General features: G+C 36.3%; 1 protein-coding gene and 2 long non-coding RNA genes across 4 annotated transcripts in view; all 3 read right to left on the bottom strand.

Moving 5' to 3' along the window:
• LOC133879084 (uncharacterized) overlaps positions 1 to 600 on the bottom strand; it is a 1320-nt gene extending 720 nt beyond the window's left edge. The window contains exon 1 of the mRNA XM_062317632.1: positions 1 to 600. This exon is cut by the window's left edge and continues 720 nt beyond it. Coding sequence (XP_062173616.1) covers positions 1 to 600 — 600 coding nt within the window.
• Positions 601 to 11777: 11177 nt separating this feature from the next.
• LOC133878814 (uncharacterized) lies at positions 11778 to 14434 on the bottom strand. Of its 2 annotated transcripts, XR_009901999.1 has the most exons (4): positions 14349 to 14434; positions 14081 to 14208; positions 13830 to 13932; positions 11778 to 11995 (listed from the first exon to the last, which is right to left on the bottom strand). It is a non-coding gene; the product is annotated as an uncharacterized LOC133878814 (long non-coding RNA). The 2 variants fall into 2 exon arrangements; XR_009901998.1 differs by lacking the exon at positions 14349 to 14434 and having other exon boundaries at positions 14081 to 14275.
• A 14444-nt stretch (positions 14435 to 28878) lies between these two features.
• Positions 28879 to 32594, bottom strand: LOC133878854 (uncharacterized). Its single transcript, XR_009902006.1, has 2 exons — positions 32364 to 32594; positions 28879 to 29126 (listed from the first exon to the last, which is right to left on the bottom strand). It is a non-coding gene; the product is annotated as an uncharacterized LOC133878854 (long non-coding RNA).
• Between the last annotated feature and the right edge of the window lie 39495 nt (positions 32595 to 72089).

Genomic DNA, 72089 nt, shown 5'->3' with positions numbered 1-72089 from the left:
TGCAGCCCGAGGGTCTGGCCTGCGTTCCGGTTCCCTTCCCCTTTCCTGATTTCTTCCTCGATCATCCCGGGGATTGTTTTGATTCTGATGGAACCGATTTTGATGGGAGCGATTGCTGGGCTCCGGGTCTTGCTGAGTTCTTTGATCTGCAAGGAAACGGACAAGTTTTCCGTTTTCTATGAAGCGTTCAATCAGAAGTCTCAAGCATATGCAAGCTTCTGTGCGATGACCGGTAGTATCATGAAACGCACAATACTGGTCGACGTATCGTGAATGCGGATTTGCGAGCACCGGTCTGGGTTTTCTGTACGTCGGGTCTCGCCTTATCTCCAGGAGAACATCCATAATGGGTGCGTTGAGGGGTGTCCAGTTGTGACCCCTTAGGGACTCCTGATCCCGCTTTGGCCTAGGCTCTTCTCTTGGAACCCGCTTCCGTTCTTCTTTTCGAGGATTCTTCTTTTTTGGATTCCCTAAAGTGGATGGGCGAGTTTGCTCGGGTCCCAATAGGGCTCGGAGTGTCTCCTCCTGGTTGATGTACTTCTCGGCTTTACTCATAAAGCCATCTAAATTCTGTGGGGGCTTCCTGGCTATATCTGCCATCAGGGCTCCATCTTTTCGGATCCCCTAAAAGAGAGCTCCGTAGATGAAATCATCGGTTGCTGCTTCGGCCTCAAGTCTAGCCTGGTTGAACCTCATGAAGAAATCTCTAAGAGATTCCTCGGATCCCTGGTGCAATGACATTAAGGATCCTGACGGCTTTCTTCTGACCCTGCCGGCCATGAACTGCGTCAGGAACATCCTGCCGAGGTCCTCGAAATGACGAATGGAGTTTAGTGGGAGGCTCCTGAACCAGTCACGGGCATTGCCCGAGAGGGTCAAAGGGAAGGCTCGGCAGGCCACCATCTCGGGTGTTCGATGGAGATCCATGTGGGCTCTGAAATTATCTAGGTGCTCCACGGGATCTTCAAGTCCCATATAAAATGGGATCTCTGGGACTTTGAACTTCTCGGGAAGGCAAATATTTACCACCTCCTCGGTGAATGGAGAGGTGGTCTTCTGCAAAAGGTTTTCCACCAGGGAAGCTTTCCTCTTATCGTTCCGTTGAATAGCTGCGGTCAGAACATTGCATCTTTGCTCCAACGGAGCAATCATGCCTTGTACCGCCCTTGCTGCCTCGGGTTGAGCAGGGGGAGGATTTCCTGGAACTTCTTCTTATTTGTTCGGCTCCCCGGAGCCTTCAACCCGGCTGCCTTCCTCTCGATTTCCTTGGTCAGTGACAGATTGAGGAAGTTCTGGAACCCGGGCCTGGAGAACCGCATTCATAGTGGCCAAATCCTCGATGCTTTTGGCCATCTGTTCCAATCTTTCATTCAAGCGAGCGAATTGGGGATCGTTGGAGTTTCCTTCGTCCGGGGCATCTCGGTCATCCCGGGGCACTCTGTTGTCTTCTGATCTAGTATTCACCATAACGGATCTTTTTATAGAAAAACGATATAAGTCGTTCCCACAGACGGCGCCAAACTGTTGAGACAGTTTCCGGTTGGTGACGTGTTGATCAAGGATAGGTTGGGATGAGCTATGTCAACAATCCTGCAAAATAAAGCTACGTCGGGGGGTTCCGACAACCCCGCTCCGATGCTTAAGTAAGTGTATGGTTCTGAGAATAAATACGCAGATTAATGCTAAAAAGTCTGATTAGCATGTACCTTAGCATCTGAAGAGGTTCTTGTATTTATAGAGGTTGCGGAGCAATTCCATTAGCTCCATGATTTCTACACGAGGCGGTTGGAGGAGACGTGGCTCCGGATGAACGAATGTTCCGTATACCTCGGTGGCATCATTGGGTTCCATGACGTGCATCGTGTCCTATCGTGTCGCATCGTGTCCCTTAGATTCTGGGTACTGCCGAGATGCATGCACTCTATGACGTGCATCGTGTCCCTTTGTTTCCGGGTACTGCCGAGATGCATGCATAGGCGGATACCAACTAGCATTTGGGTCGCCCACCCAGGCCAGTTGCGACAGATTGGGCCCAAGTGGTCTTGATGGGCCCGGGTAGATTATGCTTTCTTTGATATTTGGGCCTGGTCGGGTGGACCAAAGTGGGCCTACCTCCCGGGTTGGGTCCAAGGCCCGAGAAGGTCAATACTTGTCCCAACAACTTCGATAAATAAGAAGTAGACACAACTTAATATATAGTTGACGAGTTAAGCCTTAAGATAACGGTTAAATTACGAGAATAAAGTAGAAAAGTGCCCTACTGAGGCAAATTAAATTAATTAAATAAATAAATAGAAAGAAGAGTAAGATCAAAAGGAAAGAAAGACACCATTATGCTATTTCGTACTTAACCTCCAACCGATGTGCAAGCCCTAATTAACTTAATTACCCGATGTTTAAGTTAGTCCTAACTACTTTTTCTATGTGTATTATTTTGTTAAGCAAACAAGCTGGAGAAAAATCTAAGGCAATCGTTATCCCTATGCGGAAACCATCTTTCACAACACGCCAGTCCACCCTTTTTACAAATAAGCCAAAAAGCCAATTGCAAGCACTACAAAATATTAAGGCATTTACGTCTTTTTAAAAAAGTCTCAAACGAAAGAAAAAGGATATTAAAGCAATGTATGACCTTTTAAACACGGCACTTGTGAAGTGTAGTAAGCCTTTAGTCTAGAAAAAAAATTACACGACTTTTTAACCTAAAGCGTGAGAAACTCACGGCCTAAAAATGTAAATGTCTTCCTTTGTCTTCAAGTCGTTTGAGAAACGTCTTGCATAATTTGGTGTTCATTTTTCAAGGACGTGAGTTTTTATACTATAGTTACATTTAGAAAGGCAGTGTTAACATAAACGACCTTAATTTTTTAGGCCTTTTTTTTAAAAATAAAAAATAAAATAAAATGACGTTAATTTAGAATAACAGTTGAAAAAAAAAATCAGATTTCTCAAAAACGAAACAGAAAATTCAAAATTAAAAACTGATGAAATCGAACTAGACTCTCATACCCTATAATAAAATATTGCAGATATGTTTGTAATTGTAACGCCCCGCCTTTTACAAAAAGGCGTAAGTGAAAATTTCGATTTCCACGTGACATTACTACATCATCAGAGTATATAATTGGCAGCGGAAGATATAATTTATCCAACAGGCTTGGATTAAATAACACATTAGAGCTTTTAAATTTAATACCTCTAGATTTTCATTAGAAAATACTTGTAATAAATACAAGGAAATAGGTGTCCATAATGACACAAAAGAATACATATAAATCATTAGCAATCTTGTCAACATAAAATGCTATAAATACAGAAGACTACAAACAAAATATACGTCCTTAGCTATAAAACCTCGTGAGCTCTAATCTTTCGTACCTGCATAATAGGCTAAACCGCCCATATATAAATATATGGGTCAGTCAACTGCTTTCAATAATATAAGATTACTGATTTATTAGAAATATATATCATAATGCAATGACATAATAAAATGACAGTTTTATATGCACAGTCTTATTATAAAAATAAATCATGAGCTTCTTGCGTTCAATCTTTAGAGATGCAACTCTGACATATAGATTCAAGGAAACGTAATTCCATTTAATAAAGTCTAGGAAACGTAATTCCTGTCTAGCGTATTATAGGAAACGTAATTCCCGCTTATCGAGTTATAGGAGACGTTACCCCTGTTTAGCGAGTTCTAAGGAGACGTCACTCCTCTAACAATTTATTATCTTTTTTTGGCACAGGCAGACGTCACTCCCTGTTCCGTAGGCAGACGTAACTCCCTACTCTGTTGTTTATTAATATTTTTGGCTCAGGCAGACGTCACTCCCTGTTCCGTAGGCAGACGTAACTCCCTACTCTTTTATAATTAAATTCATTAATTAAAATAACAAAATATGCAAATTTCACATGCGCAACCAATTAAATAAAGCAGAAATCATAACGTTATGGAAAGCTCTACGTGTATCACTCTGAGTGAGTAAGGAATACTCACTTTCTTCTTCGTGTAGTTCCTTTAAACTTCTTTTCTGCTTATAAATCCATCCATGCAATAATATATTTATCAATCATCTATCAAACAAATCATTGTTTATAGACACTCATCTTTTTATATTTATTATTCATCACTTCATTACGTTTGAGACGATCACTCATAATAAATCTTAAAACCTTGGTTCATGATTTGGTGACGAGGCTATATAACCAATGCTACCAAATATGAACTTGAAGGATTAAAATATATCATAAGGACAATAAGGAATAAATACGATCAACTCATGAGAATCATGAGGACAATGAAATGAAAAGGGAATATAAATACGATCAACTCATGGAAGTCATGAGGACAATGAAATATAAAAGTAAATATAAATACGATCAACTCATGAAGTCATGAGGACAATGAAGTATAAAAGGAAATATAAATACGATCAACTCATGAAGTCATGAGGACAATGAAATGTAAAAAGGAAATATAAATACGATCAACTCATGAAGTCATGAGGACAATGAAATATAAAAGTAAATATAAATACGATCAACTCATGAAGTCATGAGGACAATGAAATGTAAAAAGGAAATATAAATACGATCAACTCATAAAGTCATGAGGACAATGAAATATAAAAGTAGTTTATATTACTTTCTTTTTATCTCTTAAGCTTATTGGGTCTTTAAACAATTCAAATAACAAGTAATGAAATCATAACCTATATCATCAAATTAATGAAACTAATGATTAGAAGCTTACCCAAAATACTTCCTAGCATACACTTCAAGCCTTGAACAACACAAGACTACACAAATCCCACAATTTTCTCTCTTGGCCTTAGGTGTGTGTGTGAGTGAAGCTTAATGGGCATTGCATCTTCCACCTTGGTTCTATTTATAAGAGAATGAATGGTTAGGATCAAGTAGACACATTTTGATCCAATGGATAGGAATTGGTGCATCTTAGCCTTATTTCCAAGGCACATGGGTTTCATCATCACTAAGGTGGTGCATTCTAGATGTGGGATGTGGGCAACACTTGTGGTGATGAGTGCACACATTAGAGGAAGTGGGTGATGAGTTGTTCAATCAAAGGAAGTATTAAATAATGATATATATGAATTTTCGTCCATATAGAGGCCAGCTTACTCCAAGCAACGTTTTGATGGTCAAATCTACTCCGATCGCTGTAAAATTTTGAGGGTAGATAGATGACGTCAAGACGAACACTTTCTATTTTTGGTTCAACTCAATCCGAGTTCGTTATGACTTAGTTTTGGTCAATCAAAGTTTCTGGTTTACTTTGACAAGTTAAACCAAGATATTGTTTAAGCTACTTTCATTTTATGATTACTCTAGATTCTATTCTAGACATCTTTTATTCTTTCATCATAAGAGGGGGAGGGAATAAATGTAGTGGAATGTTGCACTAGGTGTTGAATCATTATATCCTCTACTAACATATTTAATCATCTAACACACATTAATTAATGGCATTTCTTTAAGGTATAAAAATAGGTCTTTCACATGTTGAGTTGGGTGATGACTCATGTAATCATCATGATCATAGGAAGATAACATGTGATAGATGGGTTGGGTTTGTGGATAGCAATTGGAATGGGTTGGGTTAAGTCCAAAGATGGCCCATTAATGAATAATGTAAATTTCCGTCCAGAACAGGGGTCGTATTTTAACGGATGTTTTCATGGCCTTAATGATGTCCAAACATCATGAAATTTGGAGGGGAGCTAGAGGACTTCAAAACGAGTGTCTCAGTTTTTGAATCGACCAAAATGGAGTTCGTTTGACCCTGTTTCCGTTATTCCAAAGTTTAAGGTCTGTTTTGAGTTTTTATCAAATTGCAACTATAAACGTTTCTAAAAACAGAAATACATTATTTATTTTCATAAATAATCATAGTTATTCTTTTGCCTTATTAAAAGTGTTTTAAAATTAATTTAAACCATTATAATTTATGTCTTAAAATCTGGGGCGCTACAGTAATGGCACACTTGAGGACTCTGTCCTCCATTTTATTTATAACCAAATATACATGATCTACAATGGAATTTGAAATTACTTAAAAAAAAAAAAAAAATTACAATGAATTTGGAATTACAAACAATGAAACTCATCTGACAATGAGTTTCCTCTCGCCGGCGCTGGAGATCGACATCATGGAGATCGAGCTTAGAGACGAGGTTTGTGCCTTGTGGTGCGAACAAAGCAGGCGGAGTCGAGCTTGTCGTAGAGGAGGCCGGTCTTGTGGTAGAAAGTGACGAACTTGAGCACCGGGAACATCAGCAGCGAGGGCAAGGGAGAGGGTGAGGTTGCGCGTGGTTGCCGGATCTGGAATCTGAGGGTGGCAGAACGAAGATGAGGGGTCCCCGATCACCAGGGACGCCCCCCCCCCCCCCGCAATTTCCTAAAAAAAATAAAAAAATTATCACGTGGGAAAAAAAATTCTAAAAAATTAAAAAATATAAGGTAAAAATAAAAATTTAGCTTATTTAGCCCCTATCAAAAACTAATTTTTGACCATTGGCCCCTGCCCATAAGAACTCTTGGCTCCGTCCTTGCTGATCATGGTGGAACGAAGAACATGTGTGCTTATCAATACTCCCGCTTAAATGAATTATCCACCCATTTCTAATTACTATTATTCATAACCAAAACACAATAAATGCTCTAAATTCAAGCCTTGTACATTTGGCAGGCTCACAAATGATCCAGATATTCAATTATATGTTTATTTCTATGTATTTAACTAATTTTATCTGACCAATTAGGTTTTTTTTTTTTTTTTTTTTTTTGAGTTAAATATGTGACTAAGGTGCACATTATAGACCATTGTTGTATGCCGTTCTAGATCATATAATTAATTACCACTTGTCGATAAACAAGAAGTTGACACAACATGACTAGTTAAACCCCTCATTGCCAGCCCTTTCTTTAACGTCATTATAACAAACATGCTGATGTATCCTATCCTTGGATTCATTGAGATCATGAGCTGTCAAACCCCAAGATTCTTCAAGTGCCCCCCCACCTTCTCTTTCCCCTCTTTCATGAACTTGAGGCTTTCTGCATTTCTATATAAACAACTCTCATTGATCATTTTTTTTCATCTCAACTAGTGTTCTTTCTCGATCTACTTCCCTACACTAAGCCAGTCTCCTTCTATCTATCTTCTTATCTGTAGTTCAATTTCATTCGTGTCTCTCCTGCTTGTTAAGCTTAAAACAGATCTGTGTTGCTTAACGGATCTCAGTGTGCTGCATGGCCGGGCTAACTATCTTATTATAAATAGGGGGTGGTGTCAATACATGTGTCATCCACTCTCATAAAGATCAATTTTCAACCCCATGCACTTACCCATGGCATCTCTAGTCTCCCTCCTTACCATACTGACCATCATCAACCCCTTATTCAACTCATCTTTAGCACAACTTCCGACCACCACCCCCTCCGCACCTTTAGTTCCATCTCCACCTCTCCCTACATTGCCATCTCCTTCGCCACCTCCCCCTCCATTGCCAACAACACCACCAACACCCACCCCCTCCGTACCATTAGTTCCATCTCCACCTTTCCCTCCATTGCCATTTCCTTCGCCACCTCCTCCTCCAATGCCAACATTAACGCCACCAACACCTCCTAATCTCCTCATGTCTGCAGAGATTTTCCCCAAACCTTTTGGGCTTGGAGTATACTTTATTCGTATAGGGCTAGGTAACCCTCCACTCAGCCAAAATATGGTTATAGACACGGGGAGTGACGTTACATGGTTTGAGTGTAAACCGTGTAATTGTGACCAAACCCCAGGATGCCTTGTATTCGACCCACTAAATTCCTCTTCTTTTTCCGTGGTACCTTGTGACGATGCCGCCTATAATCACTTCGGTTGCAACAACAATCAGTGTCAGTACGAGGTGAAATATTTGGACGGCTCCTTTACGAAGGGCTCTCTTGCACTCGATACGCTCGAGTTTGCAAGCACCGCAATTCTGAATGTGTTCACTGGGTGCAGGCACTTGAACCAGTTCATAGTGCTTGGAATCAATGGCTTGATGGGCCTTGGAGGTGGGCCATTGTAATTGCCGTCTCAACTTTGGCTTCGTGGATTGGCTTACATGTTCAGCTATTGCTTGCCGTCGATTTCGATTTTTGGGTCACCAGGTTGGTTGAATTTCAGCCTTCCACGTGCGGTGCTACTTGCGGGAACCGCATGGATCTCCTTGCTCAGCAACTCAAAAATACAGACCTTTTATTCCGTCGAGCTCTCGGGCCTTGGGATTGGAGACATGCGACTGCCCATTCCCCTAAACAGCTTCACAACGACAAAAAAGGGCTTTGGTGGAATGATTATTGACTCGGGTGCAACATATACCCACTTACCGACACCTGTTTACGAGATTTTTTGAAATGCTTACATAGCAAAAACTGTAAATCTTCCACGGCCCTATGTTGTGAACCCCGGTTTTGACACGTGCTACAACCTATCTGGCTTAGAGTCGGTTCAGGTTCCGAACTAGTCATTTTTCTTTTCAGCCGGTCCAATCCTAACGTTGAAAAGAACGAACATTCTAGTTGAGCAAGAACATACTTTTGGAGAGAGTATTTTCTGTTTGGCATTTGTCCCAATCAATGATAATAAATTCATTATTGGAAACACTCAACTAGCAGGGATCCAGACAACCTTCAATCCAACTGCTGGATATATGAGATTTGGTCCGAGTACTTGTGGTACTCTAGAAAATTCTCCACATTGTCATGGGCATTGGCCTCCTAGGAGCATAGCCTTAGAGAATCCTCCAAATCCATTATTGTTGGTTTGTTTGTTTACATGTTTTTTATTTGTTAATAAATACATGCGCATGATTGATCAAACTTGTAATTAAATAAAAATTCCAAAACGGATGCCCTTAATGCAAGTTTCCCATCTTAATCGAGATCACTCTCATTAAGAGACTGAATATTTTTAGCCAACTAAATTAATTCTCTTTAATTATTTTCATCAAAAGGGACATTGAGAATAGCATGCATCCTTAATTTGTCAGTGATATTATTAACTTTCGTCTCGGCCTTTCAATCTAGCTAGCACATGGTTTAATTTTTGGTTGTTGTGAGGGTTCTGAGGGGAAGAAAATCAATGTCTTTTATTATTATTATTATTATTATTATTATTATTATTATTATTATTATTATTTGTTTAAAAGAGGAGAATTAAATACCGTATATCTAACTATAAATTCAAATTATTTTTAAAAAGTCGTTTTCATCCAAACATGAAGTTAATTAATTAAGAGGCTCTAAACAATCTAATTAATAACAATAACGTAGAGAACATTACTCCCTTATCAAAGTAAAACGACTCTGTCCCCAAGGGGTAGCTCAATCGGCTAGGGGCCACGCCTCATGAAGCGGAGGTCACTAGTTCGAATCCTCCCTCCCCCTCTTGTGTGGACATGTCAAAAAAAAGAAAGTAAAACGACTCTAAACAAGAGAATCTTTTTTGTTTGGAATTTTGTATAATAAAAATAAACTTGAAGAAGAATAATAACACGATGACGTCCCATCATTTCGCGGCACCTGACTATATATGTACGTACTTGGATCAAATCTAAAAAATTCAAAAATCATTAAGTTTAAAGGCGTGACCAACGAATGTGGAGCATATATAATTGGTAATTTGGTATAGTAGACCTAAGGGTGGGCAAAAACCCACTCATCAGCTCCTCCCTGTTTCCCCTATCCCGCCCCAAAAATTTCAGTTTTTAGTTGATTTCTTGCAGGTACGGGTCTAAAAGTGGTATACTCGTGTGGGGCAGGGCGGGTTGGGACTTTTAAAAACCCCAGGGACCCGCCCCGTCCAACCCCGCACCGCAGTAAAAAAAAAAAAAACCCTAACCCCACTTAACCTTAGAGCGCCGCACCCCCTCTTCATTTTTTCATTTCTTTTCTTCTTCAACTTTCCCCTTGCGCCCTTCGTTCAACCTCTCTTCTTTTCTCTTCACTCTTCATTTCTTTTCTCTTCACTCTTCGTTCAGTCTGAGGAACGGAGTAACAAACTAAACTAGGGAAGAAGACGACAGTTGGCAGCAATGAAAGAAGTGAAAAGAGAAAAGAGAAAACAATGAAAGAAGTGAAACTATGAAAAAAAAAAAAGAAGAAGCAGAAGAACTAAGATGGGCTTGCGGAGGCTCTAGAAGGGTACGTACGTGGCAGACACTCGTAAACTTGGAGTACAAGCATACAGCTGGAAGCCACTACTTGAAAGTTGAAAAGAATCAAAAAGCACAGCATTTTTCAAAAAATCAAAACGCAACGCACGGTCCTCGAAACATTTATACATTTATTAAATTTACTTCAAGATTTTCAAAAATTAAATTAAATTAAATTTGCTTCAGTGATTGGTTGCGAAAAATGTTGGGCATAGAGAAAATTAATGTTTTGCACAAAGATTAATGGACAAAATATTAAACTAATTATCACTAAATAAGTCACTAAATCAAATAGTGGTAATCTTTAATTTTTCCTCTGCCCAAAGCACTCGAACTTCCTTCTCCTTAATCATAGCTTGATTTCATTTCCCAAACCCTTTCCAAACCGTTAGATTAACTTAGATATCAAGACAAAATCCTCACCATTTATTTGTTTCTTTATGCTTTTGGTTTCGTCTCTTTTTCCTTTGCACCGATCTTTCATCTTCGCCTCTTCTTCTTCTTCTTCTTCTTCTTTGATCTTCAATTCTAACAAAACCATACATCATCACGAAAGCAACCAATTCCACCTCCAACGACGCACACACACTATTAAGTATTAACTCAGCACTCTCTCTGCCATTAATTCCTACCACCACCGCCGTTCGTTTGAAGATGTCTGCCAGATTTTTACTGCTCCGATCGCTAGATCGGCCTTTGTCAGCCAATCCAACTCAAAAAAAATACCACTGAAATATTCTGTTGGATGGACCTGCCCCACGCCGTCAACCCGCACCCCCGCCCTGCACATACCATCCCCGTAATCTACCCGCACCGCAAGGTTATCCCTTGAAAATTTTGGTTTACGGGTCTAAAAGGTGCAACCCGCAGGGCTGCGGGGCGGGGCAAAAAATGGTGAAAAACCGCACCACTCCATGCCCGCCCCTAAATAGACCACTCGGTTACGTGGCATGCTCATTCGGAATGCTTGGCCTATCACTCAGCAGTAAAAAAAAAATCATTAGCAGCAACAAAAAGTCACCGCTAATGATCAATAGCGGCAACCAAACACATCCATAGCGGCAATTTTTGTTGCCACTAAAACTATTTTTTGTCACCACTATTGAGAGACTAATAGCGACGACCTCTGGGTCGCTACTATTGATACATCAATAGCGGCGACAGTTGGATCGCCGCTATCGATACACAAATAGCGGCGACAAATAGGTCGCCGCTAATAGTATTAAAAACTCAGAAAAATTAAGTATTAGCAGCGACAACATGTCGCTGCTAATACTGTTAAAAATTCAAAAAAAAATATTAGAAAAATATTTTTTAGGAATCAATATATATAATTACTTGTCAAACTTATCATTAAACTCCTACGTTATCCAATATTTCCACACCATATCATTAAAAACCAATTGTAATGATTCTACAAAAGGTAATCATTGGTATTAAAGTTAGACTAAATGCACAACAGAACCTGACTACATGCAATCCAACCAAAACTTAGAATTAACCAACATATCCAACCGTACACCAACAATACAATAAAAAGCTATGAACAATACATTAAAACTTTGTCAATGCAATAGAAATTGTGTAATGTTGCACGAAAATAGCTACAATTTTAGCGAAATTCAAAATACATTAATAAGGGAGTACATTTATGGTCTCATACAAAAAAACCAAATTTACTTGCTCAACAATTCACTGTGATTAGCATACAGCTTTTATGTTCTGCCTAAGATGAACCAGCAGCATTTCAGCATCTCCCATTACGCAAAAAGCTACATTAAAAACAGAAGTCATCAAGGGTAAGCTTACCTACATGTAAACCTCCATTCTGATAAACCTTTCAAACAAATATCCAATAATTAATCCGTGTTTTGCAGAACTTCAAATTTAATTTAAGCATGTTATACACACAAAAATGACATAAGCAGTCATTGATGCAGCTAGAAATCTTATAAAACCAAAATGCATTTTATGGTAACCAAATTTATATTCACAAATCAAACATTTTGTGGGAGTTCAAATGGTCATATTTAATACAAGTCAGCTCCTTCTTAAGTTTACTGTCCAAAGGATTAAAGAAGCTTAAGGATGGGTAAAGTGGTTTGACGTAGGAAAACAACAGGGGAAGGAAACACTAAAAAAAACAAGGACTAGCTTCCAATAGGTAATTAAGTCTTTGCTTTCAACAATATGCTAATTAAACTTTGGAGTACGTTTAATTGGAAAACTAAATATATCCATGGTCAACAAAGAAGAAAAAGAAAACTTGAAATTTCCATTTTGTTGACACAGTGTGATGCAATGATGCTTGACAATAATTATCCTTAGACTCACCCCTTACTCTTCCAATACTCAAATCCCAGAAACTGTCCCAAGTGATTTGCATCCATTCTTCCTAAAGTTTAAAAATCATTGGACAAATAGCCACTTATGGAAAATTTGCACAACAATCCCAACGATAAACCCTATGGAAAGACATAAAAAGCCCATAACTGCTTGTGGACAATCAGTTAGTGAACCAAGAAACCACATGTAAAAGAGGCAACAAGCCAGAATAATAAGATTGATAAAAAATTTCAGTACTACAAACCATATCTCCCAACGGTTTTCATATGCTAAACACACCACTAAAGCTTTCAGGATGACCAAATTTGAAGCAGAAAGGCATGTTTGAGAAGCATTTCCACTAATGAAGTAAGTAAATTAGATGCAGAAAATAGGTTTTGAAGCTCATCTCCACCAACAGTTTCAAGAAAATTATTCTAAAAATGCCCATCTCTAGAAACATCCTAAAGCATCTATACATACAATCAGGTTTATATTTTATGTAACTAGAAAATAAAGAACACAGCATGTTCTCAAACTTCCACACCATCTACATTATCAAAGCAAACTCTTCTTTCTCTTTTGTTTTTGTTTGATAGTAATAGTTCAAAAAACCAGTACCCTTCCCTCATGCATTTTCTGCATGAGTCACGTTATTTAAAATGCATTTTCTGCATTTTCTGGCCATTCTCAAAAAAACAACGTTGGCAATTCTCAACATAGTCAGGAAATTCCAAAGTCACGTTATTTAAAATGAAATCAAGTAGGCCCAAAACAACAACAACAACAAGAGGTTCCAAGGTTCCAAAACAGAATTAAGTACTAGTCAGTTGATGGTTCTATTTTTCATTTATACCCCTCTACATAAGGACCATCTCAAAACAACAACTATACAAAACTCAACTACATCACACAATTACAAAACCAACAGAGCATTTTCATTCAGAACAAGAGCAGAGAACAGAGCATATAGACACTACAACTTCAATAGCAACTTTCCCCATATATAAAAAATTGAACCAAAAAAAAATAAAATTGAACAGAGTATAAACGGGGTGGTGGCGATTTTCTTTTGAAAGAAAATGTTAATATAAAAGATAGTGACAAAAAAGAGGAACCCATTCATCAAAATTACAATACCAAGTCAAAGAAAAAAGTTCAAAAAAAAAAAAAAAAAAACACAACTACTAAAAATCACAAACCCACACAAAGATATCAATCATTGAAAGAAAAAGAATGAAAAAGCATGAAAATCAAAAGAGTGGTGGAGAGGAAAATCACCTTGGGTCCAGCTGGCCCACCTCTCCACAAGGGGGTCTTTCTGGTCTTACAATCAGAGCAGCACTAGCTTGTTCTCACTCATCATACCCACACACAATGATTCCTGAATCATAACAAATGATGGGTATCGCAAACTTATACTAAAGAATAAGCCAAAGAATCACAAATAATAAGCCAATAAATGAAACATTGAAGCTCCTATTTTTTCTCCAAGGAAAACATTGAAGGGTATAATTACTCTAAAACCTCACCTTTTCCATGAGATCCATCGTGCTCAGAAAGCCCACTTTTTAAAAATCTTGCACACAGAGATATAGAGTGAGTAAGTGGATGACAGAAATGAAGGAACATCTCAGATTTTCCTCTTCCTTTTCGTTTCCTGGTTACATCAAAATTTCAATTCCGAAGAACTTCCATAAAAATGCACAGATGGAGAGAGAGAGAGAGAGAGAACATCAAAATTTCAATTCTGAAGAACTTCCATAAAAATTCACAGATGGAGAGAGAGAGAGAGAATACGATCGACAGAGAACGCTGGAGAGAAACCGCCGTAGACAGAACAGGCCTAGAGAGGCACTGCCAACGACGCTGAGAGAGAGAGAGAGGAAGCATTGGGGGGAGGGGGCTGAGTGTATGGGGGAAGGTGTTTTGGGATTTAGGGAAAGTAAAGGAAGAGGGGCGAGAGATTAGAAGAAGAAAAAATTTTGCGAAAATTCTTAAGTCGCGCCAATTTGAGCGAAAATTTGGACAAAAACAACGTCGTTTTTATATTAGTAGCGTCTACTGTCGCCACTAATGACATATTATCAGCAGCAACAATTTGGGTCGTCGCTGATTTAATTTTTTTTTCTTAATAACTATTTAAAAATATATATGTTATACATATATATAATCTTATAATTTGTATATATAAAATATATGCATGTAATCAATATTAACATATATATTATTAAAAAAAAATTAACAGATATATATATATATATATATATATATGATACAACATTTATATATATGTTATATAATATATTCATAATATACCAAGCACTAAAATTAATTAAATGTTCGGTCGATCAAACAATCTTATTACAATCGATAGGATTGATTGGATGTTCGATCGATTAGAGTAATACACTTGAATCGATCAGATGTTCTATTGATCTTATGATCTTGTTATGATCAATAGGACTAGTATTTAGAATCAATCGCACGTTAGATCGAACATTTATCATGTCAAGTTTCATTGATCAAACATTCGTATCACAATATATCAGACCGATGCACTAGGATGAATTAGATATTCGATCAATCAAACTTAACACAATTGAAGGTTTGATCAAATATCTAATTTATCCTAGTGCATCGGATCGAACTCTATCACGATGGATCAAATTAATGCACTAGGTTTGATCGAATGATCTATCGATCATATTATTCTATCATGATCGATTAAACTACTACATTAGGATCGATCGGACATTTGATCAAACCTTTATTGTGTCAAGTTTGATTGATAGAACTTTATCATGATCGATCAGACTAATGCTCTAGGATCGATTGGATGTCGATCGATCAGAGTAATATACTTGGATTGATCAAATCTTCTGTCGATCTTGTGATTCGGTCATGATCGATCGGACTAGTACTTAAGATCAATCGCACGTTAGATCGAACTTTTCACTATGTCAAGTTTAATTGATAGAAATATATCACAATCGATCAGATGGTCGATCGATTATTTTATTCTATCATGATCAATCAGACTACTACATTAGGATCAATCGGACGTTCGATTGAACCTTCATTGTGTCAAGTTTGACTGATTTAACTCTATCATGATCGATCAAAATGATGCAGTAGGATCGATTGGATGTTCGATCGATCAGAGTAATACGCTTGGATTGATTAGATATTCTATCGACCTATGATAATGTGATGATCGATCGAACTAATACCTAAGATTAATCACATGTTAGATCGAATATTCACTGTCTCAAATTTGATCGATCGAACTCTATCACAATTGTTTAATTTTTTTTAAAAAAAATTTAATAGGCTAATATGATTTTAAGATACTAGAATATGATATATTTTTTAATTGTGTATGGTTAATAGTGGCGACTCCAATTGTTGCTGCTATTGACCCATTATTAGCGGTGACTTGTGAGTGTTGCTGCTCATGAAGGATCATTAGTGGCAACACTCACAAGTCGCTGCTGATGGTTGATCATCAATGGCAACACTCCCGGGTTGCTGCTAATGATCTAATATATATATTTGTAGCAACTTTTTAGCGGCGACTTTGGTGTCGCCGCTAAAAAGTTGGCCGTTAATGTGCAAATTTCTTGTAAGGACTAGAGTGATGTGATTAATACAATCAAATCTTCATTCGATTCAGGTATATATGTTGCTTAAGGAGATTAATGGCACTATTATTACTTGGTTTATTCCAATAGAAAGATGTACGCTACACATGCACTATCATATGATAACTAATGTACATACAAAGATCGTCAAAGTTAAAAAGAAACGTTAATCCACACTTACAATAATGTTGTACAGTATTTAATTAAGTTCAGCTAATTACTTATTAAGAGAAGAGAAAATGTTTAATCGAAGAAATTTAGCCTCTTTGTTAGCCAGCAAAACAATACAAGCACATGAACATAACCTTATTAGTCCTTCACTTTTAATTTATTGGGAGGATAGTGGGAGATACAAATATAACTCCAAGCTACAACATTCCTAGTTGAGAGGAGGTGGTCTATCACTTCCATAACATTGATATATAATTATTTTCTTTAGTTTTATTTATAAGTACTATCCTTAGTTTATTTGGGAGTACTTTCATTAACTTTTGGTGTAGCTTTCTGTCTTCTTGTGCAGACGCAAATACCTTTTGGGCCACAAAATCTAACCTACGGACAATTTTTCATAAATAGAACACACTCGATATCGCGATGACAATGAATGACTTCTGCATCAGCTATTGGTAGCATTGAGAATGACACACCTATTATAAGTATTTCATTAGTCACTATGAATGATTAAAGAAAAATAAAACTAGGGTTAAGAGAGACAGACTATCATATATATATATAAAAGAAAAGAAAAATAAAGTGGTAGGGTTATTAGAGAAGAAAGACTAATAAGTTGCAACAAATAAGACGATCAAAATAGCCATTTTGAAAGAAGTATTTTCTATTGTCTTCTTAATATTGGTGTTGGAGAGTTTGTGGTAACTTGAGAATTTTACTTGCTTGCTAATGATATTCCAACTCCATACTCAATATTTTATAGCGTATCTGATTTTGATTTTTATGATAAGGAAAACAAAAAATGGATAGTCTAATTAATTTAGAATCCATCTAATTAAAGACAACCATAATGAAAAACGAAAAATGGATAGTCTCATTAATTTAGAATCCATCTAATTAAAGACAACCATAATCTAATTAAATACAGTTTACATGTACAACGAATCACTATCTTTTATTTAAGGAAAGAAAATTATTTTCTTTTGTAAAGTAATTAATTCTTTACAACATAATGAAAAATTTATCAAATCAAAATGGGTTTCATTTCTGTCCATTTGTAGGGATGGGAAATTATTCCATCGTAAAGTAATTCATGACGTACGCCAGCTTCTTTACAATAAAAGAATTACTTTCTTTCTTCTTTTTTTCTTTTTTGACAGGAAGTCAAGTTGTGCTTTGTAAACTTCATACCATCAAAATGACGTACGTCTCCCTGTCTTTACTCTTCAAAGGAATATATATATATATATATATATTATTTTGTGAAGTAGCTAAATTTTCAAAAGGCTAATATATATATATATATATAATTCTTTAAAATTGAATGGAAATTCATATATATAGTTAAAATGGAGTCTTTCTTTTATCTTGTTTCTAACTAAATAAGTCTATATTATCAAAATGAGGCTCAGTACGTACTTCTTTCTTTTGTTTTTATTCTTAAAACAAAAACTTTCACAAACAACCAATGAACCAAAAAGTACCCAAAAAAATTCAAATTATTTTCATCTTAACTAAAAGCATACCCAAAAAATTCAAATTAATTATTTTCATCTTTAGGGCACATCATTACCCTTTTAAAATAAAATATAAACAAAAATATTCATCAAAAGACATTAAAAAACAAAGTCTTAATCCTTTAATTAGGAAATAACATATTATTAGTTTTTTTTTTTTTTTTTTTTAAAAAAAAAAAAAAATCTTATCAAATAACAAGGTTTGAAATCCTCTCTACCAAACTTTTCTCTCTCTATGATTACTACAGTTTCAATTCCTTATTATATTTCCTAAAAACCATCAAGACGGTGATCCAGTGTGAACGATTAATATAGATAAATATCACGGGTCACATCATAACATGTCATTGAAATAAATCCACTAAGAAACGTTGCCTTCATATTTAAGTTCACTACCCTATGTATATTCTTGACTGAATTCTAAAGCCTACATTTAACTTATTGATATATTAATCTTGACACATATTTATGAAGTTCGATGGATATCTTATTTGTGGTACACATATTATGTTAATTATAATGTATTTCATTTCTATGACACATGTATTTGATATGCATACTTTTTGTGATACGCATATTGTATTATAACATCATTTTTATTTTGAATTATGGCTCAACGCCCTTTTGATAAGCATATCTGAAGCACGCATGTAATTTATATTAATTAGTTTAATTAACAGAAGGAATCAATCATGCACGGAGAGTGGTGATCATGGTGGTTAACCCTTGACTCTCTTCAGTACATCATAGCTGCTCATTCCGGTCATTGACTAGTTAATTTGTCTTCTTTACTACAAATAAAAAAAAATAAAATAAAAAAAAAAAAAAACTTTTCCAGACGTTTATTATAAATGCAAGGTTTAAAAAAAGTTTGTTGTGTATATTTGGAATACGCCGTGAAAAAAAAAAAAAAAAAAATCTTCCTGGCATATGATGAGTTATATATGCTAGGAAAATTTTCCATGTATACAATATACTCATATGCGAGGAATGAGTACACTTTCCTGGAGTATGAGTCATGGACAAGTATCCTCTCTTGTTCAAGAGCCAATATGTGTCTCAATTTTTTATTTTTTATTTTCTCTCTTTTCTATTCGTATTATTCATTATTATTTACATGGTAATAACATATTTAAATTTACAAAATTTACCCAATTGTTCTATCATATCTTTGTTTAATTTTACAAAATTAACAATAATGTTTGGGGTTGAAATGGATTTCTAAAAGGATATTGCGACAATATATATATAGCATTATTCTCCTTTAATCCTTCACTCTCTCCCATTGTCTTTTGTTCTAAATAGAAATTATAAGAAAGATAATAAAGTTTTTTTTTAAATTAAGTTTGAATTTTTTTTTTCAATTCAATCTATTAAATAGTTTAAATGTGCGTTATAAGGACATGTGAATTTAATAGACTATATTAAAAAAAGAAAAGAAAATTTCGAAGTTAATTTAGAAGAAGACTTTGTCTAGTAATTATTATAAGCAAATATTGAAATTTCCCGGTGGAAGACATTACTTATAAGCTAGACTTATAATTATACGGGCTTTAGACTTATAATTCTCACATTCGCGCCTTGTCAAACTTGTGACACTACCCATGCAGTTACTCAATTATACAACATTGGTAGATAATGTGCACCTTACTCACGTACATATTTAACTTCAAAAATAACCCAAATTAGTAAGATAAAATTAGTTAAATACATAGAAATAAAAACCCATATATATATAAGGGAAAACTGCAATTTACCCCCATAATGTTTACACCAATTTACAATTCTAGTACCAATGTTTAGATTGCTTCAATTGCACCCAAGAAAGTTGTAAAAATTTGCAATCTAACCCCTTCCGTCCAATTGCTCCGTCTGATAAGACGGAAATGCACCCACGAGCGTGGCACGTGAGTTTTTTGGACCAAACTTGACGAAAATGCCCTCATCAAAATGTTGCGTTTTGCTCATCTCCTTCAGTGAATTTTCTCGAAGGCATTGGTAGTCGGTGGGTTCTTCGCGCTTGACTGGGCCAAATCAAAGGATCGGCTACACAAGCCAAACACTCTCTATTGGTCAAAACCACAAAACACTCATAATCAATCCATCAAACACCGGCCACCACTGTTCGGCCATAAGTACACACACACGTCACTAGCTGGAAAACAGAGGTACACGGCCAAGAACAAATGACAACCTAGAAATACCCATTTTCAAAAATCAAACATATAATCAGTCAAAAATCAAGCAATTTCCAAGGTTTAATCACATTAATGAATTCTACCAAAATCCACTGGAAAAATCCTACTGAAACGGTCGAAATCCATGCTCTTCGACAGTCCACCGTCAACCTATCAGAAAGCCCAGCTTTGTCTTGCCGGAAATCACTCTGGGTTCTGCCGGCAACCCCTGGTTCTTCTCAGGTCCTCTACGATCAACCCCTCTCAGCCCTCGCTCGGGCCAGCTTCGATCTCCACCATTCGCTCGCATAGGAGCTAGACGAGCCCCAATCCTACAGCTTCAGAGCCCTCACCACTCTCGGCCTTTCTGTCACCGAGTCCCCAAATCCTCTTCCCTTTGGTTCCTCCAATAAAGTCTCAGATTGGGTCGATGGGCTGGTTCAAAAACCCAGGACCATCGGAACCCCAATTTTTGCGAAGATTCGTTAAAGGAGATGAGCAAAACACAGCGTTTTGATGAGGGCATTTTCGTCAAATTGGCCCAAAACACTCAGGTGCCGCGCGCGTGGGTGCATTTCCGTCTCATCAGACGGAGCAATTGGACGGAAGGGAGTGGATTGCAAATTTTTGCAATTTTCTTGGGTGCAATTGAAGCAATCTAAACATTGGTATCAGAATTACAAATTGGTGTAAACATTAAGGGGGTAAATTGCAGTTTTCCCTATATATAATTGAATATCTCTGCACTGCTAGCTCTCCGTGGGTCTGCGGAAACAATATTGCTTGAATTCAGAGCACGTATTGTGCTTTGGTTGTGAATAATACTTAGAAATCACACTCACATTCATTAAAGCGGGAGTACTGAAAAGTAAATAAAAGAGAAAAAGTGGACAGGGTTGCACATGTTCGATTCTTTGTTTTTCAAGCAGTGCATAATGCATTCAAACTTCTGATATTGATAGAGAAAGATATATTCTGACATTTGGCTTATTTGGAAAAAGGGTGGACTGGAGTGTTGTTAATGATCATTTCCGCATAGGGATAAAGATTGCTTTTTTCTCCCTTTTTTTTTTTTTTTTACCTTATCGCAACAAACTGTACGTACTGCGTATATATATACTAGCTTCTGATGGACACCTCACCGCCCTATACTTACGTAATATCAATTCTTTTTTTCAATTTCAAAGAAAGATCGATTTGTTTGCATTAATCACATGATCACTTCGAAGTAAATTTATCCAGAAATCCGAATGAGCATGCCATGTAAAGCAAGTGGTCTACTATACCAATATCACTGACAATTAATTAAGGATGCCATTCTCAATATCCCTCTTGATGAAAATAAAAGGCAATTTATAGTTGGCTATAAATATTCAGTCTCTTAATGAGTATTGCATCTAGATCTCGATTAAGATGGGAAACATGCGTAAGGGCGCACCCGTTTTGGAATTTTTATTTAATTACAAGTTTGATCAATCACGTGTATTTATTAACAAATAAAAAAACATGTAAATAAACATACCAATAATAATGGATTCGGAGAATTCTCTAAGGCTATGCTCCTAGCAGGCCAATGCCCATGACAATGTGGGGAATTTTCTAGAGTGCCACAAGTACTCGGACCAAATCCCATATATCCAGCAACTGGATCGAAGGTTGTCTGGATTCCGGCTAGTTGAGTGTTCCCAATAATGAATTTAGTATCATTGACTGGGACAAATGCCAAACAGAAAATGCTCTTCCCAAAAATATGTTCTTGCTCAACTAGAATGTTCATTCTTTTCAACGTCAGGATTGGACCGGCTGAAAAGAAAAATGACACGTTCGAACCTGAACCGACTCTAAGCTAGATAGGTTTTAGCACGTATCAAAAAGGGAGTTCACAAAGGAGGGCCTCATGTCGAATAAAGTATAATCCAAGCGCAAAAGGTTTGGGAAAAATCTCTGCAGACATGAGGAGATTAGGAGGTGTTGGTTGCGTTAATGTTGGCATTGGAGGGGGACGTGGCGAAGGGGATGGCGATGGAGGGAGAGTTGGAGATGGAACTAATGGCGCGGAGGGGGTACTGGTGGTCGGAAGTTGTGCTAAAGCTGAGGTGAATAAGGGGTTGATGATGGTCAGTATGGTAAGGAGGGAGACTAGAGACGCCATGGGTAAGTGGGGTTGAAAATTGATCTTTGTGAGAGAGCATGGATGACAAATATATTGACACCACCCCCTATTTATAATAAGATAGTTAGCCCATGCAGCACACTTACCAGCATGCATTTGTCCTAATCCTAGTTATTGTATTGATTAGTATCGATCAAGTGTAGTGTGATTCAATTATATGCACCTTGCGTCCAATTAATGCCCAATGGTTCACTGCCACGTTTCCATGCATCGATCATACGATACCAAAGTCCAAAAGGGCCGGAGCAGATCGAAGATGGATAACTGCTAATTAATTATATCTAAAACATGTGTGTTTGGGGTGTACGTTGATATGAATTGGACCACTCGTCTCTTTAATTTTTATCAAAGCAGCCAGCATGTGTTTGGGTTATTCGTATTTTCCAAAATAGGAAAAAGCAAACGCAGTCTTTGTAAAGTCTGAATGCACTTGAACGGCCCAGGTTGATATGAGAGACATAGCAGATCGAAGAAGTGAATGAATTGAATGAGAAAAAGAAGTATGCACGATGCGATGGGAGGGTATGCTGTGGTCCTCCTCTCAAAGAGTTGGGAAAAACACTCGAAAAGCACCGTCTCAGATTCTCCAAACGTTTAAGGAAAAAGCACTATGAGTGAACTTGAGTTGATCATAGAAACACATGAATGGTCCCCCTAGAATATATATTTGCATTATTTTTTAAATTAAAGTCTTTTCGTGGGAGATCAAAAACTCCCAAACGTTTAAGAAAAAAGGATTCCTCCATTTCTATTAAATATATATATATTATTTAAATCTTGAGTGAAGTAATTAAGACTCTGTATTTACATGGTTATCACAAAGCATTTGTCTCTTCCTCTACCTTCAATATTTTCCACCAGATTTTGAATGCATCGATCATTTCTCAAGAGATTTATCTTTTTTTTTTTTTTTTTTTTTTTTTTTACATACCCACAAAAGAAGAGAGAGAAATTCGAACTAGTAATCCACTTCTTCATGAAGCATGATTCCCCCGTAAGATTATCTGTGTGCTTGCACAGTCCTCTGTTTGAGAATGTAATAAATAAAGCCAGCACATAAAGCAGCGGGTTACAGGCTAGTTAGCATAATATCTTAACTTTGGATCACAAATACTTCAACCACAAGAAAGTCGATCATCAGTTATATGTAATATAGGAACACGTGGTCAATTATGATCTCAAAAATTATTTTTTAAAGTCTTGAATGTACTTAATTCATAACTCCAACCCTAAGAAAAGTCATCAATTATCTGTAATATGTTTTTTTTTTTTTTTTAATTATCTGTAATATAGGTGATATATAGTTAATAGGGTTAAGGTTATGTTTAATTTCTTTTACGTGCGTAGCTGTTAGTTTGGAATCATTATTGGAGTGTGTGTGTGAGAGATAGAGACAGCATGAAATAAGCTTTGAAAATTATTAGTGTCAATGCGTGAGCGAGAGGGCATGCAGGAACCTTTTCCATTTTGGGAAGGTTCTCCGCGGGATAACTTTTTCTTTATTTATTTATTATCATTATTATTATTTTTTATGTAAATGATAAACATATGGAAGGTGATGGCCGGGCAAAGCATCCAATGCGATTGTCTACGTACCTAGGTTTCCATTTGCATGATGTTTTGGTACATTCAAACTTGATTGTCTGTCAGCAACTTAAAAGGAGAGATATGTCGGTTAGTACGCACGTGAAATATATATAATAACATATGTTATTTACACAAGAATTGTACAATAATACTTGTGTGTAAAATATATTCAATTTTTTCTTTTTTAAATGAAGCATAGTGCATCAATTCTCTCTTTCTTATACATCAGCATTATCGTGCAATTATTGTATAAGAATTATGCAAATAGCATATCTCATATATAATATGATGATGAAAGATGTTCAAGGTTTCAACTTAATTAATCTCCGGATACTAACAATTATATATTCAAGGATGATTAGATTGCAAGTTGGGCATTTTTGGGCTGAGCTAAGAATCATCTGATCTCAACCCAAATAAAGTTTCTGCCATCCAAGTTAAAATGAAGCCTAGGTAGAATTATGCTTGTTCATTTTAATTTGTGGCCAGGCTATTAGGGTTCTTTTGTTGTTATTATTATTTTTTATGTTATCTTATACCTCATGTCTTCTGACAAATTTATAGTCCTGCAATATCTGAGGAAAGATAAATTGCTCATATTCCCATAACTTTGAATATATATGTTGTGAAGAATAGTACAGGAGTTTCATTGTGGTTGGGATGTCATTTTGAACATTTCAAGTATCTGACAAAGTAACATGTTTTGTAGACCGCTGACATATATATATATATATATATAAAGAAAAATGTTAGAGTTTATTTTAATATTTTTTTTGGATGACATGAATTTAATAAAAAAAAAATAATTATCTCTAAATGTGACCTATAAAATGTAATTTTTTAAGTAAAAAAAATTAAATTCATATCATCTAAAAAGACACTAAAAAGATGTTAGAAAAAACTCTAATATTTCTCATATATATATATATATATATATATAGGCGAGCCAGAAACAAGGGATAATTTTTTTTTTTTTTTTTTTTTTTGTCCTTTTCCTTCGGTGACTCATCAACCTTTGATCTTTGGACGGTTTCAAGAAAAATGATGCCAACTATTTTATGGTCAAAATTGGTTACATTTAATAATATACGTGCATGTTACAGTTTCAAGTGATCAATATTTTATTTTATTACATTTAATTATTACATTCAGAATATTACGTCATTTAAAATTATTAACTTGAACTGCAAAGGGAGGAAGGAGGAGGGGGAATTAGGCTGATGTGGTAAATGTTCACACGGTGAAGGGAGATCTGTTGATCATTATTATTAGACTTTTTTGACGGACGTTGGATTTGATGCAACTATTGAACGTGTGATTTTCTCTGTACCGGTGGATCGAAGACGTCTGACAAGTGACAAACGAAGAGAAGTTGGGTCAACGTGGTTAAAGCTTAAACATGAGTAGGTTATTTACGAAGAAAAAAATATAAAAAAAAAAACTCTCTCAATTAACGTGACCCGTCAATAATCAAAGTTTGCTAATTTTTATTTTTTAGTTTTTTATTTTTTTATTTATATATAAAATCAGTCTCAATAAATAGTCTAAATCACAAATCATTCATTGTTGTATAAAAATAATTCAAAGATTATTAGGATATGCCAAAATAACAATTTAGTCCTTGTAATCAAAACACTTGACAGATTCCGTTAATGTCCATGTCAATACCAATAAAATAATATGTGTTACTCTTAGTAAAAAAAGAAAAAAGGAAAAGAAAATTACAAAATTAGTTTCTATGGTTTATTTGATTTACAATTAACTCTCTGTGTTATTAAAATGAACTCAAAAGTCCACGTGTTATGCTAAAAATACAAATCAATACTCTTTTAACGCAATATCTCTTACTCGAGGAGGAAAAGAGTCCGTTTAATTTGTTCATGCTTTATATATATATATATATGACTTCGATCATTCATATTTTTAGCCAACTATAAATTGCTCTTTATTTTCATCAAGAGGGACGTTGATAATGGCATCCATAATTAATTGTCTGTGATAATATTGGTATAGTAATTCTGAATTTGGATTTCTAGATAAATTTGTTATATATAGATATATATTGTGTCTTGGGAATGTTTTCAAATGAAGGTATTAAAGAACATTAAATAAAGATAGTCTCACATGGAAAAAAAGAGAAACTGTAATTGGCATTTATAATGTCCAACACACTTTAAGCATTTAAAGTAATGCTTGGGTATATACTCGTATGTGTATACAGGGCTGGCAAAACGGGTACCCGACACGACCCGTTAAGACCTGCGACCCGTTTAAGCCAGACCCAAACACGACCCATTTATGTTAACGGGTCAGGGCTCCAGACATGACACGAACACGATAATTTCACGGGTCATCCGACACTACCCGTGAAACCCGTTTATCCTAATGGGTCGAATCGGGTCTACACGACCCGTTCGACCTGTTTAGGTACTGCATGTGAATCGGACCTCTCCAAGGGCAAAAAAAAACTGTTGTTATAACTTACAGAGAACATGATCCATCATTCATCAATGAAGAACCCAAATAAACAAACAAAGCTGAAAAAAACACTAAAAACATTTCTGAACAGAACACAACACCAAAATTTCTGAAGAACCCACAATAATGATGCTATAAAAAATTAAAAATGGAAATCAATTATTAACATACCGGCAGACCCGACGGAAGAGATAGAGAGAGAGAGAGAGCGGCAGAGAGATGGGGAGAGCAGAGATGTCTGCAGTCGTCGGTCGGCACCTAGCGGAGACTCTGGAGAGCAGAGACTGAGAGAGAGAGAGAGAGAGAGAGAGAGAGAGAGAGAGAGAGAGAGAGAGAGAGAGAGCGTTGAGCGGGTCCAGTTTCCGATTGAGCCTCGCGAGAGGAAGAAGAAGGGGCGGCGGTGCGGCGAGGCAAGGCTGAAGGAAAAACCAAGAAGGGCGGCGGCGCGGCACGACGAGGCTGAAGGAAAGAAAAACCAAAAAAGAACAAGGTTTTCACTTTTCCCGTTTTTCGGTTTTGTCATCTATGTTTTCACTGTTTTGACCTTTTGACTTCTTGTGCTAAAAGCCTAAAAGTAAAACAGATCAATGAGATTATTCCCGAATCCCAATTTCCCATCCATTTTTTTCTTTTCTTTTTTTTTTTTTTAAAAAAAAAGAGTTAAATGCTAATCGTGTCTAGCGGGTCACCCGCGGGTGACCCGTGACACAACCCGTTTAGCTGAGATAAACGGGTAGACCCCTTTAAGGTAGACCAAAATCCGCTAATTTCGTGTTGTGTTCGTGTTGTGTTAAAATTGCTAGCCCTATGTATACTCTAATATGGTTATGGCGCTTTGATGGCGTACTTGACACTTGGCATCGGAGCTCGGAGTGATCTAATCATGACCTTTCAATTTTGGATGGTCATGATCAATTAATCTGGTTGTTTAATCTAAACCATATGATGCTTCTTAAGTAGATCCAGTGGTTGAATTTATTGGACTATCACTAAAATAAACTGTAAGGTCAAATCACATTTGATCTATCGGTTGAGATTAATTAATAACGATCTAATGGTTAATCATTGACAGTTATTTGATTTGATGGTCAGAATTAAGTGTCTGTTGAAATAGCAGTTTATGACTGTTACCTAAGCAATTATGGACGGTTGGATTAGTAGTTAAAGTAAGTTAAAGTAACTGCTATCCAATTATTAACAAAATACAGAAGTAACTGCTGTCTTGTTATTAACAAAAAATAACAAAATTTCTTTCTCTGTCTCTTGATATAATAAGAAAATCTGAAAGTGTTTGGGTTTAATTTTCGTTTTGTGCAAAGCGCAATTAAACAAACAGACGATTTTGGGCTTCATTGTATCTTGGAGAAATATTTGTTGTAACCCTTTGCATACTTTTTTGGTATGGACAAATAATTTCTTAAGGAAAGCGACATTATAACGCGCCTTAGAAACATTTCGTTTTTCTGCTTTCTTTTACTTTTTCTAACAAAATTTACCTCCCAAATGTAAAAAATGTTTGGCCGGCCTATGTGATGTGATTAATGCAATCAAATCTTTCTTTGAAATTAATTCAAAGAATTGATATTACATCAACTATTGGGCGGTGTCCATCAGAAGCAGTACAGTTTCTTGCGATAAGTTAAAAAATAAGAAGAAAAAGGCAATGTTTATCCCTATGCGGAAAAAATCTTTCACAACACTTCAGTCCACCGTTTTTTCAAGATAAATGCTAGAACTTCTTCTAATGTCCTTTTGAATGATGTGAATTTATTAAAAAAAAAAAAAAAAAATTATCTCAAAATGTGAGCTACAAAATGTAATTTTTTAAACAAAAAAAATTAAATTCACTTCATCTAGAAAAACATTAAAAAAACGCTAGAGGTAACCCTAACATTTCTCAAATAAGCCAAAAAGAGAAATGTAAGAATATTTGTGTGTCAAGATGATAAGTTTGAATGCATTATGCATTGCTTGAAAAACAAAGGAACATGTGCAATCCCGCCCACTTTTTCTCTTTTCTTTACTTTTCAATACTCCCGCTTTAATGAGTGATCCAGCCGGCCGCTAGAATGTGAGTGTGATTTCTAAGTATTATTCATAACCAAAACACGCGCGTACAATACATGCCCTGAATTGGAGCGTTGTTTCCGCTGTAGACCCACAAAGAGTAGTGCAGATATTCAATTATATGTTGTTGATATGTAGGCTTTTATTTCAATGTATGTAACTAATTTTATTTGACTAATTAGGGTTATTTTCTAAGTTAAATATGATAAAGGTATCACTGTTGTATAATTGAGTTACTGGGTAGTGTCACAAGTTTGACAAGGCATGTGAGAATTGTGATGACCTTTTTTTTTATTTTTTTATTTTTTTTTATTTTTATACAAAACGTTTCATAATCATTAATCCCTTAAATATAAACGGATCTTCACAGTGGCATGACGATATGTCGCAAAGCCAACATATGTACATACTCCATAATTTGTACATGGTATATCAGAGAATAACATGTATCTACTATGCAGCGAAAAACATAAACCTAATAGCGAAAATCATATCTTATACATCTATCACAATTAATTACAACAAGAGCCATTAAATAACTATATGATTTAAGTCTTCCTCAAATTAAATACATAACATAAATGGCTTAACAAAGATTATGTGACATAAGCGTCACAAGCCATAATCAAAATACCTAAAGGAATAGACATCCCACGGTCTATCACATTACAACCGTCGCGTTGAGCTTCAGTCATAATATCCTCAGTACACTTCTACAACACCATCAACTACGACTGGAATACCTGCAGCCAAAGAAACATCATCTATACGGTTGTGGGGGTTTGCCATATCCGTATAGGTGGAATTATGAGCCCACCGTCTTAACATAAATAATTACACTAAGACCTCAGAGGTATACTATTCACTGATTTTTCGCAAAGAACCAACTTTTCATTTTTAGTCTCGCATATACTATAATAGCTACCAATTTATAAACTTTTTATTTGAAAATCCCCATAGCTGATATAGCAAACACCGACTAATAGAAAACATTTAAAGCATACTATGTAGCTGCGAACATATATAGAAGTTCCAGTCATCCCACCTTGGAAGCAACTACATACCTTCTCACCTACTATAAAACTTTTATATTTTGTGGTTCAAATGTACAAAGAAATAGCATTGCCAGATGTAGGTAACTTCATGTCAAAGACACTTACCTTACCCAATCCAGTAGCGTACAGTCTAGGTACATCAAGCATAAAACAATGGCGGCTCAAATGTACAAAGAAACAACATTGCCAGATATAGGTAACTTCATGTCAAAAGACACTTACATTACCCAATCCAGTAGCGTACGGTCTGGGTACAGCAAGCATAAAACAATGGCGGCTGAAATGTACAAAGAAACAGCATTGCTAGATGTAGGTAACTTCGTGTTAAAAGACACTTACATTACCCAATCCAGTAGCGTACAATCTAGGTACATCAAGCATAAAACAATGGCATCTTACTTAGCAATACAAAGGAACAGCATTGCCAGATATAGGTAACTTCATGTCAAGAGACACTTACATTACCCAATCCAGTAGCGTACAATCTAGGTATACTAAAGCTCGATGCCTTATAATCATGCAAATAGAAATATACATATCATAAAAACAACCCAAACAAACCCGCCATGAATATGTATGCATATGCCAAGTGAACAGGGACCGTATCCCAAGGAATAGGGACCGTATCCCAAAGAACAGGGACCGTATCCCTTATTAGCGTCGAGTCCGTAACTTAGAGAACATGGACCGTATCCCAAAGTAGCAAAGAGTCCGTAACTCAAAGAGAACAAGGACTGTATCCCGAAGAACAGGGACCGTATCCCAAAGTTTGTGTCGTTAAATATGCAATGCATCGTGTCCCAATTTTATAACTCAAACTACAAATTCCAATAATTTACAATGCAACGATAGTCTACAAAATTCCCAACCGCAATACACAATTACCCAATTTATTCCAAACTTCACATATCATATTCATACTTCAAAATATCATCATAATTTCAATATACTCAAAAGTACTCAAATCATCCAAAACAGATATATTAAACATACAGTTGGTTCATATTCATAAAGCATATATATTTTGCAATTCATTAATATATGAAAATAATAGTTTCTCAGTGAGTAGAATACTCACCTTAGCTGCATTGGACTCACGACTCAAACTCTACATTGGAGAACCAATTGAAGTCTCCAATTCGGACATTATCCTACAAACATTAGTAACATTACACTATGTTATTGAACTCTATACTCTATGACACGTACACTACCCACGTGCTCACACGTCGCGTAATCCGCTTCTAAGGCTAGTTAGGTACCTTGGTTACCATTATGTTGATCATTGGTTTAGGTTCATATTTATTCATCTTACTATCTTTAAGATACCCATATTATCCTATTTACTTATTTATTTATTTACCAACTTAACATTATATATCGGACTCATATACATGTATATACATATTTATATATATATACAACGCAAGTTAAGTTTAAGCCTAGCTTAATAGTACATTCAACTATTCCAAATGAATTCAAAACCTAATTAGGTATTCCCAAAATACTACTAATTTATTAATTGTTCTTTAATACCATAAGGTTATTTTGGGATATATCACAATCCTATGACACTTTCACCTAATAAACCATCTCATGTACTTTATTCATTAATTAGGTTTTATAGAACCCTAAAGATTCAATTGGGGTTAATAACTAAACCGGTTAACTAAAATTCCATAACCCCTTAACATACTTCGGTACTTTATAAGACATAGGCAAACGCATTAATTATCTAATTAAATTAACAAATGAATTCGAAGTCTATTTGTATATTTCTATAATGTTACTAATTTATATTTGTTGTCTTAAGGTTATTTAGACAATTTACAATTCTTATTACCTTCTGGTCTTGACCATTGTATTTAATACTTTACTCTTTATTAAACCTATAGGCATAAATAGGTTTTAGAATTTATTTTAGCTATCTTCTATTTATTTACTTATTATCCACATCAAGCCCTATACTTAGATACTTTGTCTTATTCCTCCATTAGCGCAAAGATTAAAACCATACTACTTGCAACCACAACCTAATACAACCTCATAGTCAACATACCTATAACACCATAAGGATGAATTTAACCATTAATTACCAACACATCCCTAACTAATTCAACTTCATCAACTACATCTGGATTTTCACCAAAATACCCTTCATAATCACTTTCCATTCTAACATCAAGCACTTACCACAAAGCATCACTCATAGGTTATCAAAAATCAAGAATCAAAACCCACAACAACACTATAGGAGCCTAATTAAAGATCCAACATCATCCAATTATCAATCCAACAATTAAATTCAATCTCTAACAACAAAATACAAATACAAATCAAAACTAAGAACTCACCCATCAAATCCATAAAACCAACTACAAGGATACCCATTCGACAATCTTCAACAAAGTCCCCTCAAAATTTATCTCCACATAACACCCTAGATTTCTCAACAACACCCAAACAAAATTTCATCATCATTAGCATAATCTTTAAATTATAAATATCAACAACTCATTCATCAAAATCATCAACCCAAAACCAGATTTGAATTTCACCAAACATCTATCAAACCAAATGGAAATTTCAAACAAAGTCCTAGATTCGGACTCAACACCCATACACTTTAGAAATTCCATATTCAAATCAACATATCTACAAAAACCGGAAGAATAAAACCGTTCAACATGCCCATAAATCAAACCCATAAATTCGGATTTCACCATAACAACATTGTAGAAAGCTACCCAAATATTCAACAACCCATTAAACACAATCTAACATCATCAAAACCGAAACCCATTCATCAATAACAATACCCATCCGGTTCCACCCCAAAAATCTCAACAAACTCATACCCAATGCAAATCCTAAGCAATAAACATGATTTCGTGCTATATAGGCAATGGGTAATCCGAAAATACAAAGAAAGGTGTTAGATTTTACCATTTTGTTATTCTTTTTTCTTCTTCTTAGTGATTCTGCAACTCGGGCTCTCTCTAGGGTTCACATCCTTGTGCGAGAAAGAGAGAAAGAGACGGATAGGAGAGGGAGAGAGGGGCTACGTGGTAGATGGAGTGGGGAAAGAGATGAGGGAAAAATAGAGAGGGGTGGGCTGTGCGTGACCAACAAGGGAGAAGGGGGAAAGAAAGAGAAAGAAGAGAAAAAGGGTGAGGGGGAGTGGGCTGCATGAGATTGAGGGAGAGAGGAAAGAAAAAGAAAAGAAAAGAAAAGAAAGAAAGAAAGAAAGAGGGAGATAGTGGAGCATGTGTCCAATTGTGGGTGGGTGGGTGGAGATAATGTTATCTCTACCTAGCCAACCATGTGCTGACACATGGCAAGGGAAATCTCATTTTATTTTTAAAGCCCCCAGCTTTTATAAATCATTGCAGGACCCCACTAATTTAAAGATCCTATCTTTTGACAATTAATATTTGACCCTACATTTAATCTAACCATATTTCATCAATACAATTAATTATTTATTATTTCCTAAAGGCCCATTAATTGTATTTTATTATTCTAATTTCTATTATTTTATCTTAGACTTATTTTATTTTCATGATATAAATATTACCGCATAGAACTTAAGTATTAGCCCCATCCATTTAATAAATACAATTTAATAATTCCTATACTCCCTATTTATTTTCTTGGTCTTTACAAGAATTATAAGTCTAAAGCCTGTATAATTGGTGTAATGTCTATATATGTCGTTTTACATGTTAGGATTTATTTCGTGGGGGCTAAATAGTATGTGATGGAGCAATTTTTCGATAAAGATATACGACTGTGACTGCATTTGTATGGTTGGACAGAGATGGATCGGTTCCTAAGCATGAATGGCATTGTTCTTGAAAAATAGAAAGAGCGTCATAGGGTCCTCGACCGAAGCCGAGAACACTTTAATGCTTTAGTTAATACACTTGTGTTTGAAATATAAAAGTGGCTTGAGTTAATTCTTCCGAGAGCTCAAAGGAATTCAATAGAGAGAGATCGAGAATGAGACCCCTTTCCTCAAATCAATATTTAGGATTTGATTAAATATGTATTTCTAATAGACAAAGTCTTCTTTTAAATTAAGTTGGAGAATTTATTTATTTATTTATTATTATTATTATTATTATTATTATTATTATTATTATTATTATTATTTTAATTTTGTTTATTAAGTTGCCATGTCCTTATAACATTTAAACTATTTAATAGGCTGAATTGAAAAAAATTTCTCAAACTCAATTTAAAAGGAAATTTTATTCTCTTTCTTATAATTTCTCTTTAGAACAAAAGACAGTGGGAGAGAGTGAAGGATTAAAGTAGAATAATGCTTTTGTCGCAATATCCTTTTAGAAATCCATTTCAACCCCAAACATTATTGGTAATTTTGTAAAATTAAGCAAGAAGATTTGATAGAACAGTTTGGTAAATTTTGTAAATTTAAATATATCGTTATCGTGCACAACAATAATAAGTAATATGGAATTGAAAAGAGAGAGAGAATTGAGACATATATTTACGTGGTTCGGCATTATATATACGTCCATAGGAGTGTGACTATATTTCACTATGTGATTTAGGGTTACAGGCTTACAGCATAACATACTTAGAGCATCTCCAGCAAGGAAAGTTAAAATAGCTACTGAAAAAGTACAAATATCTACTTTAGCTACTCATTTTTCTAAATACACTCCAACAGATTCTCTATTCTACTTTCTACTTGCATTTAAATATTATTTTTCATTCTTTTTTTATTATATTTATTATTATTCTTTTCTTCTCCTCCTTTTCCCTTCTTTCTCGGTTTCTCCATACACTTCTTTCCCCATTTTCTTCTTACAATCCGATCACTCTTTCTTGTTCTTTCTTTCTCTTTTCGTCTGAAACACATCGAGAGAGAGATCAAGGGATTTAGGGAGAGACCCATTAGAGGATAGCTGGAGATGGAGAGACCCGAGAGGCCGAGACTGATCCGAGAGAGAACCTGCTGAACCTGACGATCCCAGATGAAACCCATCAACCCGATCCTCCATGAGTCGAGCTCCGATGGCCTGAGACGAGTTCTGGTTGAGTTAGGCACGGATCCGGCAGAGTCAGAGGTGATTTCCAGTGATTATGAGCAATTTCCAGTGACTAACCAAGGGTTTGATTTTGGTTGATGATTTTTAGTTGAACCCATCTGATTTTGAAGCTTGAATGTGTCTCCCCTGTTTCGGTTATGTGTATCACGGCTAAAGCTATATTTATGGTTGATTTTGATGATTTTGGTTGGTTGTTCATGGCCGATTTTGGTTGGTTGTTCATGATTTTTGGTTGGTTGTTCATGGCTGGCTGTTCTTCTAGAATCAGAGAGGGACAGAGAGGGAGAGAGAGAAAATATTAATAAAAAAAAAGTGTAAACAGATGAAGAGTGAATAGGCAATGTTGCCTATTCACTGTTCACTGATAAGGAAAAAAAGCCAAATAAGCTAATCTACTGGAGAGAAAAAAAAAAGTGCAAAAATAGTCAAATTGGCAAAAGTAGCAACTCAGTTGGAGATGCTCTTGTAAGAAAACCCTACTGTCCGATCACTCTTTCTTGTTCTTTCTTTCTCTTTTCGTCTGAAACACATCGAGAGAGAGATCGAAGGATTTAGGGAGAGACCCATAAGAGGATAGCTGGAGATGGAGAGACCCGAGAGGCCGAGACTGATCCGAGAGAGAACCCACTGAACCCGATGAACCCATATGAAACCCATCAACGCAATCCTCCATGAGTCGAGCTTCAGTGGCCTGAGACGAGTTTCGATTGAACTAGGCGTGGATCCGACAAAGTCAGAGGTGATTTCCAGTGACTAACCAAGGGGTTGATTTTGGTTGATGATTTTTAGTTGAACCCATCTAATTTTGAAGCTTGAATGTGTCTCCCTAGTTTCGGTTATGTGTACCACGGCTAAAGCTATATTTATGGTTGATTTTGATGATTTTGGTTGGTTGTTCATGGCTGGCTGTTCTTCTAGAATCAGAGAGGGACGGAGAGGGAGAGAGAGAAAATATTAATAAAAAAAGTGTAAACAGATGAAGAGTGAATAAGCAATGTTGCCTATTCACTGTTCACTGATAAGGAAAAAAAAGCCAAATAAGCTAATCTACTGGAGAGAAAAAAAAGTACAAAAATAGTCAAATTGGCTAAAGTAGCAACTCAGTTGGAGATGCTCTTATAAGAAAATCCTACTGTCCGATCACTCTTTCTTGTTCTTTCTTTCTCTTTTCGTCTGAAACACATCGAGAGACTGATCAAAGGATTTAGGGAGAGACCGATTAGAGGATAGCTAGAGATGGAGAGACCCGAGAGGCCGAGATTGATCCGAGAGAGAACCCGCTGAACCCGACAAACCCAGATGAAACCCATCAACCCGATCCTCCATGAGTCGAGCTCTGGTGGCCTAAGACAAGTTCCGGTTGAGCTAGGTGCGGATTCGGCAAAGTCAGGGGTGATTTCCAGTGATTATGAGCGATTTCTAGTGACTAACCAAGGGGTTGATTTTGGTTGATGATTTTTAGTTGAACCCATATGATTTTGGAGCTTGAATGTGTCTCCCCTGTTTCGGTTATGTGTATCACGGCTAAAGCTATATTTATGGTTGATTTTGGTTGGTTGTTCATGGCCAATTTTGGTTGGTTGTTCATGGCTGGCTGTTCTTCTAGAATCAAAGAAGGACGGAGAGGGAGAGAGAAAAAATATTAATAAAAAAGTGTAAACAAATGAATAGTGAATAGGCAATGTTGCCTATTCACTGTTCACTGATAAGGAAAAAAAGCCAAATAAGCTAATCTACTGGAGAGAAAAAAAAAAAAAAAGTGTAAAAATAGTCAAATTAGCTAAAGTAGCAACTCAGTTGGAGATGCTCTTATAAGAAAACCCTACGTATGTTAACTTCGCTCTGCTTCGACAACTAGCACTACAAAAAAACCTACATTTAGTGTCGTTATTTTAATGCGTTTTAGGCTATATAAATGACACAAATGTTGCCATTTATATACAATGTTGGTATGTTTATTTACATATTTTTTTATTTGTTAATTTACACGTGATTGATCGGTTAGAGACCACGCCTCATGAAGCGGAGGTGACTAGTTCGAATCCCCCCTCCCCCCTCTTGTGTGGACATGTAAAAAGTAAAATAAAAAAATACACGTGATTTATCAAACTTGTAATTAAATAAAAATTCCAAAACGGGTGCGCCCTTAATGCATGTTTGATGTTTCCCATCTTAACCGAGATCACTCATGAAGAGACTGAATATTTTTAGCCAACTATAAATTGCTCTTTTTTTCATCAAGAGGGACATGCATTGATAATAGCATCCTTAATTTGTCTTAATTTGTCAATGATATTGGTATAGTAGACCACTTGTTTACATGGCATGCTTATTTAGAATTCGAATTTTTGAATAAATTTACCTCCTAAATGTCAAAAATACTTGGCCGGCCTATCACTGGAGTGATGTGATTAATGCAATCAAATCTTTCTTAGAGTCAGGTATGGTACTTTGCTTAAGGAGATTAATGAGAGATTATAGCTACGAGTCCTAGGACTATTTCTTTCTGCAATTTTATTTACAAATATTTCACTAAGATTTTGGCAAATAGGCTTGTCCCTTCTACTTTAGTTTTACAAATTTTTGGCTGGACTTCAAAGTTTTTTGTTGTCTATGTAAAAATATGGTGTCTTTGTGTTCGTATTTAAACAAATTAATTCACTACTAAAAAACTGGCATTCAGGGTCATTTAGTTTTATGTCATTTAAGTCAAATGATGCGTAATAAAAATTTTCACTTCGTTTGGTAAGGAATGACGTGAAAATATCGTTGTTTAAATTAAAAGGGTTAAATAGGATATTGGTATCAGTAGTTTGACTTTTTTTTTTTTTGTCACTTGTGCTTCAATTTTTATCACATATGGTATCTAGACTATGTGAAAAGACGAAGATGGCCATACCTCCATCCAAATTTCTATCTAAAAACTAATGTTAGTCCACGTGTCACTCTCTGGTGTTGACACGTGTAATATGCATTAAAAAAATTAAAAAACTAAACAAATTAATAAAAAATTAAAAAACTTTAAAGAAAAATTGAAAAAAAGAAAAGAAAAATAGGGGTGGCTGACCAAAATGGGTTGGCCGGCTACCCATGAAACCCACTAGCTATGGCAGCACACAATCCTTGTATTGCCACCGTCACCATGGAATTCAGCCTAAAATTGCACCCATTATTCGTTAAACCATGCTCATCCTTATCCTTTTTACCCAACCTAGCTTCCTTCACCAGTTCCGAACCGCCCGCACAACCTTTAGTGGCCTTCTCCGCCCATTTTCCTCTCCATCCAAAACCTGCAATCTTGTCTTAATCATATCTGGGGTGGTTTTGGTTGCTCGGTTAAGTGCTTGTTACAAGGGATTGGGGCCAAGGTGGGGGTTTCAATGTCAATGTCTGCAACTACCCTTATCCTTTTTACCCATGTAGCAACCAAACCACCCCAGATAAGCCTATGAGCGACAGAGTAAGAAGCCCACCAAACCACATTCGATGGCGCATACGTTAATATGGAAATCCCAAATCCCCTGTACAGCCCTCTTAGGCCATTGGCATTGAGACTCTTCCTAATTAAATGCATCAATCCCATTGCTATATTTCATATTTGCCACTATTCACCTGGGGAAGGATGTTACCCAGCATCATTAGTGTTAGGGAAATAATCAGACCCAAAGCCACGTGGTCACCAAGTCAAGTTGGAGGTTCGACCCCGATCTGGCTGGGTCACCTCGGTTCAACCCGGCGAGGTCACCTTGGTAAGACCATCTCGGTCAAAATACCTCAAATGTTTGTCAGAACTCTATACAAAGAAATCAACTTGGTGCCTGAGCACCTCGGGCAATGACATATCTCGATAAATTGGACACCTCGGACCGACAGACTTCGCAGGCGCAGAATACTCTGAGATCTCCTAGTCTAAATGGAGAGAACACGTCTCGAGGTTTTTCTACCTCGGAGGATTGGTCAGTGTAAGCGCTGTAAAGTTATCTTCTTAGCTTCTGCAAGTAAGTATTTGTTAACTGCTAGAACTCTATATCCAAGATTCATGAGATTTTTGTTAAGTCTCCAATCCCAAGATTTCTGGAGTAGATATATATCCCAAGATTAATGGGATACAGATCCCTATCAATGTGAAATTTAGTTGAAAGAGGCGAAGTCCTATCCAACTTGTACTCAATTCAAATTCTATGAAGATAAGGTTGAAACCTACACGATTCAGGACTAAGACTCATAGTCCTTCAAGAACTCCAGTAAGTTTATAAATAAGACTACAATACCAGGTATTTACACATATATTCTCTAAGCTCTGAGATTTCTAGTTCTCCCTGAAAGCCATAGAGTTTGTACTGACTTAGTCATCGGAGTGGGCGTAGTCGATGCCCCAACTAATTGTTTGTTATTTTTGCAAATCTCAAGGAAGGCAGGGAAGAGAGGAGTTTGTTTGACGAATCACAAGGAGACGTGTCACCATACCGGAAATTGTACAAACAATTTGGCACCATTTGTGGAAACGACATTGTTCCTTCAAAAAAAAAATCCGTCATGGTGAATACGCGTCGTACGAATCCGGGTCAGAATAACACCCATGAAGAAGCAGAGTCCATCAGCCGTGAGGCCCGAATAGCCAATCTGAATCATCAGTTGGCTCAAGCGTAGAAGAACGTAGAGGATCTATTGGCTCAGAATGCGGTGTTGTAAGCTGCTAGAATGTCTACTCCATCGCAACACCTAGAAAGGGGAGAGAATAACCGAAATGAAGATTGCCGAGTGGCTCCAAGTGAACACCTGGAAGGATTTGGAGAACAAGGTAGCCCTCGAAATGAGAACAATACTCTACAAGGGAACCAGCCTCTACCCCCATCAACTGAGGCCGAGAGGAAGCTACAACAGATGGTCCTTGATTTGGGTGCGAAGTATGACGTATTGTAAAAAACCGTTGCCGAGAAGCAGAGTGGAAAAGAGCCTCTAGTTAATCTCTTTTAGAACACCAATTCCATGTTTACGAAAGAGGTGGCTAACACGGCTTTACCCTAGAAGTTTAAGGTCCCGGACATTCCCATCTTCACAGGCAGTGAGGACCAATGGAGCCCCTGATGACCTTTCGGTCTCGTACGTCTTTGCACAAGACCCCCGATGTAGTAGCATGCCGAGCCTTTCCACTCACTCTGTCAGGGAAGGCCCGAGACTGGCTCAGGAATCTGTTACCGAGGTCTATTAATAATTTTGATACTCTTGGACAGATGTTCTTGATGCAGTTTATGTCAGGAAGGGTTAGGCGAAAACCCCGAGGGTACCAACTCTCCATGCGCCAAGGTCCCAATGAATCTCTCAGAGACTACCTCTAGAGATTCAACCAGGAGAAATTGGAAACTGAGAGTGCACCTGATGATTTCATCTACAGTGCAATTTTCCAGGGGTTGAAGAAGGATGGCCCCCTCATGGCAGAATTGGCATTGAAACCGCCAAAGGATCTACACGCCATTATGATCAAGGTTGATAGGTACATCAACCAGAAGGAGACACCTCGGGCCTTCTTAGGCCCCCCTAAGAGGCAGTTAGAATTTCATGGCGATGCAGGATAACAACCTCTTAGATTATAAGAAGATGAGGAAGAATTTAGGGGACTACAAGTGGACCTCTCTGAATGTCACTCTCACAGAAGTTATGATGGAAATAGAGAAGGACCCCGCCTTCCAAAGGCCAAAACCCCTCCCGGGGGTACCATCAACTCGTCTGGCAGACAAGTATTGTGCTTTTCACAACTGTTATGGTCATCTTACCGAGCAGTGTATATCACTAAGACAACTAATCGAGAAATTCATCAAGAATGGTAAGTTGGTACGGTTTCTTGTTAGTGAAAGAAACCATCAGGATCAAGCTTGAGCCCCGAGGCTGTGAGAAGAAAAAGAAAGGCGACATCTGAGAGACTTTGCCCTGAGACAAGAAGAAAAGTGAGAAAGGGCAAGGGAGCCCACTCCTAGGCCTTGGGAAGAAGAGAGGCGTGGAAGAAGCCGGAGTAGGGCCCGAGAGAATGACAACCTCTCTATAATCCATACCGTCTCGGGTGGATTCGGAGGAGGAGGAGAGTCTAGTTCAGCTCGGAAGGCTTATGCTAGACAGCTAGACGACTTTGAGGTGTATTCAGTGTAGAAGCCTCTAAAAGCCTGAAAGTGTGATCCTATGGTTGTAGGATTCTCAAATGAAGATTATGCCGGAGTTTCACTCCCGCATACCGACGCCCTTGTAGTATCGTTGATTATTGCCAACCATCAGCTTCGGCGTATACTAATTGATCCAGGAAGTTCCGCTAATATTTTGTTTAAATCATCATTCGATCATATGAGCATTCCCCGGGATAGAGTGGTTCTGGTTATATGCCATTTGTTGGGCTTTGCTGGTTAGAAGGTTTCACCTCTCGGTTCTATCAAGCTTCTAGTCACCGCAGGGACTTACCCGAGGCAGAAGGTCATCATGGTGAAGTTCCTAGTAGTAGATAGACCCTCGGCATATAACACCATTTTTGGAAGAACTGCTTTTAATAACTTGAAGGCCGTCACATCAACTTCGCATCTAAGTATGAAATTTCCAACCACTAAAAGGATTGGAGTTGTGAAAGGAGACCAGAGGGAGGCTAGAAGATGCTACAACCTCTCCTTGAAGAATCTCCCCGAGACTCACAAACTTGGGGAGAAAACTAAAAAAGGGGGAAGATAGTAGTCACAGTTGGGGGAGCCAGTCAAAGACCTTGAGGCTCACAACTCCCCCAATGAAAGAAGGAAGAGCTAGTGGCGTTCTTGAGGCATGACAGTGATGTATTTGCTTGGAGCCACGAAGATATGCTAGGGATCGATCCCTTGGTCACTGTCCACAAGCTGAATTTGGATCCTAACTACAAACCCATGAAGCAAAGGAGAAGAACCTTCTCCACAAAGCGAAATCAAGCTATAGCATAGGAGGTCGAGAAGTTACTGAAGGTTGAATTTATCCGAGAAGTAGATTACCCCGAGTGCTTAGCTAATGTTGTGCTAGTAAAGAAGTCAAAAGGCAAGTGGAGGATGTGTGTGGACTTTACCGACCTAAACAAGGCTTGTCCGAAGAATAGTTTCCCATTACCTCGAATTAATCTCCTAGTAGGCTCAACGTCAGGACATCAACTCTTGAGTTTTATGGATGCCTTCTCGGGGTATAATCAGATACACATGGACGAGCCTGATCAGGAGAAGACTTCGTTCATTATGGACCGAGGACTTTACTGCTACAAGATGATGCCTTTTGGCCTGAAGAATGTCGAAGCCACGTATCAGAGGTTAGTAAATAAAATGTTTCAAAAATAGAATGGCAGGAATGATGAAGTTTATATAGGTAGATGACATGGTAGTCAAGAGCATTCAAACGGCCAAGCACATAGCAGATATTTGAAAAATTGAAATTTACTTCTAAGTGTGTGTGTGCACTAAGTGTTAACAAAATAATAACAATGCGGAAATTAAACAACACAATATTTTTGTTAACGAAGTGGAAAACTAAATATGAGAAAAATCACTCCGGGGCAACCAAACCCAAGATATCTACTATTCAAAAGACAAGACTAGTTATAAAGTAGTAATACTCACATACCCCTGATGTAGTAGTCGCACCTTGAACTCTAACGTGTAACCCAACACGAACGCCTCCCAACCAGGTCTCCTACCTGAAGGGGTCTTCAATGGAATCCTTTACCTTCAGGTCAACCCCTAAGATAGACTTCAGATTAAGCGCAGCAACATCACACACAGCAACGGCTTCAGAAAGATCAACTCAACTTAATAATCTCACAATATAGCTTTCTAAGCACTAATGGAATTCAATACCGAATTCTTGCTGTTCTCAAGCCTAGGGGCCTTTATTTATAGGCTGACGGTTCAAATGAGCGTTTGGCTTGATAAAAACTAGGCACTGTCCGTACGGTAGTCATGGGCCGTCCGGACGGACAACTGTGAGATCAATTGTCCGAGAATTTCGATGAAATTCTTTCCTGAAATGAGCCGCATACGGACGGTGGTGCCCTGTCGTTCGAACGGTTGCACGTCCACTACAAGTAATTTTCATATAGAGGCTTCGAGCGTTCGGACCGGGAGGATGGTGGCCCAAAAGAAAGGAACAAAATTCCTCCAAGTATCAAATCCTGCTGATCCACTGAAATCAAGTAACAGAGAGAAATCTATATAAAAAGCTGGATTTGTACTACTTCGGCTTCTAGCTCAGGAAGCCGGGAACCATGGACTGAAAACCTTCAATCTCTTGATTTTGCAAAGCCTGAAACTGGTTATCCGCAGATTGACATCCTCTAAGCAATTGGTCTGCAAGGTAAATGAGGAGATTCACCACTGAACCTCTAATTGATAAAGATCCGAGGGAATGCCCCAAAAGGCTCTGCATGAGCTAGGGAAAAAAGCTCATCTTAATCCTGAGACCTTTGGAATTTGAACATCCGACTTCATCAACGGTCAGTTTTTCAAAGGATCCATTTGTCAGATATTATGCTGGGAGCTGTTGGATGATATAGTCCTGAAAAGATTTGAATAAAAATATTTCCAAAAATAACACCACAAAGACATATTAGATCATGTTAGTCCCAAAAAGAAAGTGGTATTATGACAGCTGTCAATTGGATGCCCAAGAATTATAAAAACAAAGATTGCAATCCAAATGACCTAGATATATCAATATCAACCCAACACATAGACATAATAGAATTTTCATGCACACTATCTCAAGAAAATATCCCAATATTCTGAAAGCACAAAAACTTAAAAGAATAACGGAAGACATGGTGAAGATCATGGGATGAGAAGAGATGTACAAAGAATGCAATCTCGGGAGAAATCCACGAGAAAAACACACAACATGCCATGATAAATCAATAAAAATGCAAAGATGTGTGTATGGCAGAAAAAGAGACGCAAGTCTTAAACCTGTAGAGATCCCGTCCGGACATGTCACTTAACCATTTGAACGGCTATTGCTAGGACGCATACGACAAGACTACGCTTGTCTAGATGTAAGAATAGGTCCGTCCGGACGCTTCACACTGAAAATTTGAAACTGGAGAAAAATTTGTAGAAAAATATTTTTCCCTAAAGTTAGCTTCAGAACACGCATGTATAATCAACTGATAAAATAGTCAAATAGCATTGCAAAAATATGCAAAGATATAAATGAGAGTTAAGTATTCAATAAGCACAAATTTCCCTGCTGATAGAAATTTTAAATGGATTACTCAACTCATGCAATGCGTGTGTGTGAAGACTTTTCCCAAAAGATATGAATTTAACTGATATGACAAAAAACAACTAGATTTTCTAGACAAAAGAGAAAATCAATGAAAGATCAATCAAAAGTCAAACCTTATTAATTACTAGGGCCTAGCTACCCTCATCTAATACACTCACCCTAAGATGTAGCACCTAATTGTTTTACTTGTACCATGAAGGAGAAGGTAAAATTTTACTTGCACCATGAAGGACAAGGCTTATTTCAGCACATATAAGCATATAGCACAGAAAATTGAAGAGTTACTACTTGATTCTAATGGTCCTGCAACCTAGAAAGAATGCCAAAATTTTTAGGTTCTAGGTTCAACTAGCATGTTGGTCAATTATATTTGACCATCTATTCAAAAACATCTCTCTTATTAGAATTTCCAGAAGCAAGAAGACAGAGAGGAAAATGATGTACCTTAGGGGAGCCTTGGATAGTGCACATTTTCATCGCATGAGGAAAGTAACTATCTATCATTAAGATGCAACAAGAAACTTAGCAGATATCATGCATAAACTCTCAATCATATATAAGCATATTTAATCAATGCACAATGAACTGAGATATCAGGCAAAAACACATGCAATATATGAAAAGCTGTCAAGAGAAAAAAAAAATTCTACATCTTCTCCCTCAATTTTTTTTTTTGTTGAAAAATGAGACAGAAAAACAACAAAAATATGCTTATGGAAAAGGAAATGACATCTATTCCCAGCATGTAAGGTAAATCCAAACCCGTCCTCATGGAGAGAGGTTTAGAAATACCAAGACAGAAAAGCAGCCGCTCGACGTACTTTAACTGTCATCCCCAAAAGAATATCTGCAAATGTTTCTTAAGACAACAAGAGAAAATATAGGGGATAAAATAACCGATTCCTCAAACAGAATACAAGGCATGAATAAGATATGATAAACGATGCAATGCAAACATACCTGACATTCACTAGGATTTAGGAACCAAAATCCTAGGCATGGGGAGACTTCACCTTTACTAGGTGAGTCCACTCCCCCTCAAGGGGTGAATGGTCTCATCATTCTTGACCCATACTTGCTTGACCCGTGGCGGTGGCTTGCAGGTCTTGTCCATGTTGTCCATTCTCCTTAACATACCTTGCATCAGACTCAGAAACCCTTCATAGTCATGGTAGCTAATAGGCTTCTGCGGCTTTTTCTTGTAACACCTTAATTTGTTTTTCTTCAGTTTGCCACTTTGATTGGCAGGAACAAATTGCTGCTGATGTTGTGGAGCCTGATGTGCTGTCGAAGGTAGAATGCCTAATGTAGCTCTTGCTGGAAGCTCCCTTTGAACCTTCGACTTTTGAACCTGGAGATGTGGACATTTGGATCGAATGTGACCGATGATGCCGCAGTGATGACAGGTGGGCAGGCTTCTTTTGTTAGAATGCTAGTTGACTTTTTCTGCAGAAATATGGTTAGCATTCTTACACATTGCCCATACCTTTTATATGTCTCCTATGAGGAGGGACATGTTTGGATGAGGTAGAATCTTCAACTTTACCTTTCCTCAGAGCATCCTGCTTAATTCAAGGCCTGCGAGATTTCAACAAATAACAATTTGGCCTAATATGACCAATTTTCCCACAATTATGACAAGTAGGAACAAACTTACCTCGTGTTCCTGATTTCTTGGATTTCGGCATCACATGATTATTTAAGCAAGAATTTTCTAAACAAGTTGTATCTACTACCACAGGCATAATATCTAATTCAGAATCAAAAGCATGTGAAGTAGAAGTACTCATATCATCAACAATTAAAGCAAGCTTGTTATAAATATCTGAATGAATACAAAACATGCTTTTCAAATTATCACTTGAGAATTTTTTCAAGAGATCTTCAGATTATTTTAATTTATTCTCAAGTGTATCAATAATGTCAAATAGCATGGTATTCTCAGATTTCAAAGAGTCAATCAAAGCATGTGATTCAGATAATTGAACAATCAAAGACTATTTTTCTTGCTTCACCTTTTTAAGCTCTTTATGAGAAACTTTAGAATGTTAAGAATTCTTCAATTTATTAAAATCCTTAAAGAACTTAATATCAAAATCCTCATTAGATAACTGAGAAGAATTCATGATAAAAGGTGTAATAAAAAAATAGAAGTCACAAGAGATGAGGATCACACTCAGGAAATAAATCCTTAACAGAATGTACTTGCTCTGATACCAATTGAAAAATTGAAATTGACTTCTAAGTGCGTGTGTGCGCTAAGTGTTAACAAAATAATAACAATGCGGAAATTAAACAACACAAGATTTTTGTTAATGAAGTGGAAAACTCAATATGAGAAAAACCACTCTGGGGCAACCAAACCCGAGATATTCACTATTCAGAAGACAAGACTAGGTACAAAGTAGTAACACTCACATACCCCTGATGCAGTGGCTGTACCTCGCACTCTAACGTGTAACCCAACACGAATGCCTCCCAACCAGGTCTCTTACCTAAAGGGGTATTCAATGGAATCCTTTACCTTAGGGCCAACCCCTAAGATAGACTTTAGATTAAGCGCAGTAACAGCACACACATCAATGGCTTCAAAGAGATCAACTCAACTCAATAATCTCACAATATAGCTCTCTAAGCACTAATGGAATTCAATACCGAATTCTTGTTGTTCTCAAGCCTAGGGGCCTCTATTTATAGGCTGACGGTTCAAAAGAGAGTCTGGCTTGATAAAAACTCGATGCCATCCTGATGGTAGTCATGGGCCGTCCTAACAGACAACTGTGTGATCAATTGTCCGAGAATTTCGCTGAAATTCTTTCGTGAAATGAGCCACGTCTGGACATTGGTGCCCGGTCGCACGTCCATTGCAAGTAATTTCCATATAGAGTCTTCACGCGTCTGGACCGAGCGGATCGTCGTCTGGACGGCTAAACTGATGCACGCAATTTCCATATCTGATGCTCGCGCGTCCGGACCATGATGATTGGCGTCTGGACGTCTGGATTTGAATTGCGATACTTGCCTTATGGATAAGCGCGTCCGGACGGGAATCCACATTGTCCGGATAGTTGCAACAATCTTCCCATATCTGTGTTTTGGAAAGAAATCCTGAAACTTTGGTCGAACACTGAGTGTTGTCCGGACGGGCTGCTGAATTGTTCGGACGGATGCAAGCTGGAGCAGTTCGAAACTTCTCGACATAGGGGAAGGTTCGGACGGAAAGTTCTCATCGTCCAGATGGATGATGCTTTAGAGTGATGTGCGTTCGAACAGTATGACAAGTCATTCGGACGGCTGGTACTTTGGACAGCTGGGCGTCCGGACGGTATGACACGTCGTCTGGACGGCTGGCAGGGAATCGAATTTTCTGCCTTGTAAACTGTACAGAATCTTCTAGAAGCGTTTCTGAATAGCGGAATCCCTGTTAAAAAGCATCTTTACAAAAAAGTGATTTTGTCCAATAGAATGTGGTCAATTACAAACTAACAATATCGATGAGACCTTCCACACACTGCGGAAGCATCAGATTAGGGTTGGCAATTTTTGACATGGCCCGTGAACCCGACACAAACACGACACAAAAATATAGGGTTTGGGTTTGGGTTTGGGGTAATCGGGTTAGAGTCATAATCGTGTCTGGCGGGTCAACCCAGACCCGATTAAACACGTTTAATTTAATTTAATTTAATTTTTTATTTTTTTTTCAAGTCTAAAAAATGGCAAATCGGCAATTCAGGCTTCACGCTTCAGCAAAAGCAAAATTCAGAAAACCCTAGCCACACGGTCCGCACCGCATCACTTTTCATTCATCTTCTTCACTTCACCTTCTGGCTTCTTCACGCCGTACCGGCACCGCTCCCTTACTTCACGATTTATCTTCCGCCGGTGATCTGAGCGCCAAGGTCCACTTCTCCCCAACTGAACAGGCCTTTCTGTCTTACCCAGTGTAATGCAGCACTTACGGAGACACCCCGTCGCTGGGTTTGTCCATTTTGAGAAACAGCTCGTTGATGACCTCGGCGCCACTCGCTTTGGCCTGGTTTTGAAGGTACGCGTCCAGGATCTCGCGCCGCACCATGCCGATGTACTCGTGGGGCTTCAGGGTCTGACCGATGTCCACGGCCCCATTCTATGGCAATATCATCTACATCCTCGTGACCCGACGGTCTATGATGTCCAGTGGCCAGTGGGAGGTCTATCAGGTAGGTCTCGACCCCACCCTTCACGAGGGTCTCGGCGGTGGCCTGTGGAGTGAGGCGGTGCCGGTGAGAAGTGCAGTGACCTAGTGACTCAGTGAGCATACGTTAACTAAACGTGTCCGTGGGTTCGTGTCTTGTAACCCGGTTTAATATCGGGCCATGTTCGTGTTCAATTTTCTGACCTGATTGATAATCGGGTCGGGTTTGTGTCGAACCCGATTGTGTGTTTTGGGTCAGTCAAGTTGACACGAACCAGACTCGCCGACTCGAATTGCCAACTCTACATCAGATGAAGTTTAATCCTATCAAGTGTGCCTTCGGAGTATCATCAGGGAAGTTTTTGAAATTTTTAGTATCACACCGAGGCATCGTGGCAAATCCCGAGAAAGTGAAGGCAGTCCTCGAAATACAACCACCGAGGACCACTAAACAGCTTCAGCAGTTAACGGGGAGAATCACAGCACTCAATTGATTCATCTCTCGGTCTAGAGACAAGTGCCTTCCCTTCTTCAAGGTCTTAAGAAAGGCCTTTACTTGGAGTGAAGAGTGTGCGGAGGCGTTTGGGAAGTTGAAGGAATACTTGATGAACCCTCCTCTACTGAGCCGACCCTCCGAGGGGGAGATACCTTACTACTGACCACTTCTAGAATTCCACAGGTAAGTCAGAATCCCCAATATCTACATCAGGAAGCCTGCTTTGAACCTCCACAATAGCATCAGAACAAGCATGAGGCCAAAACCATTCTCCATTCTTTATGATCACATCAAGCTTTGACTATAAAGGAAAGCCAGAATCATAGACAATCCTATATCCAAACGTATCCAAAAGGTACCCTGCAGGGTGCCAATGGTCCCACAAGAACACCCGAGAACCATTGCCCACCTTAAATTGGATGAAGTCCTTTGCTAGATCTCGAAGCTTCAAAATTTTCTTCCAGCTCCAAGAACATGAGGAAGGAATAGGAATCTTCCAAAAACTCCTCCCCTTAAGCCAATTAACCTCAGTCTAAGCTACCCACAAGGAGCCAGCTTTAGAAAATAAGTTCCATATATGATTAAGCATGGAAGCCTTATTCCAAACTTCAATATTCTTGATGCCAAGACCCCCTTCTTGTTTAGAAACATGAATCTTGTTCCAAGCCACCTTAGCATGTGCCTTAGAATCTATGTCATTCCAAAGGAATCAATTGAGTGTCTGCTCAATCAACCAAATAATCCACTTGGGCAAGATAAAAACTTTAGCCCAGAATACTTGAATACTAAGGAGAACCGATGATCATACTTGAAGCCTACCAGCAAAAGAAATATTCTTAACCACCCAAGAATCTATTCTAGCTGTAATTTTATTCACCAATGACTCGCAATCAGTAGAAGAAAGTTTCTTAGTTAGTTGTGCAGAGACATGGGATAAATTGAGAGAGGTTCACCCGGTTGTTAGTTGGAGGAAACTGGTATGGTTTCCAAGGTCTATCCCTCGCCATTCTTTTCTTCTCTGGCTTGTGTTTCATGATGCCCTAGTCACCAAGAAGAGAATGTGGAGTTGGGGATATGCCTAGGCAATTTTGTGTCTTTCTGTTATGGGTGTTTAGAGAGCCAAGAACATCTTTTCTTTAGGTGTAGTTTTAGTCACTGAATTTGGACTAAAATTATGGATGAGTACTTCATTATTTAATGTGCTCATTTGGATTGGGAGAATATTGAAGAATGGGGATCGGAATACAAGTTTTACTTGGTAAAGGTCTTCGAGCTTGTTTGGGAAGGCTGTATTTTGGGGCCACAATACACAATTTATGGAGGCAAATGAATGATCTTCTGCATAAAAATACTCCATTTACAGAAGAAGCTATTCTGGATAGGATAAGATGGGAAGTTCAAACTTGAATCTTGGCCATAGGGTATCTCAAGAATCTTAATCGAAACATGTCCATTGTTCAGAAATGGAAGCTTTAGTTGCTCTGTTATGGTTTGTTGTGTTTGTGTACTGATTGAGTTGGGTTTTGTTCTGGGTTTCTGCTATTGCTAAGCAGTTTGTTGGTTTTTTTTTGTTTATGGACTGTTGCCTTGTTGTTTGGGGTAAGGCAGTAGGGGTGTTGGGTTGAGGATAAGCTGTTTAGCCGTTGCTTGTTGTATCCCTTGGTGGGTTTGTGTTCCAGTTTTTACTGGAGTGTAGTAGTGTTTGTTGATCAATGAAAAATTTTATTTAAAAAAAAAAAAAAAACAGAAGTCGGTTGACACAGCCTGCAGTTCTTTAACTCGATCCATAGAGCCCCCAGAAAGGTCCTAAATGTTGCTCTTCTAACATGTGAGAGCAGGGCCAACACTACACTTATTTTCAATACATGCAGCCCTCAGAGGAGTGCCAGCAGGGCACTTAACCGAATCAAAAAATAAAACAGCAGGAAGTTTGTTTTCAGATACACAAACCTCCATTTACGCATGCAAAGAACGCGGGACCGGTTCCTCCAAAAACACCCACGTCAGAATCTAATTCTATCTATAATCTTTTTTTCTTTTTCTTTTTTATTCTAATACTTTTTTAGATTATGACTAGAATAAAATAGATTCTAAAAACAGATAAAAAAAAATGATTCGACAAATTAGTTCTAAATAACTTCGTATAATTTTAAATAAGTTTATAAATATCAATGATGTACTTATACAAACAAATGATCACTATGTATACAATTATAAATTTGGATAATTTTTTTAAAATATAGTCTTCATAAAATTACATTTTAATCTAATGAAAATGCAATAATTCATGAAATCAAATCCAACTTGGAATGATTTTAAGAACTTGAATGGTGAGTTGTTCGAAAATGATAAAATTGGAGAAGATAATGAGAATAATTCAAATTTGAATAAGACTTGAATAGAGAGATAGAGAGAAAAAAGAAAAGTTATAAATAGTATAGTTTGTAACTGAATAAAATGGTTGGAGACTTTTCATCTTCTTTGCATTTTTTCTTTCTTCATTTTTAACAAAGTGTAAAATGGATCTTTGATTTGTTTTAAGAATGGAACATGACTCCAATCAATTTTGGGAAAAATCATATTTAGTCCTTAGGTTTTTATTTTATTTGAATTTAGTCATTGAGTTTCTAATTTCAAGAATATAGTCTTTAGGTTTTGCACAAATTTTAAATAGACCCATCTGTCACTTTTTTCTCCAAAATTAATAGTTTGTCATATTTCATGTGTGTCTCAATTGACACATTAGTGTCTATATTAGCACTTAATATCAATGCCACATCATTAAGAACCAGGTTATCCTTAGAAAAAAAAAAATGATCAAACTCTAGAAACAAAAACTATCTTCTTCATGGTTCTTTTGGAATGGATCCAATTGGGCACAGTGGTGGGATTGTGTTGTTTTGGATGGATAGTAGAGAAATTGAAATTTTTAATTTTTCCCAGTTCCATATTAATGCTATAGTTAAGGGGGTGGGAGGTTCACCGGATTGGATGATTACGGGATTCTATGGTCAGCTGGATTGTTCAAAGAGATATGAAACTTGGGATTTGCTTCGGCATTTGAAGTTATTATTTATGGGTCCTTGGCTTGTCTTTGGAGATTTTAATGAAATCTTGGACCATGGTGAAAAATTGGGAAGGGTGCTACGTAGAGAGGCCCAAATGGATGTGTTTCGACTAACTTTGGAGGATTGTGGATTGAGTGATCTTGGGTTTTTTGGACCTAAATTTACTTAGAGGAACAATCGTGAAGGTGATGATTACATTGAGGAGAGGATTGATCGAGCGGTGGTGAACTCTAACTGGTTGACCCATTTTACTTGGCATTCGGTTGAGGTGCTGGCTGCTATAACCTCATACCATAATCCAATCTTGCTGAAATTTGATGAAGATGCCCCTGATACTCGTCCTTCTCGTATGGGTAGGTATGGGAAAAAATTTGAAGCAAGTTAGACTCTTGATTCGGAGTGGAGACAGGTTATGTCTGACTCTTGGGTAGGAAATTTTGCTGTGGGATCGCCTCTGTCTCGGGTGCACAAGAAGTTGTTGGCTTGTCAGCATGATCTCTCTACTTAGAGTTGGCATAAGTTTGGGAATGATCAAATACGTCTTCAACAAAAAAAATAAAGAGCTCATTTTGTTGCAATCTCAGGTACCTCCAGCATCTTCTTCTCTCATTAAAATACTACAAACAAAAATTGATGAGATCCTTGCTCGTGAGGATATCCGTTGGAAACAGAGGGCGAAGCAAAATGGGTATCGTCTTGGTGATCGTAATACTAAATACTTCCATTCATGGGCTAAGCAAAGGAAAACGGTCAATTCTATTTCATCTATTATGGATAGAGATGGGCGAATATGGAAGAAAAAAATGTGAGATTAGTAAGGCTTTCTTAAGTTATTATGAAGACCTTTTTACTACTCAAAGGCCTGTGGGCATGGAACATTGCCTGTTGATAGTAAATAATTATGTTATGGATGAAATGAATGGTACACTTCTTCAACCTTTCTCTCGTGCTGAAGTTGAGGTAGCTTTACATAGCATGCATCCTCTCAAATCCCCAGGTTTGGATGGTATTTCGGCAGGCTTCTATCAACAAGCTTGGGACACTATTGGTGATGAGGTATCTTCTTCGGTGCTTTCATTTTTAAATGGAGGTTCTTTTGATCAATCTATCAATGCTACTAATATTGTTCATATTCCTAAAGTCTCTAATCCTAGTCTTTTGACGTAATATCGACCTATTAGTCTTTGTAATGTCTTTTATAAGATAATTGCTAAGGTTTTAGCGAATAGACTGAAAGGTGTTCTTCCAAAGGTTGTTTCGAAAGAACAAAGTGCTTTTATCAAAGGTCGCCTCATTATTGATAACATTTTAGTGGCCTTTGAAACATTACATACGATGGATAGTCGGTTGAAAGGGAAGGAATGATTTATGGCTTTGAAGCTAGACATGAGTAAGGCTTATGACTGTGTGGAGTGGCCTTTTCTTGAAGCCATAATGATGAAGCTAGGCTTTGCAGAGAGGTGGGTACATCTATTGATGACTTGTGTGAGGTTAATGTCCTATGTTATTCTCATTAATGGTAAACCACATGGAAAAATTGTCCCTACTTGAGGCTTGAGACTGGGGGATCCATTATCTCCCTATCTCTTCATTTTATGTGCTGAAGCTTTGAGCTCCATGTTACACAATGCAGAGGTAGTTGGAGATCTCACCGGTATCCCTATTACACCGAGGGGGGGGGGGGGGGGGGGGGGAGTACTCGAATAAATTGTCTTTTTTTTGCAGATGATGGTTTGTTGTTTTGTCGGGCAAACTTAAGGTAGTGGGGTAATATTCATTCTATTCTTTGGAATTATGAAGTAACTTCCGGCCAGCAATTAAACCTGCAGAAAACTTCATTATTTTTCAGCCGGAACACACCTTCAGTGAATCGAGTTTCTATCACTAGTGCAACAGGTGTGAATTCTACCAATCGCTATGAAAATTATCTTGGCTTACCTACTCATGTTGGAAGATCTAGGATCTCTACTTTCAATGGGATCAAGGGGTGAATATGGAATAGAATAAACAGCTGGAAGGAAAAATTCCTTACACATGCAGGCAAAGAAGTGTTGATTAAAGCTGTCTTATAGGCAATCCTACTTACTCAATGAGCATTTTTCAACTCCCTAAATCTCTTGTTAGGGATATAAATACTGTGTTGAATCGGTTTTAGTGGGAGTTCAAGGATAACACTCATAAGATAGCTTGGATGAGTTGGAAGGATATGGGGAAGCATAAGACTTTGGGTGGGTTGGGTTATAGGGAGTTGGAAAGCTTTAATTTGGCCTTACTGGCCAAACAAGCTTGGAGGATTGTTAAGTTTCCTGACTCACTTGTTGCTAAGGTGTTTCAGGAAAAATATTTTGCTAGTGTCAGTTTCTTGGATTTACAATTGGGAAATAGGCCTTCTTTTACCTGGAGGAGCCTTTGGCAGTCTAGAGAACTCCTATCGGAGGGGCTATTATGGAGGGTGGGGAATGGTGCAAATGTTAGAATTTGGGATGATTGGTGGATTAATTCTACTCCAACTCATATGATTCAAGATATAGTTCAGATTCTTCCTAAAACAGCAAAAGTAGAGGAATTGAGTAACTTATAGGAAAATTGGTGGAATATCCCCCTCATCAAGCAGATTTTTCACCAGCAACTGTGGAAAATATCTGCTCTATGGCAATTTGCCCTCACTTGCTGCAGGATCGGTTGGTATGGGCTGGAACTCCTACGGGTGAATTCTCTGTTAAGAGTGCATATCATTTGGATGTTAGAAGGTAGTCTAGCTCAGTTCCTAGCACTTTCGTTTCTGGTACTCCTTCTCCCATTTGGTCAGCTATCTGGTCTCTGCAGGTTCCCAAGCATGTGCAATCGTTTCTTTGGCGCGCTTGTAGAGATTTGTTGCCAACACGAGATAAATTATTAAGGGGGAAGATTGTTCAAGACCCATTTTGACCAATGTGTGGGAAAGAAGCCGAGACCCCAGGACACTTACTTTGGTGGTGTGATTCGACCAGAGTAGTTTGGGCAGAGGGTTGTCGTCGGCTCTAGAAATGCTCAAGTCTAACTAGCTCTTTTTATAGTATTTTTTAGTATCTATTGGGTCTCTTGGATCAATCGGAGCTTGAATGGTTTGGAGTGGTGTCTTACAAACTTTGGGTTCGCAGGAATCAAGTGGTATTTGAGGGAGAAGTTTGGCATCCTAGGTGTTTATTGAAAAGTGCCAATGAGGGTCTGGAGGATTTTCGTGCATCTCAGGTTGCTCATGTCCTCCCTTCAAGGGGAAATGGGAAGCTTCACGTTACCTGGTCTCCACCTCCTTGTAATGGGTTCATAATTAACTGGGATGCGGCTGCGACAGTGATCATTTGGGTGGAGTCCATGGTATTACGTGTTCGACGGTGGCTTATGTTTTAGATTCAACCTTAGCTGAAGCATTGGCAGCAAGAAAGGGAGTTGAGCTTGCACAGAGGCTGGGTCTTTGGTCATTTACGCTAGAGGGTGATTCTATGGTGATTGTGGAGGCTTTGAAGAAGAGTGATATTTCATCTGGTGTCTATGGGGGAGTGGTCTGTGATATTTTTTCTCATCTCTCTGATTTTGAATTGCTTGATTTTTCTTTTATTCGTAGAGGTGGTAATATTGTGGCCCATGAAGTTGCTAAGCTTATTGTTTCTATGTCTCTCCACCAGCTGTGGATTGACTCTTTTTCTAGTTCTTTGTCAGTTTGTATCCAGAAGGACTATTGTAATCTTGCCATTTAATGAGATAAGGATCTCTTTTTTTAAAAAAAAAAAACTATCTTCATCATCATCCTAATCTTCTAAGTTTGTAACATTAAATAGAAAAGAAAAATGATTAAAACACTCACACTACACAACAATGACACAACACTAAGGCACAATGGAGTGGGACTCACACATGGACCCCACTCCATTGTGCCTTGGTGTTGTGTCATTCTTGTGTAGTGTGAGTGTAAGGATCACTCCCCAATAGAAAATCATTAAATTTGATGCTGACATGGACATTAACACTATATTGGGTGCTAACATGAACCCTAGAGTGTCAAATGAAACACATGTGACAATGAAAAATCGTTAACTTCAACGGTAAAGTAATGTAGGGATAAATTTGAAACTTGGGCAAAACGTAAGAATCTTATTTTTGAAATTGAAAACCTAAGGACTAAATTCAAATAAGATGAAAATTTAAAGGCTAAATATGATTTTTCCCATCAATTTTTAATTGGTTTTCTTTCTTTGCCTCTTTTCAAGAATGAAATGTTCATCTTCTTAGCATTTAATGCATAATTTAAGAATTGAGTGGGAAAGTAAGATTTTAAATGGCCAAAATCTTGAACTGGAAAGTAAACCTTTACTATGTTGATAATTACGCATAAATCCCAAACTTAAAAACCAAGTCCACATTCAATAAAAAAAATAAAATAAAATAAAATCGTAGATCATATTAAGTCCTTTAACATTAAATGGAAATGATACAATGAGTTTATTGGGTTGGAAAGTAATTATAAGATTTTAAATGGCCAAAATCTTGAATGTGAAAGTAAACCTTCACTATGTGGATAGTAAACCTTTATTATTATTATTTAACCCATATGAAAAAATGTTTCCTTAAAATTCTAACTTCATCCAAAATGTTTCCTTAAACTTCTATTTTCACCCATAATCATGTTTCCTTATTTCTATTGTTCAGCAATTCTTCTAAAAAAAAAAAAAAAAAAAAATGAAAGCTCTCGCTCTCTGCAAGTCTCAACAAATTGAAGCTGCAAAAGAAAAAAAAAAAAAATTGAAAAGTAACAATAATTTCGGACCACATCCTCCAAGAAAAAACCCTACCTTCAATATAATCCCAAACATTCACAACCTAAAAAACCCTTCCTTCAACATAATCCCAAGCATACCAACATTAACAATTAACACCACAACAACAATGAATAATTTTAATATGTACAAGAAACCGAAAAAAAAATAGCTAGAGAGAGAGATTAACAGAGAGATATAGTGATTTACCTGGAAAATGCAAAAAAAAAAAAAAAAAAAAAAAAAAAAGAGTGAGAATGAGCGAAAGAGATGAGAGCTGCAAGGAGAAAAAAAGAAGAAGCCTTAAAGATCATTCTTTTTTGTAGTTTTTAATTCTTTTATAAGTCTTTTAATTAACGGTATGAATTTTGAGGCTTTTTTTTTTTTTAGGAGCTATATGTCAACTTCATGATAGTTGATGAGAAACAATTTTGCCGTTGGGTTGTTTGGATGCTCGCAAAACAGATCTACATCAAGGAAAGAAAAGAAAGTTCAAAGTCTTCTTCACATTTTACTTTTCTCCTATGGATTCTAAGAAATTCATGATAGCAACAAATTTTAAACAATAGCATAATTCACAATTGAATTTTTCAAGACCAACGGCGTTGCAATGGGTATGGAATTTTTATTTATTTATTTCACTTTTTCTTTCTTCCTTCCTTGTTAAATCCTAACGAAGGGGTAGATTGAAAAGGGCTGAAACATCAAACACCAACATTGCAAATTTTGATAATTTAGAGGCAACATTGCAAAAGTTATGATAATTCGAGATCAGGATAAGTAAATCCTAATTTTTTAATTTTAAAAAAATAAACAATTTAGTAGTCATTAATAATTATTTAATTTTGACAATCCAAGTGAAATGGGAGATGATCTTATCCATTAGTTTCTTTTGTTTATGATGTGAAACTTTCATTTAAAGGCTTACAAACTCTCTATCGTAATTAATATATAGATGTGTTATATATCCGTCTCTTATTATTTTTTGCTAATGTTACATTGTTAATCTACCTTTATATCAATCTTAATTAAAAGAAAAAAAAATACAAATGGTAAATTGACAATGTCACATCAGCAGAGAATGATAGAAGAAGGGTAATAGATAATACAAAATAGCATTTTTCATCTCAATAATATATGTATTAAAGAACATGTACTATATACACAGATATTTTTCCGAAAATATTTCCAAAATTTTTTCCAACTTTTCTTTATTCCCTATTAATTTAAAATTTTATCCACAATGACTCGGAAATTAAATGGTCATCAATTCCTTGATTTAAATCAATCATTTTTTAGGTATGTAATGAGTGCAAAAACAAGTAAATTTATAAAAGACAGATAAGAGTATGAAAAAATTAAGAATTCAATCTCATCTTTTATGGTAGGTGTTTTAAATCATATTAATCACTCAATTAGATAGAGATTTGGAGATAATATATAATTAGACTTACTTCCGGCTTCATCCCCATCCCATCTTATCACAAAGAAAGTGTTCGTAGGCATCATACCTTCACATAATGTCTTTCCGTTACGTTTTACCTGTCAACGGACGCTGCTTCGTGGGGATTCTTTGTATTGCTTTGCTTTTGGCTTCAGGTAAAATTCCTCATCTATCTCATACAAGATAGGAGAATAGTGTCCCAGTTCGTTAGTGTCGGTTTGGTTTAGCAGTTTCAAAACGTGATGTTTGAAAAAATAGTTGGATTCGGCTTCTGTGTTGTACTTTAAAAGTTCAACACAAGTTTTTTAATTTGATGAAGGGTTAGGATTGATCTAGCCCTTCATTTAAACAAATGTTGTGTTTTGAAGCAAAGAATAAATGACATTGCAAAATCTCGTTTGACGCCATTATACTCATTTATAACACTTCCTCCTCTGTGTCTCTATCCGGCGACCAGACCCCGAATCCCGACCACTGGTGAGCTCTCGACAGAGACGGTGACAGAGAAAAAGAGATCCGGCCACGAGAAAGAGAGATCTGGCTGGAAATCCCACGCACACAGGCGTGGGTTTTTCGGCCAGAAACCCACGCACTGGTCCGGCTGGAACCCATGCATGCCGGTGTGCGTGGGTTTCCAGACAAAGAGAGATCCAGCTCTCTGTCACCGGATCAAGAGATTTGTGGCCGAATCCAGCTCTTTGTTGTCGAATCGGGAGCTCTACAACCGGATCCAGCTCTCTGTCACCGAATTGGGAGATCTGTGGCCAGATCCGGCTCTTTGTTGCTGGATCGGGAGATCTGCGGCCAAATCCGGCTCTCTGTCGCCGAATCGGGAGATCTGTGGCCGGATCCGGATCTCTGTCGCCAGGTCGGGAGCTCTGCGGCCGAATCCGGCTCTTTGTGGTTGGATCTCTCTTTCTCTATCGCCGTCTCTATTGGAAACTCGCTGGTCGTCAGGGGTTCGGAGTTTGGTTGCTGGATAGAGACTCAAAGCAGGAAGCCAGGAATTGTTAAAAACAAATGAGTATAACGGCGTCATTTTTTCTTTGCTTCAAAACGACAACGTTTGTTTTAATGAAGAGCTGGATCAATCCTAGCCCTTCATCAAATTACAGCACCTGTGTTGTACTTTTAAAGTAAAGCATAGAAGTTGGATCCAAAATAGTTATGGAGAACTTAACTTATAACTCCTAATCTTTCATCACTTTTGCAATAAGGGTATCTATCTTTAAAAAGTGTCAATTTAAAGTATTCATCTTTCCAGTTTTTTCAATTTCAACCATCTGTTTGAATTTTCTGTTAAATTCTATTAAAATTTCCAAAGATTCTAACGAATGGTTGAAATTGAAAGATGGTTAGCCTAAATTGACAATTTTTAAATATGGATACCCTAAATGCAAAAGTGATGAAAGATCATGGATTATAAGTGAAGTTCTGTCAAATAGTTATTTTAAAATCAATGGGGCCTTAAAAATTTTCTGTGTTTTAAAACACACCCCTTTCTTGCGGCCGCTTGAATCTTTCCTTGCTGTATCAAATATTAGTATATATGTTACTTTTTATTTATTTAATTATTTTGTTCTCACGTACGTAGCTAATGGTATTCTAAATATTATTGGTTTAGTGGCAGAGCCAGTAGCCGCACTATATCGAGACCAAATCTGCGTAGGCGTTTGTCCAGGTGACGGGCAGTGCAATCAGAATTGCATCAAGTGGGGATATCCAAAGGGGGGCGTTTGTCTTCGATTTCTCCCCTCAGGCCCCCTGATTTGCTGCTGTACTAACACCCGACCTTAACTGTGGGCAATTATCCAAAACTGATCTGGGCCTTCAATATTTCCCTTAATTGTTTTGCATGGCTTTGAGTTGTCACTTTCGATCAGTCAAAATAAATTACTGGAATCTTTAATTATGAACTAGTGTTGCACCACTTGAATACTTGATTTTAATTTCCAATAATATGAACATTAATTAATAAGGATATTACCAAAATCCTGATTTAAAGAAGTCAATGACTAGCTTTAGCAACTGCTTTTTCCAATAAGGGCAGATAATACTATATCAACCAAATAGGAAACACGGAAAATATAATATATTTTCCATATATTCTAATATGTCTTTAAAACATATATATGAAGAATGCATGTGAGAATCACGATCTCAATTTAATTAATAAACTGAAACATAAATTTTTTCTCAAACCTAATTTAGGCTCCGTCTGTCTCAACAGTCAGTTTTCCTTATTTTCCAATGTTTACAAATTAATGAGGATATTACAAAAATCCTTATTTAAACAAGTCAATCATGACGAGCAGCATGCAGCTCTAGTTTTTCAGGCAAAGTTTCTGTCCAAGTTCAATTTGAAGAAATTTCTCCAAATAAATTGACGTTTGTCTTTAGAACATATGAAAAATGCATGTGAGACTCACGTGTTTTAAGGACAAATATCAATTTAATAGACTGACTTAGAATTTACTTATTTTTTTTTTTAAAAAAAAAAAAATTGCTTGTGATATGTTGGTTATTTAGTTCAAGCTAAAAAGAAAAGGTGAATATAATTAAGTACATCAATTTATACGTTTCCATCAATCCATCAACAAACACAAGTCCAAATTCAATTAAAAAAAAAAATCATAAATCGATCATATTAAGTCCTCTAACATTAATTGGAAAGGATAAAATGAATTTATTTAATTGGAAAAAGAAAGATTTTAAATGGCCAAAATCTTGAACTGAAAAGTAAACCTTTACTATGTTGATAATTAGGCATAAATCCCAAACCTAAAAAACAAGTCCACATTCAATAGTTTCTCTCGGTGCTGACCCTAGAGAGAGCAACGCTTGGGAGGTTTGTTTCCTGGGGGGGAGGAGGTTTCCACGCCTTCCTCCCCCAGTGGTGTTTCCTCCCTTGCCTTTTTAGGGTTGGGGATGATTTTTTCTCATCCTTCGCTATTGCTAGTGGAGTTTTTTGTGTCTCCAAGCCATTAGAACTTTGGAGTTTTTTTTTTTTTTTTTTTTTTTTTTTTTTTTTTTTCACCCGGATTAGATTTGGTAGTGGTTGATGTTCCCCGATAGAAGACTTCACGGGATTTGGGTTGGGGAGTGACTTTCTGGTGTGTTTTTCTGGCAAAGTTTCTAACATGGTTTTTCTTTGCTTGGTTTTCTTTCTGTGGAGTCAGATCTGCTCACTTGGGTTGGTTTTCCCAAGACACGCGCCTCTCCATGGTGGTCCCCGGTTTCTTCCGGTCCAGCAACCTAGCAATAGCCGGCCCGGTTCTTCACACTAGGCGCGTGGCCTACACGAGCTAGGGGAGTCTCTCCCTGGACCGACGCGTGTGGGTCACGACTTGTCTTCCAGGGTGCGATTGAGAGTTTTTCGATAGTTTCAAGGTCTTCCAGCGAGTTTCTGTTGCAGAGGTCTCCAGAGGCGGCGCGTGATCTGCACGCGCCGTCACCGGTGATGGCGCCACCCAACGCTGGTCTCGATGTTGGCTTCTGTTTTAGGGTGTTTATGTTTTTTTTTTTTTTTTTTTTTTTTAATTTTATTCTTTCTAGTGTGTTCACAGTTTGCCTCTGTGATGCTTAAATGTTATTTGACTATTTGTTGGCTTAAGTGCTAGATCTGTCCTTTTTTATTTGTTGAGTGTGCTTTATTATAAATAGTGACTCATTGTTTGTCTCGTAATTATTATATATTGTTTAGGTTGCTATACAAATCAGATTTATCTGGCTTATTGTATGGGGATCTTGAACCTTTTGTTATTGTCCTTGTCCTGAGGCTTTTTGATTCAATGAAGAAGATCTCCTTTGTTTAAAAAAAAAAAAAAAAAAAAAAAAAAAAAAAGGTCCAGATTCAATAATAATAAAAAAAAATCCTAAATCATATTAAGTCCTCAAACATTAATTGGAAAGGATACAATGAATTTATTGAATTGGAAAGTAATTAGATGATTTTAAACTGCCAAAATCTTGAATTTGAAAGTAAACCTTCACTATGTGGATAGTAAACCTTTATTATTATTATTATTTAACCCATATGAAAAAATGTTTCCTTGAACTAACTTCATTCAAAATGTTTCCTTAAACTTCTCACTTCACCCATAATCATGTTTCCTTATTTCTATTGTTCAGCAATTCTTTTAATTTTTTTTTCTTTTTTTTTTTTTTTTAAAAAAAAATGAAAGCTCTCGGTCTCTGCGAGTCTCAACAAATTAAAGCTGCAAAAAAAAAAAAAAAAAAAAAAAAAAAAAAAAAAAGGAAAAGTAACAATAATTTCGGACCACATCCTCCAAGAAAAAACCCTACCTTCAATATAGTCCCAAACATTTACAACTTCAAAAACCCTTCCTTCAACATAATCCCAAACATATCAACATTAACAATTAACACCACAACAACAATGAATAATTAAAATATGATTTATGACCTAATAATAAGGTAAAAGAATAAATATGAATATTTATGAAAATAAATATTCATTTATTAAGAAGCATTTATAGTTTCAATTTAATAAAAAGTTTAAAAGGACCTTAAACTTTGGAATAACGAAAATAGGGTCAAACGAACTCCGTTTTGATCGATTCAAAATCTAGAACGCTCGTCCCAAAGTCTTCTAACTACCTTCCGAATTTCATAATTTTTGGACTTCGTTAAGAGTACGAAAACACCCACGAAAAATTACCTTTATTTTGGACGAAAATTTAACATTAATAAGTTTGTGGGCCCATTTTAGTTCTTTATGGAGCCGGCCCATATGGAATGATAAACTCAACCTAGCCCGTTAGTTTCCAGCCTCTTAGGCAAAAAAGCTTCTTTTAAATATAATCAAATTTTAGTTAGAATTGAACTACCGGTCGAATAAGGATAAGAGATATTTTATCCTCTCTTTACCATTAAGGCAATAACATTGCAACAGCTCAGCCCCTTCTTCGTTCCTCTCCTCAGTTCACGCACGTCATGCAACACCTCACCATCACAACTCATCACCCAGATGCAGAGAACCTTCACCGGCCGTTGGATTGAATCTAGCTCAAGAGGATCCGGTCCGTTGAAGAAGTCTATAAATAGGAAGCCTCTTCGTTCGGTTTTTGGACACCAATCTTCTTCTCTTCTTACCTTGCAGAAACCCTCTGCAATTTGTCTTCCATTCTCCCTCATTCAGTGCAGAACCGAAACCCAAAACAGAAACCATTTCTTTTCTCTTTCTGGAGCAAAAGCAAACTTCAAAAAAATCCACCATATTTCACTCGGCTAAAATGAATTCTAACAACCCACCTTCTTTCTAACAACCAAAATAAACCAAGAAGCACTCAAATCTCTCGGGTTGTGACTTAAACAAAGCAGGAATTCTGTATTCTTTTATGTGTGTGGTTGTGTATTCTCGGTGGTAATTTGGAAAACACAAAATAATATTCTTCAAAGACCATACCTGCTCCCTTGGCTTCATATGTCCTCCACAATGAAAGTCTAAAGCCTTCCAACTCTTTTATCCCATAAGCCACAATCAGCTCACTCTCTTTCTCTACTGGTGTGCTTAGTTTTTAGAAAGGAAAAGAACGGATGGGTTAAGAGGAGAGGTGAAGTTGGAGAACTCTCCAGAATACTCTCCTTTTGGTGAGCTCCTTCTTACTTCTTTTATTTATAGTATTCTGACCCCTTAAGAAAAGAGAAGAAGACTTACTAATTTGGCCAAACAGGAACGTTCCTTTCCTGGTAGTTACAATTAATACACATGTTTCTAAAATTTTAATTAGCTAATGACTTTTAAGTTATTATGTGTATTCAAAGAAATTTGAGAGCTATTATAATGTCTAAATATTTTAAAATATTATTTGAGGTATTTTTATTAAACCTTTGGTGTGAATTTTACAGTTTTTAAGTATCTAATATTTTAAGTTGTGTTTTAACAGGGTATTTCAAGTGGTATATTTAAAATAATAAATCACGTTACTGTGATACCCGAGTAAAAGTAATCTTTTACAAAAGTGCTGTTATATCGCCCAAAATTTTAAAAGTATTTTTAGGTATTAGTAACACTAATGCCGTTCTTCTACCCGAATTTCATAAAATTAAAATAAGGATTATTTATACTGTATCGCTTGTGTACTTTTAAAATATAAAATCTACTATTTATATTAATGGAGTTACTATGTTATTTAATAAAAATATATAAGCTTTTAATGCTAATGTTGTTGCGATATTTATTTTACTTAAAAGATATTTTGAACGTTAATTAATAATTGCCGTAATAATGTCCGCATAAAATATGTGGTAATAGGATTAACCTATTTTATGCCGTTATAATATCTAAGTGATATTAGAAATTGAGATATGTGATTTATAAGTCGAAAGTGATAAATTGTTAAAATAAGTTCTTGATATTTTATACTAATACATTATCAAATGCATATAACTGTGCAGTCATTATTCATGTAGATCTCTCTTTGTAGCAGAGAATTGTGAGTATTTCTTACTCACTGAGGGTGATGCTGAATTTTCATAATGTTATGATTTCTGTTTTATTTAATTGGTTGCACATGTGAAATTTGTATATTTTGTTATTCTAATTAATGAATTTAATTATAAAAGAGTTGGGAGTGACGTCTGCAAACGGACTAGAGAGTGACATCTGTCTGTGCCAAAAATATTAATAATAAACAGAGTAGGAAGTGACGTCTGCCTACGGACCAGGGAGTGACGTCTGCCTACGGACCAGGGAGTGACGTCTGTCTGTGCCAAAAAGATAATAAATTATTAGAGGAGTGACCTCTCCTTAGAACTCGCTAAACAGGAATGACGTCTCCTATTATCCGCTAAACGGGAGTAACGTCTCATATAACACGTTACACAAGAGTTACGTCTCATAGATTTGATATACTGGAATTATGTCTCCATTTGATGAATGTTAGAAAAAAAAATGGTTATTTAAATAAATAAGTCTGTGCATATAAAACTGTCATTTTATTATGTCATTGCATTGTGCTCTTTATTTCTAATAAATCAGCAATTATAATATTATTAAAAATAGTGGACTCACTAGGTATTTTTGTATTATTGTTTCTCTCTGTATTATATATTAATACAGGTTATGAGGAGGAGGAGTATCAGAATTGTCCAGACCTTTAGGTGAACTTGGTAGCAGTGTCTGAGGCTAGAATGCCTCCCATTTTTGTGGACTACCATGTCTAGTCCATTATTATTATTATATTCGGAAAACAATATTTCTATTTCTATTTGTATGTAATAATAATATTATGAGTGTTTTGGTTGTAAATTATCTGTGTCATATATGACACAAATACTATTTTAATGTGTAATTATTCAATTACACTCTTGATATATATTTTGAAGTATTTTTGTTAGAAGCTCTGATGTGTTATCATTAAAAAAAATATATTCCGCTACCAACTTATAACTCTGATGATGTCGTAATGTCATGTGAAAATCGAAATTTTCACATATGCCTTTTTATTATAGGCGGGACATTACAAAAGTTATGACAAATATTCGAGATTAGAGTAAGTAAAGTTTCCTAAGTTTTTAATTTAAAAAAATAAACAATTTAGTAATCATTAATAATTATTTAATTTTGACAATCAAAGTGAAATGGGAGATCGATGATCTTATCCATTACTTTCTTTTGTTTATGACGTGAAACTTTCATTTTAAGGCTTACAAACTCTCTATAGTAATTAGCATAGAGATGTGTTATACATTCGTTTTTTATTATATTTTGCTGATATGACATTGTCAATCTACCTTTAAATCAATCTTAATTAAAAAGGAAAAAAAAAATACAAATGGTGAATTGACAATGTCACATCAGCAAAGAATGATAGAAAAAGGATAATAGAGAATACAAAATAGCCTTTCTCATCTCAATAATATATGTATTCGAGAACATGTACGATATACACATATTTTTCTGAAAATATTTTCAAAAGTTTTTCCTACTTTTCTTTATTCCTTGTTAATTTAAAATTTTATCCACATGACTCAAAAATTAAATGGCCATCAATTCCTTGATTCAAATCAGCCATTTTTTAGGTACATATGGAGTGCAAAAACAAGTAAATTTATAAAAGACAGATAAGAGTATGAAAAAATTAAGAATTCAATCTCATCTTTTATGGCAGGTGTTTTAAATCATATTAATCACTCAATTAAATAGAGATTTGGAGATAATATATAATTAGACTTACTTTCAGCTTCATCCCCATCCCATCCTATCACAAAGAAAGTGTTCGTAAGCATCATACCTTCACATAATGTCTTCCCGTTACGTTTTACCTATCAATGGACGCTGCTTCGTGGGAATTCTTTGTATTGCTTTGCTTTTGGCTTCAGGTAAAATTTCTCATTTAACTCACACTAGATAGGAGAATAGTGTCCCAATTCATTAGTGTCGGTTTGATTTAGTGGTTTCAAAACGTGCTGTTTGAAAAAATAATTATAGAGAACTTAACTTATAACTCCTATTCTTTCATCACTTTTGTAATTAGGGTATCCATCTTTCCAGTTTTTTCAATTTCAACCCTCTGTTTGAATTTTCCATTAAATTATATCAAAATTTCTAAAGATTCTAACGAATGGTTGAAATTGAAAGATGGTTACCCTAAATTGACAATTTTTAAAGATGGATATCCTAATTGTAAAAGTGATGAAAGATCATGGATTATAAGTGAAGTTCTCCCAAATAGTTATTTTAAAATGCAATTGGGCATTAAAAATTTTGTGTTTTAAAACACACCCCTTTCTTGCGGCCGCTTGAATCCGTCATTTTTTTTCTTTAAATATTTTTCTATTAAAAAGAATAATGCTACTCTTTACACACATGAGTAATTAATCTTTTCTTGCCGTATCAAATATTAGTATATATGCTACTTTTTATTTATTTAATTATTTTGTTCTCACGTACGTAGCTAATGGTATTCTAAATATTATTGGTTTAGTGGCATAGCCAGTAGCCGCACTATATCAAGACCAAATATGCGTAGGCGTTTGTCCAGGTGACTGGCAGTGCAATCAAAATTGCATCAAGAGGGGATATCCAAAGGGGGGCGTTTGTCTTCGATTTCTCCCCTCAGGCCCCCTGATTTGCTGCTGTACTAACACCCGACCTTAACTGTGGGCGATTATCCAAAACTGATCTGGGCCTTCAATATTTCCCTTAATTGTTTTGCATGGCTTTGAGTTGTAACTTTCGATCAGTCAAAATAAATTACTGGAATCTTTAATTATGAACTAGTGTTGCACCACTTGAATACTTGCTTTTAATTTCCAGTAATATTCAAATTAATTAATAAGGATATTACCAAAATCCTGATTTAAAGAAGTCAATGACCAGCTTTAACAACTGCTTTTTCCAATAAGGGCAGAGAATATTATATCAACCAAATAGGAATACACGAAAAATATAATATATTTTTCATATATTCTAACATGCATGTCTTTAGAACATATATATATATATATATATATATATATATATAATACATGTGAGAATCACGATCTCAATTTAATTAATAGACTAAAACAGAAGAATTTTCTCAAACCTAATTTAGTTTTTCCTATTTTTCAGTGTTTGCAAATTAATAAAGATATCACAAAAATCCTTATTCAAACAAGTCAATCACTAGCAGCAGCATGCAGTTCTAGTGGGGCTGCATAGTCTGCATGAATACCAACTTCTCCAAAACATGGGTACGTAGCTTGAATTAATTAATGGGCTTTCTGTTTAATTTGACATGTTAATGATCTTAAATATTGAAACACGATATTAATTAAAAACATGGAATCAGAGCTTCTTAATTGGTGATCGAAGTATAACTTGTGTAAGTGGTCATATTTTGCCTTGCTTGTTGAAGCGCGCCCAACCATTCCCAGAAATCATGGGGTATTGGTTGTAGTTTGGCCCTTTCGGCTAGAATTCGATCTCTATGATTGAACCTCTGACGCCACGCCAAAAGCTCTAGCTACTGACATCTTAGACTGCCACCGCATCCACTTCTAAAACAAATCTTCCAAAGTTCACCTAACCTCACCGTCAGGTCATGAATAGATCCGAAACCCCGAATGAGAGCCATGCAATGTATGCATTTTTCTTTTATGGTTTTTAGAGCTGGATATTTCCTTAAATATGAGAATTACTCATATTTGAATTCGAATCGAGTTGCATCCTTTTTATTAACTTTAAATGGATGGTAAGAAAAAAAAAAAAAAACCTTTAAATGGATGGAAAGACCATAATTATCACTTTATTTTTGTAAGGAAAAGTTATCAAACAATCACCTTGTATTTTGTTAAAACTAATTGCTCCTATTCTCTCAAGCATATAGGGTATTATATATATATATATATACTAGATGCTAGTATAGAGGTTAGTTGTCAGAGCGGAGCGAAGTGAACATAGGGTTTTTTTATAAATATGTTATGTTGTAAGCCTGCAACCCTAAATCACATAGTAAAATATAGTTGTACTCATGTAGACATAATTAAGCACATTGCCAAACCACATAAATATTTGTCTCAATATTATTTTTCTCTTTTCGATTCAATATTATTCATTATTATTTACATGGTAACAACATATTTAAATTTACAAAATTTACCAAATTGGTCTTATGGCTGTTATCTCCCGTACGTAGAATTTGGTTTAGAAGAAATAAATTTGTTTTTGACAAAATCTTCACTCATCCTCCGGTGGTTTTTAAGGAAGCTGTGGATTCTTTAGAAGACTTCCGCAGATACAATAGAAGGGAGAAGGAGACTATGAATTCAAATGGTGTGTTAAGTACTACCAGACCTCCAACTGGTTGGCAACCTCCACCCTCTCGACTTATTAAAGTGAACTGGAATGCATCCGTGAACATTAAAAAGAAATATATTGGGATTGGTATTGTGGCTAGAGATAACAATGACAATTTCTTGGGTGCATGGGCTGTCACGAAAATGGTAGTGGCCGAACCAAAAGTGGCGGAAGCTATGGCTGCTCCAGAAGCGGTTCTTTTTAGCAAGGAATCAGGATTTTTTGAAGTGATTTTAGAAGGGGAAGCTATGCAAGTGGTTAATGAAGTAAACTCTGCAGCCCCAACTTTGTCATCCGCTGGCCGGCCAGTTTGTTGAAGGCCGGTATAATATCCGAGCTGAATGGTTTCAGGTATGCTACTATGGTACATGTGCTTAGAGCTGCCAACAATGTAGGTCATTGCTTAGCAAATGAGGCATCTAGCAAGGTGATTGACTCGGTCTGGCTCGAGGATATGCCTAGTGTTATATTTCGAATGTTGTACTTAGGGAGCATTCTTGTCCCTAGATCCCATTTTCTGGACCAGTTTCTTTTTTCAATGAAGAGATTCAACTTTGTTAAAAATAAAATAATGTTTGGGGTTGAAATGGATTTCTAAAAGGATATTGCGACAATAGCATTACTCTCCTTTAATCCTTCACTCTCTCCCACCGTCTTTTGTTCTAAAGAGAAATTATAAGAAAGAGAATAAAGTTTTCTTTTAAATTGAGTTTGAGAAATCTTTTTCAATTCAATCTATTAAATAGTTTAAATGTTATAAGGACATGTTGGTTTAATAGAAGGAAAAAAATATAATTTAGCCTCCCAAATTATCATCATTTCTCCAAATGACTTCCTAAACTACCAAGGTTTGCAATATGGCTCTCCAAACTACTAAAACCTTTGAAAAATGCATATTTTGACGAAATATCCCCTTATACCCTGTCACGTGTCATTTTTCAAATAAAAAATTTAAAAAAAAAAAAAAAAAAAAAAACTAAAATTTTGTTTCTTAATTTTAATTTTTTTTAAAAAGATGGGTATTTGGAGTGACGTTATTTCTCAACTGCGACCCGATCTTCCCGACACCCTTCCGGTCACTGTCCATTTCTTCGTCAGAAATCGATCGAGGTCTTTCACAATGATGATAGACTTGCTCGTTATTTGTAATAAAACAAAATTCAGATTGGGATGATTCATAACCTTCGAAAGATCAATATCGATCATAGACATTGAAGGATAGGAAATTAGCCATGTTCGCGTTTGGAGAGGCGGGGACAAATTCTTCGAGCTACAGACGTGCATCGTACCCAACGACGATGCTGGAAAGAAGCAATACGTCCTCCAATCAATCACAATATTTCTTAAAGATAAAAAAAATTAATAAATTTTAATTTTAATTTTTTTTTTTAGTTTTTAATTTTTATAAAAAAAAAATTAAAAATTAATTTTTTTTTCTTAATTTTTTCAAAATTTTCAATTTTTTTATTTTTTATTTTTTAATTAAAAAATGACATATGGCAGGAGTATTATGAGGATATTTTGCCAAAAAATGTTTTTTTCAAAGATTTTAATAGTTTGGAGGGCCAGAGTACAAGTCTTGGTAGTTTGGGGGGCTATCCGGAGAAAATGTGATAATTTTGGAGGGGAGGAGGGGTTAAATTATATTTTTCCCTTAATAGAATATATTAAAAAAAAAAAATCTTCAACTTAATTTAAAAGAAGACTTTGTCTATTAATCATTATAAGGCAAAAAGCCCAAATATTGAAATTTCATATTGGAAAACATTAGTTTTTTTTTTTTTAAAAAAAAAAAAAGAAAAGAAAAGAAGAAGAAAGACATTACATATAAGCTAGTTGGAAACATTGTATTATCCCATCAATTTTTATCTGGAATAAATCAATGAAAATAGTCATTGAATCTGTAACATTTTTTATTTAATTGCTGAAGCGGGATAAGATCGAATTGCCACACACCATGATTAGACGTACATATTAATCAAATCCCGCCCAAATATTGAATTGCCGCACACCATTTTTATGTTTCAAACACAAGTGTGTTAACTTAAACATTAGAGTGTACATGTTCACTACAAAAATCGCTGCAGTTTGACACGTGTCTACAGTACCCATTACTGTAGACACGCGTCAAATTTGACACGTGTCACAAGTGACACGTGTCAAATTGTGCAAGCGTCACAAATGGACACGCGTATGAAATACACGTGTCCAATTGGACACGTGTATTTTATACGCGTGTCCATTTGGACACGAGTATAAAATACTCGTGCCTAACTGGACATGTGTCTTATTACACGTGTCCATTTGGACACGAGTATAAAATACTCGTGTCGAACTGGACACGTGTAATAAGACACGTGTCCAGTTTGACACGAGTATTTTATACTCGTGTCCAAATGGACATGTGTATTAAGACACGTGTCCAATTGGACACGTGTATTTCATACGCGTGTCCACTTGCACACGTGTATTTTTACACGTGGCAAATTGGTATTTTTTGCCAAAATAAACATTAAAAAAAAAAAATCAGTGTTGTATTAATTTTTTAAAATTAAAAAAAAAAATTAAACTCATTATCTTATTAATCATACAAATCTTTGAAAATACGGTGTACATAACTTATACACATAAAATTAAGTTTGAAAAGTATATGCTATATGTAAATTTTATATTTGAAATTTATACTTTTTAGGTTCTTTATTTATATGTATATAGTATACTATATTGTACTATATACATAATTAACCAAATTTGGTGCTATATATCTAATTAAACCAAATAGTTCAAATTAGGGTTCAGTTTTGTACACCATCTACGTTTAGAAACAAAAAAAAAAAAAAAATTTAAACATAACAAAGTTAAGAAACCTATAATTAATACTATATATATAGATATGCATGCATGTAAACGGTTTAGAAATTATATACAGTAACCTTTTTATTTATGGCTATATATAGTAAATGCAATTATTTTTAGAATTCTGCGCTACATAATGAATTAAATACTTATAGTTTAGTCCCTCATATAGTATATATATACATTTAGGGTTTATGGCTATATATAGTACATACCCTTAGGGTTAGGGTTTATAGCTATATATAGTATATACACTTAGGGCTAGGGTTTATACCTATATATAGTATATATACTTAGGATTATGGTTTATCGATATATATAGTATATACACTTACGGTTTGGGTTTTAGGGTTTATAGGTATATATAATATATACACTTAGGGCTATGAATTATAATTTAATTGATTTTACGTTTAATGAATAATAATGTCAATATATTTTTCACGTTTCATTATTGTACACTTTTAAATATATATATATATATTAAATCATGAGCAGTTCAAAATTAAATAAAACCGATATATATAGTATATACACTTAAACTTATGATTTATAGCTATATATAGTATACATACTTAGGGTTAGGGTTTATCGCTATATATAGTATATACACTTAGGGTTAGGGTTTATAGCTATATATAGTATATACTTAGGGTTAAGGTTTATCGCTATATATAGTATATACA

This window comes from Alnus glutinosa, chromosome 10 (assembly GCF_958979055.1).
Source record: "Alnus glutinosa chromosome 10, dhAlnGlut1.1, whole genome shotgun sequence".
NCBI classification, from domain to species: domain Eukaryota; kingdom Viridiplantae; phylum Streptophyta; class Magnoliopsida; order Fagales; family Betulaceae; genus Alnus; species Alnus glutinosa.
Note: the sequence above shows the minus strand (reverse complement) of the source record. Positions and strands in the feature narration are given on the sequence as shown.